This window comes from Notolepis coatsorum, assembly GCF_963971535.1.
Source record: "Notolepis coatsorum genome assembly, chromosome: 1".
NCBI lineage: Eukaryota > Metazoa > Chordata > Actinopteri > Aulopiformes > Paralepididae > Notolepis > Notolepis coatsorum.
The window spans coordinates 279,447,440-279,519,528 of NC_140165.1; the positions used below are offsets into that span (position 1 = coordinate 279,447,440).

General features: G+C 43.5%; 2 protein-coding genes across 2 annotated transcripts; one reads left to right on the top strand and one right to left on the bottom strand.

The window, feature by feature from the left end:
- Positions 1 to 8,086: 8,086 nt before the first annotated feature.
- On the top strand, positions 8,087 to 25,768 carry LOC311244139 (retinol-binding protein 2-like; the record flags this gene model as incomplete). The annotated part of the gene is made up of 4 exons (XM_084333547.1): positions 8,087 to 8,159; positions 13,123 to 13,301; positions 16,645 to 16,746; positions 25,715 to 25,768. The coding sequence occupies 4 exons, from the start codon at positions 8,087 to 8,089 to the stop codon at positions 25,766 to 25,768; spliced, it is 408 nt and encodes a 135-aa protein (XP_084189673.1).
- Positions 25,769 to 62,212: 36,444 nt separating this feature from the next.
- Positions 62,213 to 63,190, bottom strand: LOC311224990 (free fatty acid receptor 1; the record flags this gene model as incomplete). The annotated part of the gene is made up of 1 exon (XM_084310168.1): positions 62,213 to 63,190. One exon carries the CDS (start codon positions 63,188 to 63,190, stop codon positions 62,213 to 62,215), a length of 978 nt encoding a protein of 325 aa, XP_084166294.1.
- Between the last annotated feature and the right edge of the window lie 8,899 nt (positions 63,191 to 72,089).

The window sequence follows — 72,089 nt, forward strand, 5'->3', positions numbered from 1 at the left end:
AGTAGGAAGACATTGGGAACTAGGCTAATGGAGGAACCTACTTCCAGTGATTGACGCTAAGCTAGGCTAATGGTGCACGTCTTCCTACTCCTACTGCATGCACAGAGAAGAAAAACGTATGTATCGTTAACACTCCAACATTTTGGGAACCCTGGACTTAGACAAAAAGATACATACCTTTCTCTTCTCTGTGCATGCAGTAGGAGTAGGAAGACGTTTGGAACTAGGCTAATGGAGGAACCTACTTCCAGTGACTGACGCTAAGCTAGGCTAACGGTGCGTGTCTTCCTACTTCTACTGCATGCACAGAGAAGAAAAAGGGTATGTATCTTGTCTAACTCCAGGGTAGATGCCAAATAAGCTTATTTCCCAAAATGTTAGAGTTTTCCTTTAAGAACACTTTCTTATTTACAATGGCGACCTGGCTAAAGGCACAGCCTTTTGAGGGATAGGGGGCAGGGGGTAAAACGAAATACAAAGTTAAAATAGAACGGGAAAGGCAGAGTTATGCCGAGAAGGGTTTGCGTCATTTTGCTACGCCGAGGATGTCCGAACCAGAGCCCATGCAATTGGGTCGAGCTCGTCTATCAGAGGAGTGGACTTGCCGTTTCAACGAGAACTCTTGTTTGTACTGTGGCCAGACTGGGCACTTTATATAGAATAGAATAGAAATCCTGAGGGAAATTTGACACTGCAAATCACTCACATTAAACATTTAGAAGGAACAAGTCACGGATAAGAATAAAAAAACAAATTGCCTAAGAATAAGAATAGAATAAAATAGAATAAAAATAGAATAAGATATACAGCAAATAAATACAGTAAAAATATACTGAAGTCTACAGTAGGTGTAATATTGCACAGTGCTGTTTCAAAAGTCCATGGGGCGCCCCAGTGGCGAACCACATAGCATGCTCAGCCGCAACACGGCCGACCCGGGTTCGATTCGATTCGTTTTTTGCCGAATGTCTTCCCCCCACTCTGTCTCCCATTCCTCCTCTGTCTCTATCTACTGGACTGCCCAGTAGAAATAAAGCGATAAAAACGCCAAAAAATTTAACTTTAAAAAGTAAGAGTCCAGGAAGATGGTAACTGTCACTCTGTGCTCAGTGATGCAGTGAGGCACAGACACAGTGATGCATTGTATAGTCTGATGGCTGTCGGAATGAAGGACTTCCTGTGCCGTTCAGTGCCGCATTTAGGTAGTGTGAGCCTAGCACTGAACATGCTCCTCCTGTCAGCCAAGTCTGTGTATAGTGGGTGGGAGGGGTTTTCCCTGATGGCCTGGAGCTTAGCAAGGCTCCTCCTCTCTGTGACCCTCGCTAGAGAGTCCAGCTCCACCCCAACCACGCTACTGGCCTTCCTGACAAGCTTATCCAGCCTGTTAGTGTCCCCTGCTCTCAGTCCGCTGCCCCAGCAGGTGACAGCGTACCGGCCCGTCCAGCAAAAATACGGGCTTGTCCGTAGCCAGAGAGGTGCGTACGAGCCAAGCAAAGGTTTCCTCTCTCATCTCCTCTCGCCCTCAAGTCTGTCCTACTCTGTTGTGTAAAGGTCAGTCCCATGTTTTTTCGGCCCTAATCGACTCCGCAGCTGAAGAGAGCTTTATTGATGGCGAAGTGGCCAGGGCCCTCATTCATCAACGTGGACGTAGAACATGTTCTATTTCCACACGTAAGCACAGAATGTAGAATCAGTGTACGCACAGGAAAATCGGGATTCACCACACGTGCGTACGCAGGTTCTACGCACACCTGTCATGATGAATATGACTTTGATCCTACGTTTGAGCTTGTGCACTGTTTTAAGTATTTGCATACCAGAACCGCCCCGATTAACCATATACGGTAATGGTATACCCCCATGAAATGTGGAAAAATGGACTAAGCCGAGGGAAGCGTGTTATGAGAACGGTGATGTCGGATATGATATCTATTAACCATTGCTGCCTGGGCAGCGCAAACACTAATAAAGACTGCGCTGGAATATGACTGCCTTTTCCCGTGTTGTTTGATTAATACCCAGGGATTAAAGTTCTCCTCAATTTTATTCCAAATCGCGATGGATCTCCCGTCAATTTTCTACCTGCTGCATATGATTTCTAGAGGCATACTACAATCTATTTTGATGTCAGTATTGGGTAGCCTATATAAACAATAATACGAGAGCATATACAAGAAGAATGAATCTCACTGCATGTATGATGTAGCCTGCCTTTCAATACATGAACTTGAATTCCATCATGTTTGTGTGCGGGACTCACAAGGCTGTTGTCACAATGGGTGGTACCGGTACAGTAATAACAGTCCACACAATATCACGATGGACCATGCCATAGCCTATGTTCTATTAGGACATGATCTGTGACGACAAATGTTCTAGAATGTTTGATTAAGATATCATACTCTGACAGCATGCCTATGATCAACAAAAACGCGAACTTGAATCCCATCATATACATAGTCTGTCCACTATCTGGTGTCATTGCAATGCGTTTTCTATTCTTTCTTATGCAGTAAAAAGGGGGAAGAACACTATATCGTGGGTGTTCATATGACTCTGCTTACAGCTTCGAAACTCCACTTGTTTCGTTTAACGTAAAGCCTTTTAAATATAATCAAAACGTTCCCGTGTTTCTGCGGTCTGTGCGCAAAATAATAAAGAGTTGAGATACGCGGAGCGCAGTCAGTCAGTAGCCTACACCCCGTATATTCCGATAACGCTATATAAACCATGCTGCATTCATTCTGAGAGAAAGATCTATTATTCCAAATGCTATTTATAGGGTTTTGACCATAATTACACTACTGTTGCTATTTTACAATGAACTATAATGAATTACGGTTCATACAGAATATATCTTTCTCTCAGAATGAATGCAGCATGGTTTATATAGCGTTATCGGAATATACGGGGTGTAGGCTACTGACTGACTGCGCTCCGCCAGTGTTGAAACTAATGCACAGAAGCTCATTTCCTTGTTGTAATAATATATTCTACCACTGGGCGTCAGCTAAGTGTGCTCAGAGCTGTGCGTAGACATAAGCACAAAGTCAAGTTCAAGTTGAAATTGATGAATCCCACTCTTTGCTTAGAAATGATCGTACGCACAGGGTAAGCACAAATCTGTGCGTAAGACACGTTGATGCATGAGGGCCCAGGTCTTTGGGTCTGGAGTTAGACCCACTCGACTCACCCCTGGAGGCCAAAGCATTTAATTACATGCCGTTGGCTAAAATACATTTTCAGACCGCTCCAGTTACTTTATTATTGTCCAGTAATCATCGGGAGATGATCCGGTTGTTGGTCATCTCTTGTCCTCTTAATCCCCTGGTGCTTGGTTATCCGTGGCTTAAAAGACACAACCCGCAAGTCGACTGGGTCTCAGGCAAAGTGATGTCTTGGAGCAGATACTGCCACGCTAATTGTTTGCGCTCTGCACAACCCTCCCTCTCTGATACTCCGTCTTCTCCACTTGAGGTCCCCGATTTGTCTTCCATTCCCAGGCTGTATTATGACCTTGGTGCTGTGTTCTCCAAACAACGGGCGATGTCTCTACCGCCACATCGGCCGTATGACTGCGCCATTGACCTCCTGCCGGGAGCTCCCCTGCCCAGCAGTCGTCTGTATAACATCTCGCGCCCAGAACGATGGAAAAGTATATCCAGGAATCTCGGGGGCTTGATTTGTCCCTCGTCGTCTCCCGTGGGGGCGGGGTTCTTCTTTGTCGGCAAGAAGGATGGAACCTTCTTGATTACCGGGGTCTTGTGGGGGAAATAGGAGCTTGTCTCCTCCCTTTGTCCCATAACAGACTTGTCTTCACAGAGGACGTGGCTTTATCCCCTCCCTTCCCACAAACCTACAGTTTATGGTGTGTGTCCCCCCTGACTATAAAGGAGCCCCCTCTCTCTGATTCTTTCTCTTACTTCCGGGTCTCTTAGCTAGTAACTTGGATGAGGGCCATCCAGCCATATCTCTGCTGACTATTCTGTATTTGATACTTTCATTCTGAGTTAATAAATCGTATTAACCGGATCCATTCGACTGAGTAAGTTATTACATGTTTCCCACAATTTGGAATCATCAACAGGATGTCTTAATAACATCACAGTAAAAAATTATTACCCGCTGCCCTTCATCAGCTCTGCCTTCGGTCCTCTGCACGGTGCCACTGTGTTCTCCAAGTTGGACCTGCGCAGCGCTTACCACCTTGTTCGCATTCGGGAGGATGACGAGTGGAAGAGTGGCTTTAATACCCCTATCGGCCACTTCTAGTATCTCGTGATGCCGTTAGGCCTTACCAACGTCCCAGCAGTCTTCCAGAATCTGGTGAATGACGTTCTCAGGGACATGAATGGACAGTTCATATTCGTGTACCTGGACGACATTCTAATATTCTCCAAGGACCTGGAGACTCATCAATGTCATATTTGTCTAGTTCTCCAACGGCTGTTAGAGAATAAGCTTTTCGTTAAGGCGGAAAAGTGCGAGTTCCATGTATCCTCTGTATCCTTTTTGGGCTATATCATCTCCGAGGGGCAGGTACAAATGGACCCCGCTAAGGTCTCTGCGGTCACCCAGTGGCCCCAACCCTCCTCCGTGAAGCGCTTCCTTGGCTTTGCAAACTTTTAGCGGCGATTCATCCGCAACTATAGCCGCATCGCCGCACCCTCTGTGCTCTCACCTCCACGAACTCCGTTTTCGGTTAGTCTCCTGAGGCGGACGCTCAAACGCCGCTTCGTATACACGCCCATCTTGGTCCAGCTCGATCCCGAGTTACAGTTTGTAGTGGAGGTTGGCGCTTCGGATACGGGAGCGAGAGCTGTCCTGTCCCAGCAGTCCCATACGGACAATAAGCTCCATCCGTGCTTTCCTCTCTCGACATCTATCCCCAGTGGAGAGGAACTATGACGTCGGCAACAAGGAGCTGTTGGCTGTGAAGCTGGCGCTGGAGGAGTGGCGCCACTGGCTGGAGGGAGCGGTTCTCCCCTTTATCGTTTGGACCGATCACAAGAACCTCTCCTATCTTCAGTCAGTGAAATGTCTCAACTCCCGACAGGCCCGGTGTTTTTTTTTGGGGGGAGATTCAACTTCACGTTGTCCTATTGCCCGGACTCACAGAATGTCAAGCCCGATGCCTTGTCTCGTATCTTTTCGGCGGTAGAGCCCGGTTCCGTCCCTGATCCCATCCTGCAATCCTCCTGCTTCGTGGCTGCTATCACCTGGGATATTGAATGCACGGTCAGGACTGCACAGCATTCCCAACCCAACCCCGGCAATGGTCCTCCCAACCGACTGTTCGTCCCGGACTATGCCCGCTCGGCTGTCTTCCTATGGGCTCACTCCTCCAGACTCATCTGTCACCCCGGGGTTAACGCACTCTGATATTCCTGTGACAACATTTCTGGTGGTCTACCATGGAGGCAGACACACATGGAGGCAGACACACAGGCAAGGCTACCCACTCAGCACTATCAGGTCTCCTCCACCCGTTACCCGTCCCACGTTGACCTTGGTCACACATCTCCATTGACTTTGTCACAGGACTGCCTTCGTCAGACGGGAATACCGCCGTTCTAACCGTGATAGACATGATTTTCGAAGGTGGCACACTTCATCCCTCTGCCCAAACTACCCTCCGCCAAGGAGACTGCGCAACCGATAGTCCAGCACGTCTTTCGACTCCATGGCCTCCCCCGGGATGTGGTGTTGGATCGGGGGCTGCAGTTTTCTTTGCAGTTCTGGCGGGCGTTCTGTTCCCTCATTGGCTCGTCAGCCAGTTTGTCCTCTGGCTTCCATCCACAATCTAACGGGCAGACTGAGCGTGCCAACCAGGAAATGTAGATGGCTCTGCGCTGTGTGGTCGCCTCCAATCCCACCTTGTGGAGTCGACAGCTGGTTTTGGTGGAGTACGCACACAACTCGCTCCAGAGCTCGGCAACTGGACTCTCCCCGTTCCAGTGTGCGCTCGGATATCAACCTCTGCTGTTTCTGGACCAAGAGGTGGAGGTCGGTGTTCCGTCGGCCCGGGAGTTCGTTAATCATTGCCACCGAACGTGGAAGAGGGCTCGGTCTGCGCTACTCCGCTCCATTTCCAATGACCAATGACAGGCGGATCAACATCGTGTTCCGGCTCCTCGCTATTGCTCAGGCCAGGAGGTGTGGCTAACTACCCACGACCTGCCTCTTATGGTGGAATGTCAGAAATTAGCGCCCAAGTTCATCGGTCCGTTCCGCGTAAATCATGTCATCAACCGCTCCGCTGTGCATCTCTGGCTACTCCGCTCTCTACGTGTACACCCGACTTTCCATGTGTCCCGGATCAAGCCCGTTTCTTCCTGTCCTCTGTCCACTCCTGTTCACCCTGATCTCTGGCTCTGGATAAACGTCAACCTGTACTTTGACCCCAGCCTGGCTGACTACCCTGTAACGCGTGTACCGACCCCTGCCTGTCTGACTGCCCTGTCCCGCACACGCTCCCTGGACTGTACGAGAGACCCATTACGTTATCAACTTACAGCATGAACAGGAAGTACTAATTATCTGTTTACAAGCAGAGGTGGTATTTACTGATAGTGCCATCCAGTGGTAAGGTAAACGTACTGTATTACAACAGATACAGGTGCTAAAGAATTTACAACCTTCCTTTATTACCCTCCAGGAAGCTCTTTTTAATCCTAAATTAAATTAAAACTAAATGTATGCTATTTTCTAGAGCTAGAAATATTTAATATGATGGTTTACACATATCTACCATAAGTAGTTCTAGCATTGAGATAGTCACTGAATATAAATATCTTGGTGTGTGGCTCGATGATGTGGACAACCTTGCCTCCACGTTGTGCTAGAAGATTGGCTTCCTATACAGAAACCGAACCAGCTTTCCTTTGATTAGAAAGAGAGTTGTCAAAGCAGTTTTCTTATCAGTCTTGGACTATGGTGATGTGATTTATAGGCATGCTGCAGCCTCAACCCTTAAATCCCTGGACTCTGTCTATCACTCTTCCCTCAGATTCAGATTCAAGGATGCATCGATTAATCGAAATGCATCGATTCTAATGTGACGATTCAACTGCATTGATTTGAACATTTTAGAATCGATTATAATCTAAATTAATCGAAATAAAATTTAAAATATATATATATTTTATTTATGTATTTTTTTTTTGTGTATTGTTTTTATTGACCTATAGTCCATTCATGCTGAGTGAATCAGTTCCCCCAGCTACATTTGTGTATTAACATTTTTTGGGGGAACTAACTGATAGAAAATTAATCAAATAGAATCAAATCGAATCGTGGTCAAATGAAGAGATTTCATGATGCATTGAATCGTTGCCTGAATAATCGCAATCTAAATGAATCATTGTGAGGTTGAATCGTTACATAGATATGACACTCATCACTGTGTCCTTTATGAGAAGGTTCTCTCTGATGAAGAGGCGCAATAAACATTCTAGTGACTGGCTGGCCGTTAAGGTCCCTCGAGTTTGCTCGGAACAGGGTAAATCTGCATTTTACTATGATAAATGATATGCTCGCGCTCTAGTCCGACATCTACTGAATGTTATCAATAGGACCTTTAAATAAATAAATAAATAAATAAATACATTTTAAAAGAATCCCATTTCCCTGATCATATAAAATGTACTTTCTATTTATCCAATGCTGCTCCCAAATATCAGGAGCATTAGCTCACTGCCATATCATGTCAGGGGCTTGTCTTGTGTGGCCTTGAAGACGTGGATCCGTGTGCAGGACACTATACAGTATGTGGGTTCAATAAAAACATGTTGGACTGATTACATCTGCTGTCTAACTTTAATAGCAAAACAAAAACACACACACACATGCATGCACACACACACACACACACACACACACACACAAGGCCAAATGAGGATCCTATCTAAATAAACACACATACACACACACACACAGTTGTCAGTCGAACCATGCCCTCAGCTCCACATTACCACACACCTCCTCTCTGTATATAAAGGGTAAACCAACTTTCCCAAGGCATTCTCTCTCTTTCTCTCTCTCTCTCATTCATCCCGGCCCTCACAGCCACACCAGGCCAGACAACATGCCTGTAGATTTCAATGGAACGTGGGAAATGGTGAAGAATGATCACTTTGAGGATATCATGAAGGCAATAGGTAAGTGTGTGTGTGTGGGGGGGGGGGGGGGTGGGGGGGGTAGAGGAAGAGAGAGAGAGGCTTAAGCTGTGCACTGAGCCGTGTTCATATCTGGCATAACTGTATGAAAATGTGTAGTAGAGAGTGATTTGTAGGGGTGTTTGTGTGTGTGTGTGTGTGTGTGTGCGAGAGAGTGAGTGAGCAAGAGAGACAGACAACAAAGCTAAACAGAGAAAGAGAGAGATCGAATTAATTAAAGAGAGAGAGAGGAGAGAGAGAGAGAGAGAGAGAGAGAGAGAGAGAGAGAGAGAGAGAGAGAGAGAGAGAGAGGAGAGGGAGAGGGATGAATGAAAGAGAGAGAGAGGGGTGGTGTGTGTAGCCTATTGATATCTACTGGCTGAGCTGCTGTTGAGTCCAGGATAACCCCCAGTGTGTGTGTGTGTGCGTGCGTGCGTGTACACGTGGGTGTTTGTGTGTGTGTGCGTGCGCGTACGTGTGTGTGTGTGTGTTTTTCATTCTTCCCCACTCCCACGAAAAAAAGGAAGATAGATTCCGACCCTGGTCAGGGCACGCCGACTTGTCGTTTACATACCAAAAGAAACCGCCTGGCCTCAATCGTCTGAGGGTGGGAGTGGTGGGTGGGGGTGGGGCATTGATCAGTCTCCAAAACGCTTTCATTATTCACAACTTTATCTGCAATTCAAATTCAGGCTGGCGGCTGGCCTCCGAAACTATCCAGATTCTGGAACCCGCCTCATGCCTCATTCAAGCGCCGGGGTTTTCATTTCCATCCGTGCAAATTGGAAAATGACATCTTTATGGAAATGGTCAAAGAAATAAATATATATATATATCAACAACTATAATTTGGATGGGTAAATAAAGGGGCTTCGTCTGGCAGGAGTGATGGGAAGAAATAAAATGTTCACTTTAGGGGCCAAATGTGATACGAATATGAAAAGGTGGGCAAGGCAGTCGGCTGAATGGGGCGGAAGCCATTTACAGTAGGTCCATTTCTGACTCTCCGCAAACCAGGTCCCATTTTTAAAGGGTGAATGAGACTGTCAAGGAATAGTAAAAGGAGGAGTAGTAATTCTTGGCCTGCGGTGTCATATGTGTGGTTTTGTGAGTGTGTCCACATGCGCATGTGTGTGTGTCCGTGACAACCACAAGGGTTCACTCATAAAGCAGCAAGCAACCCGTCTCAAGACAGCGATGTCAGTCTGATTTACTGTGTGTACAAACTACACACACTGACTTTTTTCTGGGGCCCTATTCGGGGTCGCCACGGCATGCTGAAGACATTTATTTGTATTCATTTTTGTACTTGAGGTAAAGGAACATGACTATCCACAGCTGTCAAAAGCTGTAGGTACATTTCCCCCAGAGGACCCTGCATTCTCTTTAGAGGACACCCTGTCTCAAGTCTTTGGGGCACAAGTCCAAGTAAAATCTGAAGTCCCTTTTTGGAATAATGCGTTTTTAATTCGCTGTCCATCTGGTTGTAAATAACCACTGTGCAACATGGTTATTTCTAGGGAATGCACTTTGTTTTGCATGTTGATTATCTCTAATTTATCTATTACCATTTCAGAGATCTGTAGAATACAATTATTTCATATATTGTCTTTTATCTACATTAAGGTGTCGATATGGTCACTTTAAAATATCATACTGCACTGCAATATACAAAGGAAAAAGAGCTTTGCTTGTAAACGTTATTCACAGGCTGCCTATACCATTGTTGTCTTTATCTATTGTCCTTGATATGGACATGTAGCCTAGCAAACCACTTACTTTAATATGATGGCACTACATATGATTTGCCTTCCCCAGTAGGACTGATCTTGGACACAATACAATCTTTACAAAGTAAATAATAGTTGGCAATAATACTGGGGCAGCACACTGTTGGATGGGGTTTGGTACAGGTGGACTATGCATCACGCATAAAGCTCAACAGCTCAAAGCTCCACCCATTATTTGCTCTCTCCCCATGCTTCTCAAATATTATTATTTCCTGAATAAACAACAGGTAGCATAGTGAGTGAAAGCCCGGATCAATTCCACTAGGCAATGAATTCGAACAAGAGCAAGTCTACTAATTATTTACCTACCATGTCAAATGTACTGGTTTAACCTCTTAATATCTGAGCAAAAAGAGATTTGTCTGGCCTAGGCACTTCGTTGAAGCCGGTAATTTATTTGGCCTCCTCTTGGTAATCATGTGCAAGCTGTGAGGCCTGGGTCTCAATTTTACTTGGAGCCCTTCTCTCCCAATGTTGTTCTTGAAGTGTTACAGACCATTGATACCAGGCCATAGAAAGCATACTCACCAACTGCATCACAGTCTGGTACGGCAACTGCACTGCCTCTGACCAAGTTTCAAGTTCAAGTTTCTTTATTAGTTGTCATACAGAAATACAGAATACTTTGTATGAAATGCTTCTTTCTGTTTTGCTCCTGAGAGTGTGCTAGATAAAATAAAGATAGTATAAAATAAGTATAATATAAGTATAAAATAGAAAGTCAAGTATGTAAGCAAGAGTAAACAAAACAAAAGTGTTCAATATACATATATACAGTATATATATACAATGCAGTAGAGAAGGTAACTGAGTTACAACAATATAAAATATACAATAGCTTAGCTTGTGGTGCCACCTTGTGGTGGTGAGGTGCAATGAGGTAAGAGGTGATGTTTAAATCTCCTACCAATAACATAAAGTGTGTTAAGTGTCTAAAGTGAGGAAAGTGGGTGCTACAGTGAGTTGTCCATTTAAAGTGAGTGTGTACGTGTGGATGTGTGTGCTGTGGGTGTATTTGATAGTTTGTTACATAGTGTTATTGTTCATTGAGCATCCTGATGGCCTGGGGATAGAAGCTCCTTCTGAGTCTCTCTGTGCTTGCCATGAGACTCCGGTATCGCTTGCCTGACCGCAGCAGTTCAAAGAGGCAGTTGTTTGGGTGGCTGGGGTCTTTGATTATTCTCTTAGCCTTCCCCATGCAGCGCTTGTTGTAAATGTCTTGGAGAGTGGGAAGCCCCCCTCCAATTGTGTGTTCGGCTGAACGGGCCACTCTGTGTAGTCTGCTACGGTCTTGTGCAGTGCTATTCCCAAACCAGGAGGTGATATTGCCAGTCAGGATGCTCTCTATTGTGCATAAGTAGAAGTTCTTAACACTTTCAGTGCCAGCAGGGGGCGCACAATTTAGTGCTTGAATGCCCACCATCCACTTCAATGTTAGCGTTAATAACGCCTAATCTATGTTTTAAATTATGGCTACAGGAGACGCTACAGGAACTTCCGCTCCAAGTCAATCAGACTCAGGAACAGCTTCTTTCACTCAGCTGTCATCTCCCTGAACTCTGTGGCACGTTGACAGCCCCCCCACCCCAAACATACATCTGACTATATATATTTTATACCCAGTTTAATCACCTGTACATTGTATATTACTATTGCACTTTACTGTTACATTTGTAAACTTATTTTTGTTGTACTGTACATGTTTACAGTATAATGTACGAATCTAATCTAATTACAATACCTGTGTAAAACATTAACAACAACACTGTTTATGGCAGTTGTAGTGCTTTTCATAATGCTTTACACTTATGGGTATTATAATGATCTTTGGCACACAGTGAGAGACTGAGAGTATTATGTTTGTATTATGTGTTAACAATATGTCATTACTTGTCTTATCTGTTCTTGCATGGCCTTGGAGCCACTCAGGACTGTGCACTGAGTTCTGTGTTCTGCACATCCAGGCTAATGGCCCCTGGTTTATCGTTGATGTTAAAGTCCAACTGAATTCAAAGCAGGACAAATGTTCTTATTCAAAGGCAACATGTTCAATTAAATGTTCATGCTCCTTGTCTCTTGTGTGGTACTACAGGTGTGGAATGGTTATCCAGTCATTATGTAGCATGATTTGAATTCAGCTAATCAACTGTAAACATAAAGGCATATTCACATCTGAAGAGAACACTTTTAAAATAAGGGGCCCTGAGAGTAGGAAAGGAAACTAACCAAAACAAAAGAAAAAACATTATTTTGAAAAACTAAAAATAGATAAAAAATGTGTTTTGGTACAAGACAGTCTCATGTTTTAAATGTACTATTTTGAATGTTTTTGTACCAAGAAATACGTTAGCTGATATAGTGTATTGATTTTGAAAATGTCAGAATGACATAAACAAGAGAGTACAAAACATGGATTTAATTTAGGTGGCTGTACTAGATAATACATATACAAACATAACCTGAACCGAACCCTAACCTAGACTATTCTACTACTTTCCTTGTCTAACCTTAAAGAGATAGTTCAGATTTGTGGAACCCTATCCCTATTTCTTACTCAGAAATGATGGTGTTGATCAGTAGAGTCCTTTCTCAACATAATCAATTTATACCAGGGTAGACTGACATTTGGTATGAAGACTCAGTATGGAGTATTACACAGAGTAGACTTAGTTAGCTATATATTTGTACATGGGGTTGACATAGGATATAATCTGTATTATACCATGGGGGCTGCACATACCTCATCATTGTACATATGATGGGCTGCGGTCCATGTGTGAAAGGTGCTATATAGATCGAGTTATTAATATGTATTATTATTATATTGTAAATATAATAATCAGATCAGCAGATCAGACCCTTTATTTTAATTTCATATTTTATCTTGTTCTTTATTATCTGCCACACCTTTTATTCTTATATTTGTATTTATATGACCCTGCTTGTACCACCCCTCCCCCTCCGCTGTGCTGCTATGACCCCTGAATTTCCCCACAGGGATTAATAAAGATATATCTTATCTTATCTTAATCTAAAGAAGAAGTCTAATTTCTCCTGTACTTTAAGGCTCTATCTGGCAGTAGGCCTATAGTCTGGCTTTGAGAGAGGGAGGTTAAGAGAGAATCCATGCTCCAACCCTCTGTGCCAGTAACAATCTTTTTTGTGTGTGTCTGTAGACATTGACTTTGCCACTCGGAAGATAGCCGCCCACCTGACCCAGACCAAGATACTCGTGCAGAACGGAGACAAGTTTGAGACCAAGACACTGAGCACGTTCAGGAACTACGAGGTCAACTTCACCGTGGGGGAGGAGTTTGAGGAGTACACCAAGGGCCTGGACAACCGCACAGTCAAGGTAGGTCACAGAGAACGACATAAGGGCCCTGTCTGAAATCCCTCAGTGCTGCCTACACAATCAGACTGAAGCTACTAACCCTACTACCCTCAGTACCTACACAATCAGACTGAAGCTACTAACCCTATACCCGCAGTACCTACACAATCAGACTGAAGCTACTAACCCTACTACCCTCAGTACCTACACAATCAGACTGAAGCTACTAACCCTATACCCGCAGTACCTACACAATCAGACTGAAGCTACTAACCATACTACCCGCAGTACCTACACAATCAGACTGAAGCTACTAACCCTACTACCCTCAGTACCTACACAATCAGACTGAAGCTACTAACCCTACTACCCTCAGTACCTACACAATCAGACTGAAGCTACTAACCATATACCCTCAGTACCTACACAATCAGACTGAAGCTACTAACCATACTACCCTCAGTACCTACACAATCATACAGAAGCTACTAACCCTACTACCCGCAGTACCTACACAATCATACAGAAGCTACAAACCCTACTACCCTCAGTACCTAGTACCTACACAATCAGACGGAAGCTACTAACCCTACTACCCTCAGTAGGCCTACCTACACAATCAGACAGAAGTCACTAACCCTTGTCATGGAAAAATTATCACATTGTGATATTATTTTATAGCTGTGTAGTGTGTAGTGTCAACAGTAGCAATATGCATCATCTAACTTGGTAGGGTGTTACATCATTGATGAACAGACAAAAGTAAACTACTAAAAGATAATCTACCAACACTTGAAAGGCACATTGGGTCTCATTCACCAAGGACTTATGACAAAAAGGGCTTTCTCTTAGGGCCATTTGAGACCTTTTCGGAAAAATAAATAATATGGATTCATCTGATCACAGGGCAGCTGGATTAACCATATCTGAACAAGCTATTTTGGATAAATGTATAATTACTAGATTACTCAGATATTCAAACACAATTATGCAATGATTGTGAAATGATTGAAAATAATTATAATTTAATGCCTTCTGTGGAATTTGTATTTCTTATTTGTTACATATCTGTTTTATTGATTAATTATACATTTGAAAGAATGCATAGCCAACATGCAATATATCCCATGATTAATGGGACAGACATTTGTTTGATATAGCTATAACTTGCATTCCTTCAAATATATCATTCATCAATTAAACACTATGTGAAATAGTGAAATACACTATGTAGCCTACTACACCAACACTGCAAATGACAGTGGATAAATAAATAAATAAGAACTAAAGCTAATCGTGTGGAAATAGACTGCATTAATATTCCATAAGTCTTGTGTGCGCCAGTATAGCACTTTGAGATTTTCACAAATATAAAGTGCGGTACAAATTTAATTTATTATTATTATTATAGCCTATTATAGTGCGCGCGCTGCGGCAGGTGGTCACGAGTAGTAGCCTGTATTCTGTATAATGATGACAATACATTAATCATTTTGATCGGTCGCAAATCGATTCCGCCACCATTTTCACTCAATCACTCAATTCAATCAATCACCGTGCAGATTGATTGATTGAATGAAAATTGTATTAACAGATTGCAGAATGGGTACAATACAGTACGGCTCAATACACACAAGTGTTAAGGGGATGCAGACCAGAGAAAGACTTTCGTCTTGTTTACATCAGGGTCCCCCATTTCAATTCATAATGAATTGTAAGTAAGGGTGCCACTTGCTCCGTGCAATCCATTCTTTGTGGATCTAGCCCTGAGTTATGAAGCAATGAAAATTGTGATATGATTTTGTCCAATGTGTAACTTGATTTGTAGGTAGGGATGCAACAATCCTGATCCTAACCTAAATTGAACCTGACCCTAACCCTAACCCGACTAAAACAGAGTATTGGAGAATTCTAAATATGAAGATGCCACTCCAATAGTCACTCAGGTAGAGTGAATGGAAAGTGGGGTGATAGGAGGTCAGGGCAAAGGTCAAGGGTCAGATTCAAACCCAGGACAGGTCAAGGGTCAAATTCAAACCCAGGACATTTAAATGATATATGACACACAGTACCAAGACACCCTGACAGAAGCATGTGAGATCAAATACATTTCTGTCCAAAAATGTTTTAAGTCACTACTGTTCAGTAAAAGTAATAGCTTGGATCCATGCTCAATATCGGCCAATACTCAAGGTGGAGGCCTCAGGGTCACAATGGGCAGTGGAACATGGTATTGGTGCAGGTCAGTATCAGAGTACCTTCAAGTGCAATGCCTGTGAGCTGCCACTAGGGCCAGAGCGGCTAACCCTGAGTGAGTGAGTGAGTGAGTGAGTGAGTGAGTGAGTGAGTGAGTGAGTGAGTGAGTGAGTGAGTGAGTGAGTGAGTGAGTGAGTGAGTGATGGAGTGATGGAGTTCATGACAGTCATAGAGTTGCTTCAGACCTAAAAATAGATGAACTGTGCAGCCTGGCTGACAATAATGAACACATGAATAATGTACTCTCTTGTTAATTGATCTGTCAAATGTTCACCTCAAAACATGCCCTGATCATGTGTGTGTGTGTGTGTGTGTGTGTGTGTGTGTGTGTGTGTGTGTGTGTGTGTGTGTGTGTGTGTGTGTGTGTGTGTGTGTGTGTGTGTGTGTGTGTGTGTGTGTGTGTGTGTGTGTGTGTGTGTGTGTGTGTGTGTGTGTGTGTGTGTGTGTGTGTGTGTGTGTGTGTGTGTGTGTGTGTGTGTGTGTGTGTGTGTGTGTGTGTGTGTGTGTGTGTGTGTGTGTGTGTGTGTGTGTGTGTGTGTGTGTGTGTGTGTGTGTGTGTGTGTGTGTGTGTGTGTGTGTGTGTGTGTGTGTGTGTGTGTGTGTGTGTGTGTGTGTGTGTGTGTGTGTGTGTGTGTGTGTGTGTGTGTGTGTGTGTGTGTGTGTGTGTGTGTGTGTGTGTGTGTGTGTGTGTGTGTGTGTGTGTGTGTGTGTGTGTGTGTGTGTGTGTGTGTGTGTGTGTGTGTGTGTGTGTGTGTGTGTGTGTGTGTGTGTGTGTGTGTGTGTGTGTGTGTGTGTGTGTGTGTGTGTGTGTGTGTGTGTGTGTGTGTGTGTGTGTGTGTGTGTGTGTGTGTGTGTGTGTGTGTGTGTGTGTGTGTGTGTGTGTGTGTGTGTGTGTGTGTGTGTGTGTGTGTGTGTGTGTGTGTGTGTGTGTGTGTGTGTGTGTGTGTGTGTGTGTGTGTGTGTGTGTGTGTGTGTGTGTGTGTGTGTGTGTGTGTGTGTGTGTGTGTGTGTGTGTGTGTGTGTGTGTGTGTGTGTGTGTGTGTGTGTGTGTGTGTGTGTGTGTGTGTGTGTGTGTGTGTGTGTGTGTGTGTGTGTGTGTGTCCTCCAGGCGCTGGTTACGTGGGTCGGGGACAAGCTGGTGTGTGTCCAGGAGGGAGAGAAGGCAAACCGTGGCTGGAAACAATGGCTTGAGGGAGATCTACTGTACCTGGTGAGAGAGAGAGGAAGGGAGAGTATGAGAGAGAGAAAGAGAGAGAGAGAGAGAGAGAGAGAGAGAGAGAGAGAGAGAGAGAGAGAGAGAGAGAGAGAGAGAGAGAGAGAGAGAGAGAGAGAGAGAGAAAAAATAATTGGATGGATGAAAGGCGTATACCTCTATTGACAGTATATTATTCTCAGCACAGTGAGGCGCACAAGACAGACAAACGACTAGCATCCAGAGAAGCACACAGCGAGCGCACCTGGCGAGAGAGAGAGGGGGCAGAGAGAGACAGATAAAGACAGAGAGAGAGAGAGAGAGAGAGAGAGAGAGAGAGAGAGAGAGAGAGAGAGAGAGAGAGAGAGAGAGAGAGAGAGAGGAGAGAGAGAGAGAGAGAGAGAGAAAATTACACAGTAAAGTTCTGTGTACTACATTCAGGTGACGCGTGCGATTGACTTCACATTTGCAAATACATGGACTGTGCATTGATTGATTGATTGAAAACTTTATTAACAGATTGCAGAATGGGTACAGTACAGTACAGCTCAATACATACAATTGTTAAGGGGATGCAGACCAGAGAAAGACTTTCGTCTTGTTTACATCAGGGTCCCCTATTTTTGTGATACAAAAAGAGTCCAGAAAAGAGAGTATATACATTTGACGTAGAAACTGTACATTAATGCAAATATATTGCAAATATATTTTACATTATATACATGCAAATACATGCAAATATATTCTAAACAAACGTATATGGTTCTCCATCTAAAGGGCTGATGGCAAAAAGGTTACGAGACAAATAATTTAAATTGAGACAATTTATGATTTAAGTTGAGACAACTTATTATTTCAATTGAGACAATTCATGATTTAGGTTGAAACCATTTATGATTTAAGTTGAGACAACTTGTGATTTAAATTGAGACAACTTGTGATTTAAGTTGATACCAAGTTTTTTTGTGGTGGCAGAAGAGATTTACTACTTTCAATGTTCCCATGCATTCTCCCTGGGGGATAGAAAAGACTGACCTTTTCTGGTTATATAACTGGTATCCTCTAACAGATCCTTCATTGAAACACATTTAGATTACAGCGGCTTGTTCTGTATCTACCGACCGTGGACGCAACAGATTATGGTGTCCATAAACCCTCTGATAAGAACCTGTGTAGCAACACTAAAGTATACCTTGATTACATCACCCAGATAGAAGGAGCTACTCTCTGTCTGAAGTTGGTTAGTCTAGTAATTGAACAGAATAAATCAATACAAGTTCCTAAAGTGAGTTCTGGAGAACCAAAGGAGGTCCATAAGTGGTTCTGAAACTTTGTTTATCCGCATTACTCATTTCTATATTTCTCGAATGTGTATTTTTTAAGCAGATTTTTTAATTGTGCAATATGTTTACACATTTTTATGTATTCAGGTAAGTAATTCCACAACTTCACTCCACAAACGGATATGCACATGCTTTTCAGCGTAGTGTGTACCATTGGTTTTAAGATTCCCTCTCCCTCTTAAGTTATATTCTCCTTCCCTGTCTCTGAACCATCTTTGAATGTTGCCTGGGATTCATTTATATCTGGCTTAATACAATGAGAGCAGTTTTGAAATCAACTAGGTCCATACATTTCAATGTTTGTAGCTTTAGAAATAAGTTATTGGTGTGTTCATAATATCCTACATTGTTGACTATTCTTATTGCTTTTTTTTTTTGGATGGTGCATATTGGATGTAGAGTGCTTTTGTAGGTATTACCCCACACCTCTGCACAGTAGTTCATATATGGAAGGAAGAGCGTACAGTACAGTGTATACAGTGTTTTTTGGTTTAGAATATGTCTTATCTTACTTAAAAACTCCAACATTTGTCCTGACATATTTGACTTGAGGTTTCCAGTTGAGGAATGAGGAATGAGGAATTTCATTTCAGAATTAGCCTATTTCATTAAAGGAACATGCCAAGAAATGTTTAGTAGTAATAATAATAATAATAATAATAATAATAATAATAATAATAATAATAATAATAATAATAATAATAATAATAATAATAATAATAATAATAATAATAATAAACTTTATTTGTATAGCACCTTTCATACAGAAACTGCAGCTCAAAGTGCTTCACAACAGAAAAAAGACAGGCATAAAATGAGCACATAAAGTGCAGACATATAAAATCACAGTTTTTCACATTAGGATCTAACATCCCAACAGGCCACCTAGTTTATGGTTTGATTCAGTTTTAAATAGACAATAATAAATAGTGCAATAGTGCAGTGCAATAAAATTGTAGAATAGAATAGATAAAAAAATATATATATTTTACAGTGCAATACAATAGTTCTGGATTACTGTTTAACAGTTCAAAGTCGTACAATGGTAAAACTGTTCTGAATTACTGTTTGAAATTAATTCTAAATGTTACCGGAAGCCAGTGTAGGTTAGCTAATACAGGACTGATGTGGTCTCTCCTCTTGGTTCTAGTTAGTAGCCTAGCTGCCGAGTTTTGAATGAGTTGGAGTCGTTCTTTTTTGGGAGGCCAGTGAGGAGTGCATTACAGTAGTCAAGTCGGCTTGAGATAAAGGCATGGATCAGTTTTTCAGCGTCTTTTTGATTTATGAACTGCCGTACCTTAGCTATGTTTCTAAGGTGGAAAAATTATGTTTTTGTCACCTTGTTGATGTGTGATTTAAAGCTTAGGTCTGAGTCTATTATAACACCAATACTTGTAACTTCGGGTTTGATCCAAGGAGTAAGTTGCCCCATATTGCTCTGTAACATTTCTCTTTTTGTTATAGGACCGACTAGTAGGATTTCAGTTTTGCCCTCATTTAATTTTAGGAAGTTGTTCGTCATCCATTTGTTTATTGCTAAGAGACAGGCGGAAATTGAGTTTATAGCTGTGTGATCATTTGGTTCAGCGGAGATGTACAATTGTGTGTCATCTGCATAACTATGGAAACATACATTGTGCTTTCTAATGATGTCTCCGAGTGGCAGCATGTATAGTGAGAATAATAATGGACCAAGGCAGCTCCCCTGTGGAACTCCGAAGTAGGTGTCATGTTTCTCAGAAGAATGATCTCCAAGCCTGACGTAATATTTTCTCCCTTTGATATATGTTCTGAACCAGATTAATACATAGTCAGAAAGACCAACTAACTTTTCTAGACGATTTATTAGGATATCATGGTCGATCGTGTCAAATGCTGCGCTTAGATCTAATAGGATGAGAATTGAGACTTTGTTTGCATCAGAGTTTATTCTGAGGTCACTAATTATTTTTGTAAGAACAGTTTCAGTGCTATGGTGCGTTCTGAAGCCTGATTGAAATTCCTCCATGATGTTGTTTTCTTTGAGAAAGAGTTTATTAGTATTGAGACAATATTTTCAAGTATCTTGCTGATGAATGGGAGGTTGGATATTGGCCTATAGTTGGTTAGTACATTACTGTCTAGTTTGGGTTTCTTTAGTAAGGGTCTTACGACAGCTGTTTTGAATGCGTCTGGGAAAATACCTGTCAGAAGCGATGTATTTATAATATTTAGTTCATGACTTGCAATACTCTCGAATATTCGCTTAAAAAATGCTGTGGGTATAGGGTCAATACAGGAAGTGGAGGAGTTACATTCCATGACAGTTTTGTAAAGCTCAGTTGATGCAAGCAAATTTTCCTATAGTTATTTTTTCGCAGGGTTTGCTGATGGTGTCCATGTTTGTATCAGGACTAATGCTGACTCTAATTGAAGTTATTTTGTTATTGAAGAATAATGCTAGTTCTTCACATTTTGATGCAGATGACTGTGGAGGGGTGGGGGCGCGTGTAGCTTAATCCCAGCGGAAGAGTGCAAGAGCGCTTCCGCATTCTTCGCCATACGCCAGTACGGTAATGCGCATTTCCTTTTCCTTCGCCCAGGTGCTCACGCGCGCGCATGCGCATGAGATCCCCGCTTGGTTCGACGCTTTGGTTCATATTAATCACATATTAACACGCTTTGGTTCATATTAATCACATATTAACGCTAACGCGCCATATTAGCACACATATATACACGCGATGGACGCAGCAGGCGATCATATTAATCACATATTAACACGCTTTGGTTCATATTAATCACATATTAACGCTAACGCGCCATATTAGCACACATATATACACGCGATGGACGCAGCAGGCGATCATATTAATCACATATTAACACGCTTTGATTCATATTAATCACATATTAACGCTAACGCGCCATATTAGCACACATATATACACGCGATGGACGCAGCAGAGCTTGCGGCATTATGTAGCCGTAATCCCAGATGTTTTTCATTTGACGCTTAGCTCAACTGGTATGTCGCCGAGCTGTGGATCCTGCGGTCCGTTGGTGGCAAGTTCGATTCCCTTGATTTTATTTTTATTTTTTTAACATGCATTCTTTCGCCGGTTAAGTTTAGGCATGTTAACTTTAAGCATTGTTTCGGAGTTGGTTATGGTTAAGGTTAGGCATTGTTTCGGAGTTGGTTAAGGTTAGAAGGGTTAAGTGTAGGCGCTGTTAAGGAGCTGGTTAAGGTTAGAGTTTGTCTTAGAGAATGGCAATAGACAGCCTATTTCCGCACTGCCGTCGCGTCGCGATAATATACATGTATTCCATAATATGTAAAGTACAGTTGACAGCTGCGTTGTGTTAACGTTACAATGTACAGGGAAATAACATTATGTGGTCCTCGTTTGGATAATATGTAAAGTACAGTTGACAGCTGCGTTGTGTTACGTTGCAATGTACGCGGAAATGCTGCGTTGTGTTGCAATGTACTACATGCATTCCATTTCGGCGTCTGAGCGGGGGGAAAGAAAATGCGCATTTGGAGGGCGTTACCACGGCCAATCAGGGCAAAATGCGGAAGCGCTCTTGCACTCTTCCGCTGGGATTAAGCTACACGCGGTGGGGGCAGTGTTGAGTAGATGGTCGATGGCTGAGAATAATATTCTAGAGTTTCCAACATTCTCTGTGATAATCTTAGAAAAATAGTCCTTTCTTGCCACTCATATTTCTTTGCTATAGGCAGGCATGGCTTCCTTATATATATCGCAGTGGACCGTGAGCTTGGTTTTCCTCCATTTTCGTTCAGCAGCTCTACAGATTCTCTTTGTCTGACCAACACTGGGTCTCATTCCCGAACGGATTTACGACAAAAAATTTCCTCTTAGGCAGATTTCTGCCCATTTAAGACATATTAGGGCTGGTAGCGCGATTCCCCAAATTTTCCTGAGATCAGATTTGAGCGTGGCTGAGAGCAGATTTAAGAGTGCTGAGGAGCACACTTATGATTGATTGACTAATTGAAAATTGTATTAACTTGACAGACTGTGTTCCTTCATGTCAACGCTACAGGCCTCCTTGGAATTAATTACTTAATCATAATTAAAATAAATATGACAATATTTGTACGATAAGAAATTACGCATTTGATGTCGGAAAAATAAATAATATGGATTCATCTGATCACAGGGCAGCTGGATTAATCATATCTGAACCAGCTATTTTGGACAAATGTATAATTACTTTAATTACTCAGATATTCAAACACAATGCAATTATTGTGACTGGAATTTGTATTTCTTATTTGTTACATATCTGTTTTAATGGTATACAATGGGACAGACCTTTGTTTGATATAAACATGCATTCCTTCGAATATATAATTAATCAATTAAACTTATATTGAAATACACTATATAGCCTATGTACACCAACACTGAAATGACAGTGGATGAATAAATAAATAAGAACTAAAGCTAATCGCATGGAAATAGACTGCATTAATATTCCATAACAAGTCTTGTGTGCGCCAGTATGGCCTACAACGTGTCTAATGAATGAACAGTATAGGCTTAATATATTCTAGTTACTTGTTTCATTAGGATTTAGTAGATACTATATATATGCTCTGCCATACGTACAGTATAAGTACAGTCTGTATACAGACGGTACCTATACTGTACGTAGGGCAGAGCATATAGTATCTACTAAATCCTAATGCAACAAGTCATTAATGGAATAATAAGCCTATACTGCGTTCATTCATTACGCCGTAGGCTACAGTACTGCGTGTGTGTGTGCGTGCGCTGCGGCAGGTGTACCACAAGCTGTACTATATATGATGACAATACATTCATCTAATCTAATTTCGAAGGGTCGCAACTTGCATTTCTCCCAGACGGCACTGCCGCAGACTCGCAAGGCACTTCCACATCCATTTTCTAACCGGCTGCATCATTACTTTGCATTATAAGGAGCTCTGGAGGCGTTGTTTTGTATGCAAATGACCTAGACGGGAACGCGCTTTCGAGTTTAAGACATAATGCCATTCTCCAAGCAGATGTCAGATCATATCACAGGTGCGACCGTTTGAGCCTACCAGCGTGTTGGGGACTCAGAGTGAACTTGTCATTGATTCTGTCTCAGTCGGTTCCAAGATAAGTCTTCCAAGAGAACTCTTTGGAATATTTTGGGGAATGAGACCCACTGCTATTATATATATTTTTTTATCCACTTTTTCTCTTTTATTTTCAATTTTTATCCCATCCCAATTTCGTATTTCCAATTCGTCCCCCCCCCTGTCTTGAACGTTGCTAGACTATGCCTCCCACTGGTCGGCTGTAGTGACGATAGAAGCCTTGCATCACGTGTCCCCTCCGGTACACGAGGAGGCAGCCTGTCGCATCTTTTCACCGCAACAGCTTGAACTCTCAGTGGCGAGGAGTAACGTGTGGGAGGCTCGCGCTATCCCCAATACTTCCTGTTTCCGCCGTACCGGCGTCACCCAACCGACCTGTAGGAGTCGCTGTCCACAACATCCAATCCCCACCCACCGGCTTTACCACCCTTTAACACTGCCAATTGTGTTATTATGACGGCCGGCCAAGCCGTTAGCAACGCCGAGAGCTGGGCTCGATACCAGCATCTCCTGCGTTAGTGGCAAGCGCCTTGTCCACTGCACCACTCAGCCGCCCCCGACACTGCTATTATTTAACCATGGGGAGATTTTGTCACTTGACTTTTATTTTTTGCCTTTAACACTTTGATTGCCCAACCCGAGGTTTACCCCCCGCGTGTTGAATGCCCACTCACGAGAATTCTCGTATTTTCTCTTTTTTTTTTATATTAGCGATCTGAAATCATATTTCATCAACCGAGTCTACCGTTGGAAATTCAGCCACTCCAGGCGCTCAGATGTGAAAAAAGCGCCCCCTTACGTCTCCCAGATGGTAATTCACCCTTTTGGATTGAACTCAATGAAAAAAATCCCTGACTCCACATTTTACTTCTCACTCACGCAGCCGGGGTCGATCAGCTCCACTAGTGAGCCTCAGAGCAGCGGGGATTATGTGTTTTTACAGTATACACGGTGAATCAATAAAAGGATCGATTTTTTCAAATGGCGATCAGGAATTGGAATAATCCACTTGGATACCATCTGATCTCAGGTAAGGAATCTATGTTACCAGTCTTAGGATAATCAGACTCATTTTCACGGAGATATAAGCTTTTATGTGATTATGTGATATGGCTGATTGACTGTGCGAGCGGTCAGGAAATAGGAGAATCGATTTTCAGCTCGAATTTCAAACCCGAAATATCTCGGTTTGGGCATTCAAAGTGTTAAAGAACAGTCCAGGCTGGATGGTTCAGTTTGTCTCATGATGTTTGAGAACTTCTCTTCTGCAATGTCATCTAGTAGTCTTCGCTTTACAACGGTTACCTTTTTTGTCTCTGTTAATTTTAGGTTAGCATTGAAGAATACACAGTGATGGTCAGATATAGGCAATTCGATTACTGATACTTTATCAATGTTCAGCCTTGTTGTCATTTACATGTTGTATTAGCTTAACGCTGTCCAGTAGGTTGGTAAGCTCAATAGCCTTGGGGTCGTTCTTCTTATTTATATGAATATTCAGATCTCCATGTATGATTAATCTTTCACATCTAAGGATACCAACTGAGATTAGCTCTGAGAATTCCTGCAGAAATATTTATGAGTATTTTGGTGGCCGGTACAATGTGATGATGAGCAAAGACAGTTCAGCTTTGAGCTCAATAGCAAGATATTCAAATGATGTAAATTCACCCATGTCAATGTCATTACATACAAACGATGTAGATAAAATAGCGGCAAGCCCTCCCCCTTTTCTATTTTGTCTGACCGATTGATAATACTTATAACACTATAATTTGGAGGGCAGGCTTCTATCAGCGTTGTCGCACCAGTAATGTCATTTAGCCAGGTCTCGACTAGGAACATGCATTGCAAATTCTTTTCAGTTATCAGATCATTGATTAAGAAAGATTTGTTGCTCAACGATCTAACATTCAGAAGGGCCATTGTCAGTGATTATGTGATGGGGGGTGTGGCCGGCCTTGGCTGAGCGATGATGGGTCTGAGGTTGCTAAGTGTTACAGTACGTGTCAGGCATTTCTTCTTGAGTCTGATAGTAGTGTGAACAGGAACAGCAGGGTTTGTTATTGGAACAAATTGATAGCAGTAGTTTGGGTGCGAGGTGGGGGGTGTGATGGACGTTTCGGAGGTTGCAGTCGAGGCTGTCGAGGAAAGATGGCGGAATAGTAGACAGTTTGTAATAAATTAAAAGTTTTAAAATGTATACATTTTATTGAGCAGGATGAATATGAAGAAGCTTCAGGAAGGGACGTTTTTTGCAGCAGATTTGATTTGCCACGCTTGAGAGAGAGAAGGCAGAGTACTTTGTTTAAAACCAAGCTGTAATCTGTATTTATGTAATCCATATTTAGATAATTAAATGTAATGTGTAATGGAATAATGGAACACTGCAACAGTATTTTTGGTGTCTTATAAACCCATGAGCGCTGGGCACTTTGTGTGCATGACCTGGAAATAAAACAATCAAATCAAATCTCAAAAGGAGTTTGAGAAACTTTGATCTAAAGCTGGGTGTCTTTTCTTTCAGGAGATCCACGTTGAAGACAAAGTGTGCAACCAAGTGTTCAAGAAGAAGCAATAAAGCTCGACGCAGATTTTAAACTCAGGTTGTTTTCTATTTATGATAGATTGTAAATAACTGTAATAAAACATTAATTGAACACAAATGCGTCGACTCGTTTACAAGGTGTGTTAGTCTTTCCTGCTAATTGTTTGTGGTGGTGGCAAGCTGGAATGGGCAAGGTCCATGCAGTCAGCAGGACTGTACATGCATGGCACTGTTAGTGTGTAATTGTAACTGTATTTGGCTTGTCTGATACAAGATGTGGGAAACAATTCTTTACTTTGAAACTGTTCTCCCCAGGACTGGACAGAATTAATAATCAAGCCAGAGATACCATCGGGTATAAAGTGGAACTGCTACATTGACAATGAATTTGAGACTGATTTTGCAGACCTGCAGAATGTTAGAGTTTTTATATCCAAATTAGCTTTAATCTACAGTGTTAAATTCTGAAACCAAATATTTACCCATATACTCTGAATTCCTCTGGGGGCTCTGTGTCCCATCCCCTTCGCAATTCACTGTCTATGGAGCAGCATCAGTACTTTGTACCTAGTAGGGCTGCCCCCGACTAAGGATTTGGATAGTCGACTTTGATTGGCCGAAAGTAGCCGATAGTCAACTATTAGTCGACTATGAACATGAAGTATAATTGTTACATTTTTTATCATTCCATTTGGTCTGTGGGGGTGCTTAATGTCTGAAGGAGTAGACGGAAGGCTTCTTGTCCTCTGCAAAAGCATGCAATTGGTCCACTGATGGATACATCTTGATATTTGTCTAGTCTAGTGTGTTCATTAGATGGGTGAAATCCTCTTTCAGTGCCTCTGTGCCTGTTTTCTTAGGCAGTTAGCCTCTGCTATGCGTGCCATTAGCGTTAGCCACACTTCTAGGCCTCTTTTCTTTTGGAAAGAATGATAAAAATAAATAAAATAAACATAATTATTTTTTTTTGCATTCGACTAAGAGGTTGGCAGTCGACTACGGCTCCTTTCGATCGATTAGTCGACTATTCGACTAATAGGGGTCAGCCCTAGTACCTAGTAATAACATATTACTGAAATCATTCCTCCTTGACAGGAATGATGCACTACTGGCAACAGTTAAACTACTTGCACAAAACAAACATATTCAGGTAAAAGAACATTTGTTGTTTAAATTATAATTGACTGCATCTTGGGGTGAAATGTGATTTCAAAGATGTTTGAAATGAATCGCGATCTCTGCTAAAAGGCTGAGAATCATGCAGTGGTTGCCATGGTAACCAGGTCTAGAGGCTGGTCTAAGTGGAAAAAAGGCATTTTTCTAACTTTCCTTTTTTGACCACATTAAACATGCCAACATTATGGGAAATTCAAAAGTCAGACAAGAAGATGGATACCAATGTCCTCTCTGTGCGTTCAGTAGAAAGCGATCCGGCTGCAAGTTAGCCTAGCTTAGCACAACTGAATGGAAGTGGATATGGATCACCTAGCCTAGCTGTTGGCCAAAAACACCTCTCCCAGAGTTTTAAGCTAGGCTAGCTGATCCATATCCGCTTCCATTCATTTGTGCTAAACTAGGCTAGCTTGCAGCCGGATAGCTTTATACTGACGGGACATTTCTATCCATCTTGTCTGACTCTGGAGAAGATGGTAAGCGCATATGTTGGCATGTTCCTTTAACCATTCTTTTTTTCCCCCTTTTTTATGTTTATCTTTTTTTTATTGGAAGAATTTGTACATATACATTTCAGTTATCCAAATTATACAACTTCCATTTCCTTCCCCATTCCTATCCCCTAATCCCACGGTGGTGTAGTGGTTAACACTGTCGCCTCACAGCAAGAAGGTCCAGGGTTCGATTCCCGCTTGGGGACCAGGTTTCCATGATGCCAGTTACCCAGGTGGGGTATTTCCCAGGCCTTTCTGTGTGGAGTTTGCATGTTCTCCCCGTGCTCGCAAGGGTTTCCCCCCCGATAAGATAAACCCAATGGAAAAACATGCACAACAATAGATCGCTAACGCTGTGGCGTCCTTGACGAAGACGGACAGGAGCACTTGGATTGGTCCCCTGGCGCGGCTCACGTTGACGCCTGTCTGCTCCCGGCTGCCCTTGGGGGGGAAGGACGACGGGATGGGTTAATCGCAGATACGAATTGCATGCATGCATCGCATGTGTGCCGATTGATGACCTCTGAGCAGGTCCTAAATTATTAAATTATATTATTATTATTATCCCACCCAGTGAGGGCGACGACAAACATACATGTAAAATAAAAAATAAAAGTAAAAAATAAAATTTTTTTAATAATTAAACATAAATACAGACGTGACAGACGCAAAAAGAAATGAAGTAAAATTAAAAGAAAACAAAAGGAAAAACAAATATATATATATAAATAGGAAAGACCGTAATAATAATATATAATATAAGTAATACTCTCCATTTTAGTAGCGTAATTTCCAGATGGTAAAACAAATAAAATGGAAAGTAAATTTAACACCCTTAGCAGACCACCACAATGCCATCTCCCCAGCCATACGTGGGCTAGCAGTGTCAGGAAGGTAGATAGGGGGAGGAGGGGGGTCATGGGGTCCCAAGTTTGGAAGAAGTCATATGGGTTTTGAAATGAGATAGGAAGGGCTGCCATGTTTTGTGGAAGGTATCTGTGTGGCCTTGTGTTGTAAATCTGATTTTCTCTATATGTATAAGAGACATAACATCCCTCATCCAGTGTAAGTGTGAAGGGGGAGTGGCTGCCTTCCAGTTGAATAGGATGAGGCGTCTGGCAATGAGTGAGGCAAAGGCCATGGCATTGGATTGCCCAATAGATATTGCAGCGTTCTCCGGTGTCAGACCAAATAATGCAATAAGAGGGCATGGGTCAACATTCATAAGAAATATGTCTGAATAAGATTTAAAAATGGAAGTCCAGAAAGGGGCCAGTGCTGGACAATGCCAAAACATATGAATAAGTGAGCCAGGGGCTTGGTGGCACCGGTCGCATGTGGGATCCATGCCAGGATTTATCTTCGCAAGTCTAGTCTTTGACCAATATAGACGGTGGAGGAGCTTGAACTGTATCAGTGAATGGCGGGCACATATTGAAGAAGAGTGTATTCGGGCAAGAGCATTTTCCCATTCTTTGTCTGTAAATTGATGATTTAGATCGGACTCCCATTTTTGTCTTATAGCCAATACTGAGGAGGGTAGGGATAGGGATATGATGTTATATAGTTTAGATATTGAGCCTTTGATTGCAACCTTCACCTCCAAGATGCGGTCGATCACAGTTTTTGGAGGTGTATGGGGGAACTGAGCAAATTTGCTCTTAACAAAATCACGTATCTGTAGATATCTGAAAAAAATTGTTTTTGGTAAGTTAAACTTTTGGGACAGTTGTGTGAAAGACCAGTGATGGGCAGTAGCTAGCTACAAGTAGCGACGCTACATAGCTTAACTACAATTCTCAGTAGCGTGATGGTAGAGTCACTACTTTTGAACCAAGTAGCAGTCTCTGTAGCGCAGCTATTTTTATAACGAAGTAGTGACGTAGCGACGAGGAAACGCTACACGCTACTGTCGGGAGAAACAGTCTAGACTATAAAGATTTGTGAGGAGAAAAAAAAAATCCCCGTAGAAAACCCACTATGATTGGTTGGTTGGTTTAGATATGAGTATGACGACTCACGATTGGGTATGGTTAGGCCAAAACATTACGGGTAGGCCAATCAGAGGCAGGATAGGGCGGGACTCCAACCCGCAAATCAGGAAGTGAAAATCGAAACGCAGACCACTGAATGAGAATGAATGAATGCAATTTAACAACAGATTACATGAACCAGTCCGCACGAAATAATGGCAGAGGGATTCGATGTTTCCACTGATGGCATTGATGAAGATAATGATGTCAACAATGCCTCTCCATGGCCCTATCTGGACACATTTATGAGTTTGACTGAAAAAACGCCTAAAACATATGCTGCTCTCAACTTCCCACACTCCCAGCACTAACTTGAGAACACATTCAGGTGAGCTGATGAAAATCAACTGTTCCCAAACAGCACACAAGTCAGTACACTTTTTGTCAACAGCTTTAACTAACAGATAGCTGCTATCATGATGATGTTTCACTGTAGGCAGAAAATGAACAATATTATGGGGGTGGAGAAAAGAAAAAAAGAGGGAAAAGATCACCTAGAGCAGTGGTTCTCAACCTGTGGGTCAGGACCCCCAGGGGGGGTCCCCACATGATTTTGGGGCCATGGAATGTTTTGTGAGTTACATATTTAAATACATTTGGTCATTTAGCTGACGCTTTCATTCAAAGCAACTTACAAATTGTGTACAACAAGTCAGCAGGAGTGGTACATATCTAGCAGCCAAGGATAAGTAGTATTGTTTGTCAGTGTCAAGCTTGAGTGTTATACTCTGAGTACATACTGTAGTAGTATAGACATATTAGCATAGTTGGTACTGGTAGTAGTATATACATGGTAGCATAATACTAGTAAAATGAAGTAAAACAGTTACAATTCAGATATTGAAGAATTGTGTTTTTGGTTGATAAAGTGGGCAGGTTTCAGAAGATGCAGAGTTTAGGGATAAATAATACATAAAGATAGAATAGAAAAGAAGTTCTGTAGTGTAGCTTGCTAAATTTCTCTGGGGATAGCTTCCATTGTAGTTGAGCTATATTTAATCGAGAGTAACTTGTAGTGTAGCTTGCTACATTTTCCAAGTAGCTTGCCCATCACTGTGAAAGACATACATGAACTGTCTTGGTACAAATCATAAATGCTCAGAATGCCATTCTTAAACCAGTTGCTGAAGATTTCATCCATCATAGAGGGAGGGAAAAGGAAGTTTTTGTGGACAGGTGACGATGGTGAGATGGCGTGGAGACCAAAGTGTTTTCTGAACTGCGACCTGATCCGGAGGGAGTGTTGTACTAAGAGGTTGTTGGTGTACTGGGCGGTTGTGACTGGGAGCGAAGAGCAAACTAAGGATTGCAAAGATGTTCTAGAGCAAGATGCCCTTTCCATGTCCACCCATGCCGGTACCCGCTGACAGAGTCCGTAATGGGAATGACTCCAATAGAGAATGCTGTGAATATTTGCAGCCCAATAGTAGGCCAAGAAATTTGGTAGTGCAAAGCCTCCCTGCGATTTAGGCTTCTGGAGGGCCATTTTATTTATTCGGACTGGGCGTTTATTCCAAATAAAATCTGATATTGCCCTGTCGAGGGCTTTGAAAAATGACTTTGGAATGAAGGTTGGAATATTTTGAAATAAATACAGAAATTTCGATAATGTGTTCATTTTCACAGTATTCACTCTGCCAACAAGTGATAAAGGAAGTGACGACCATCTGATAAAATCCTGCTTAGTGCGCTCCAGTAGAGGGGTGAAGTTGGACGCTATGAGATTAGAATGTTTATGTGTTATCATTATGCCAAGGTAACGGAAGCAGCGTGGGGAAAGCTTGAAGGGAAACATAGAGGGGGGGATATTTCTAGCTAAAGAGTTTATGGGGAAAAGTTCACTCTTGTTTAAATTTAATTTATAACCAGAAAAGACACCAAACTCGTGTAGTATGTGAAGGACACGTGGAAGTGTGGCCACTGGATCCGCGATATACAGCAGGATATTGTCCGCATATAGCGAGATTCTTTGTTCCTGTCCATCTCTAATGATGCCTTGGACATGGCGGTCCATGCGAAAGGTAATAGCTAGTGGCTCGATCGCTAACGCAAATAGTAGCGGGGAGAGAGGGCAACCCTGTCTTGTACCACGATGTAGGGGGAAATATTCCGAAGTCACATCATTTGTTCGAACTGATGCCACTGGAGAGGAGTATAAAAGTTTGACCCAGGACACAAATTTCTCGCCAAAACCGAATTTCTGCAAAGTATAGAATAAGTAGTCCCATTCAACCCGGTCAAAGGCCTTCTCTGCGTCTAGCGCAACAACGACCTCTGCAACGGGAGACTCGGTGGAAGAGTCAATTATATTCATAAGGCGCCGCAGGTTGAAAAAAGCCATTCTATCCTTCACAAAACCAGACTGATCTGGATGGATAATACTTGGTATAACAGATTCCAGTTGTCGAGCGAGTACCTTTGCCAAGATCTTTGCTTCATTGTTGAGGAGAGAAATAGGACGATATGAGCCACAGTCTTTCGGGTCCTTATCTTTTTTTAAGAGCAGGGATATTGAGGCTTGGTAGAGAGTCGGAGGAAGCGAGCGGGATTGAAATGATTCCTCAAACATTGAAGCCATAATGGGACTGGGTGGAATATTTTTTTAAGAATTCCACTGGGAACCCGTCTGGGCCTGGGCTTTTCCCACTCTGCATCATAGTTAAAGCCTGTTGAATTTCATCAGTGCTAATGGCTCTTCCAAAAGCATCATTGAATCATTGTCTATGACTGGTATATCCAAATCTGCGAAAAAACTATTCATGAGAGAGGGGTCTTTCAGAGAATCAGAGGTATATAGTGAAGAATAAAATATTTTGAATTGACCATTTATTTCCAATGGGTCCGTATAGATCTCTCCAGTGGCAGAGTTAATTTGCGTGATCAAGTTCTGAGCGGTGCGGTGTTTTAGCTGTAGTGCCAGCACTTTACTAGGTTTGTCACCAAATTCAAAAAAAGACTGGCGTGATTTGAGTAGAAGCTGCTCAGCATGACTGGTGGAGAGGAGGTTAAATTCTGTCTGTAATGTCACTCTTTCATTATAAAGTGAAGGTGTCGGAGAGACTGAATATGAATAATCCAATTTAAGAATTTGGTCTGAAAGTTCAGAGCGTCTGCTGTTGCGCAGTTTATTACGTCGAGCACAGTTAGAAATTATTTCTCCACGGAGAAAAGCTTTAAGAGCTTCCCAAATGATGGACATAGACATGTCAGGGGTAGAATTTACCTCAATAAAAAATTTGATCTTAGTGGACAGGAACGACGAGAATGAGTCCTCAGATAGCAATAGTGGATTTAGTCTCCACGGCCTGAATGATGGACATTTGTCCGGGAAGGCTAGCTCCAAGACTATTGCTGCATGGTCTGAAATAACAATGCTATCGTAAGAGCAGGAACGCACTTGAGATAGAAATGTGTTGTCGATAAACAAATAATCAATTCGGGAATATGTATGATGAACTGGTGAAAAGAAAGAGTACTGTTTGGCGGTGGGGTGAAGGAAGCGCCAGACATCTGAAATACCGTATTGCTTCAGGAAGGACACTATGGCTCTAGCAGTCTGAGATTGTGGAGCTGGATTAGATGATGATCGATCTAAGGCTGGGTTAAGAGCACAATTAAAGTCACCTCCCATAATCAGTTGATTAGAGTTCAGGTCGGGGAGTGGAGAGATACGTTTATTGATGAAATGCGTGTCACCAAAATTGGGAGCATATACGTTGACTAGGACTACCCTTGTGGAATAGAGAGTTCCTGAAACTATAATGAATCTGCCATTAGGGTCAGAGATCACATCAGATGGAGTAAAGGGTGTGTTTTTGTTAATCAGAATGGCTGTTCCTCTGGCTTTGCTCTGAAAACCAGAGTGGAACACTTGACCTACCCAAGCTCTGTGTATTCGACGGTGATCTACTCGCCGGAGGTGAGTTTCTTGCAGAAAGGCGATGCCAAACCCAAGCTGCTGTAAGTGAGTAAGGATCCTAGTACGTTTCAAGGGGTTATTTACACCCTTCACATTCCAGCTAATTATGTTAGTATTGCCCCCTGGCCCCTTATTAGGATTAAACACTGGCATAACAAAGTGAAAAAATATTCATGACATTTGAGATGGCAGAATGGTGGTCCAGGGTGCTTACAATTAAAGATGAGAAAAAGTCATAAGAATAGAAACAAAAAAACAATAAACAAAAATAGACAAAAAATATTCACTGTGAATATTAGCAATGAAAACAAACAAACATAAAACGCCCTCTCACGTCCCCGTGGGGCGTGACTACTCACAGCCATAGTAACACTGACTGTGCCTAGCATTACAGCTAACCTTGTCCTGTGCACCCTGTGCTCTAAACGAGCACCCCGTGAGAACTATAATTCTTAATTACACATGGCAAGAACCGAAAAACAACCTTCTGCTTGATCTGGTTAGCAGTCTTGCAGCAGTATTTTGGATGAACTGGAGGCGGTCTGGGGTGATTTATTGAGGCAGGTGAGAACCGAATTGCAGTAGTCTAGACGAGAAGAAACGAAGGCATGGATGATCAACTCTAGGTCAGAATGGGAAACAATCGACCTGAGCTTAGCAATATTCCTGAGATGGAAAAAACAGGTGCGGGTCACCGACTTGATGGTCGAGGTGCATGGCCTGATCAAAGTTTAACCCAAGGTTCCGGAGGTTGGGGCTCACATTAATTTCTAGGGGCCCAAGGCAACCAGCCACCCTAGATGCAACGCCATCAGAGGCAACGATGAGCACCTCGGTTTTGGCCTCATTTAGCTGGAGGAAGTTACTAGCTAACCAGGCCTTAATGGCCGACAGACATTTAAAACAATAAAACTTGAAGTAAAATCATCAGGGCAATCAGGGTTAAAAGAGCAATACAGCTGGATGCCTTTAAAAGCGTTAATAATGTGTCCTAATGGGAGCAAATATAGTGAAAATAAAATCGGACCAAGTACCGAGCCCTGGGGGACCCCACAGGAAAGGGTAACAGACTCAGACACATGGGGGCCTACTCCGACTGAGAAACATCTACCTGAAAGATAGGACTTAAACCACTCATGTGCACTCCCTGTGACACCCACCCAATCTCTGAGCCTATTTAGCAGGATGTTGTGATCCACAGTGTCAAATGCAACACTAAGATCCAGTAGCACTAAAATGGAGCATCTACCAGAGTCGGCGGACATCATTAGATCATTGGATACTTTTAAAAGTGCAGTCTCCGTGGAGTGTTGCTTACGAAAACCCGACTGGAATTTGTCAAGAATGTGGTGTTCATTAAAAATGGATATAAGCTGGTTGGCAAAAAAAATCTAAAATCTTGGACATAAATGATAATTTGGAGATGGGCCGATAGTTACTTAGTAACGAGGCGTCCAGACTTGGCTTTTTTTAAAGCGGCTGAACGATTGCCTGTTTGAAGTAGGCGGGGACCTGGCCAGACACCAAAGAGTAATTTATGATGGAAAGCAGACTGGGACCAATAGTGCTGAAAACGTCCTTTAACAGAGAGGTTGGGATGGTGTCTAATGGGCTAGAGGAGGTTTTTGTGCTTCTCACTAGCTCTGTTAGGTCGTGGAGGGAAATGGGTGAGAAGGAATTCAGAGTAGACTGACTGTTAGGAGGTAACGGTTGGATTGAGGTGGAGGGTGTAATACCTGCCCTGACATTGGCAACCTTATTTACAAAAAATTGGAGAAAATCATGACAGTCCTCAGCAGATAAAACAGGTGTGACAGGGGTTTGTGGACTGACAATGATATTAATGGTGTCGAATAGGACTCTGGGGTTTAGTTTGCTAGATGAGATTAAGTTTGTGAAATAGGCAGCTCTCGCATCCTTAACCATACTGTTAAAATCAATTAAAAGTTGCTTAAAATGAAGACGTGTACATTAAGCTGAGTGGACTTCCACTTTCGCTCAATACACCGGCAATTTACAATTTAGTCTAAAATGACGAATATGAGCCAGGGAGAGGAATTTAAAGTGCGAACAGTGTGGGATTTCAGAGGAGCAACTACATCTAAAATGTCTGAGCAGTGCTGGTTAAAAGCATGAACTAAAGTATCAATGTCACCATTAATGTTCAGAGATGGCACCGCACTGCTCTCAAAGGCTGTGGAAAATGTATCTGCCAAGAGGTCATTTAGCATGCGCGAGCGTTTAACTCGCTTAGTGGAAATAGTGTCAGTTTAAAAAACTAAATTAAAAAGTATGCATTTGTGATCACTTAAAATCATAAACAATGTTATCTATGTCTAATCCAAGAGTAAAACAAGATCAAGTGTGTTACCTTTGTTGTGTGTGGGGCCTGAGACATGTTGGACAAAATTGAAGGATTCAGTGATACAAATAAAATTGGTGGCAAAATTGTCATTACAGTTATTAATATGAAAATTTAAATCCCCTAATAAAATGATTTTTTCCAGTTTGATGATGGAGGTTAAAAAATCGCTAAAATCTGTCAAAAAAGAACTATTAAAACCAGGGGGTCGATAAATTAAAATACAATAAAATGGGTCGGTGTGCCCAACTTTGGTGATTAAAAGTTCAAAGGAGCTGTGTGTAGTACTGGAGTGCACAACTCTGGAGGAGAAACAGTTCTTGTGCACCAGCGCTATGCCGCCTCCTACGCGACTGGTGGTGACATTTGACCGGGGGGGTCTGGGGGCACAGGTAAAAGAGAAGTTTGGCGGACACAGTTCATTTAAAATTATTCCTCTGACCTTTGCCATGTTTCTGAGAGACAGAAAATGTCCAAATCTTTGGCTGTAATGAAATCATTTAGGATGAAAGATTTGTTAGCTATAAAACAGGCATTCAACAAGGCCATTTTGATAGCCTTAGGTCCTAGTTTACAGGGTGGTTGTGACAGTGGGCACAGATGACAGGCATTCGTGCCCCGGCGAAACCTGCCACCAGACTCCCGTGGACTACGCCGTGACCAGTGATTTATGATGACTGGGATGGGGAAGGAGGAAGAGCTGTCAAGAGGGTTCACAAAAAACATAATACCATGGTCGGATGGGAGTGCTGGGACAATTAAGTTGAGACGGTTATTAGCTACTTTGTGAGTGTTGGATGAGCAGTGATCAGCAGGACCCACAGTGGGATGCTCAACATAATGACCAAGTAAGGATTTTAGTGCAGGGTCATGCTGAGGTAAGTATCAATCAGAGTTCAAAGCAATGTGTTGGATAAAATTACCTATGAGCTGTTTAATGCCCCTTGGACTGGGATGCAGCCCATCTGGTTTATAGAGGTCAAATCTTGTCCAAAAATGATAAAAATTACTAATAAAACCATGTGCAGTTGCAATACAAAATTATTTTAGCCATTCATACAGCTAAAAATACAGCTAAAATGTTCAGGACTTTTTGAGGGAGCTGGGATGGGACCAGAGAACACACAGGTTCTACCCAGGCTCTGTATTGTCATTACCAGAGAATCCAGCTGGTCGAGGAGATCCACAGATTGGCCACGCATGACGTCGTTGGTACCCACGTGGATGATCAGTGTGTGAGCTGAGGGGTGGAGATCAATGAGCACTGGGATCAGTTCTGAGATGTCTGAAACCTTACTGCCTGGGAGGCAGAAAGTGACAGCACCTGGGAGTTCAACATGTCTTACAATGGAGTCACCAATGATCAGCACTTCAGGATGACCATTCCTGCAGCCCCCCCCATAAACAGAAAGTTTGGGGTGAAGAAGGGTCTGACTGTTAGCCACACCAGCCACCAGGGCGGTGTCTGGAGCAGCAGTTGAATGCGGTTCACGTGCACAGGAAGACGGCCGCGAATCATCACAGGTGATGTCATCATCGCTGGCCACAGCAGTGTCCAGAGGTGCGTTGTGCTGATGAGAGGAAAGCTGGAGGCCGGCAGGAGAGATCCCGGAGTTGAAGACAGCAGGAGGAGAGCAGCGCCGACGGCGCTTCCCGCTCGACACAGGGGACGTCGGGGAAAACCGACTCTTTCTCACCGAGCTGGAGAAGCTCGCTCCAGAGTAACCGGCTACAGGCTGCTCCAAAAAAGGCGGACGGACAGTCGACGCGCCTGTGGAAGCTAACTCTGTTAGCCCTTCAAGTGGAGCAAACTGGTTGTACAGCAGAAACGGGTCATTATCCACGTCTGGGGAGAACAGGGGGAGCGATACCCTTCTTCCTTTACCCTGCTTTACTGCACACGACCAGGGAAGAGGAAGCGCAGTAGAAGAGGGGTTTTCCAGGAGATCCAACCGGGAGACGAGCAGAGCCTTTTGCTGGATGATGTCGTCCAGGAGGCACTCGATAGTACGGAGACCACACCTGAGACTGGATAACTCGTCTCACTGTGGTGAGTGTTGACATCTTGTAAGATAGCTTTTCATTCTCACCGTATAAAACAGTGTACACGATGATCCAATAGCTATCCTAGCCACCAGGCTAAAGGCAAGCCTAGCCAGGTTAGCATGAGCCGGTAGCATTTTAGCTGTAGCTATGACAACAACAACAAGCCCCGCTAGTTTAGATCACAACAAGTCGGAGTCAAGACTTCCGGTTTGACAGCAATATGTAGCAGGCGCGTTTGGTTACAGCTCCGCTCCCGTCAACGTTAATTTAGTTTAAAAACCTTATTTGAACAACACTAATGAAATTAAACCACATCGTATATATTAAATAAGACCTTCTACTAACTATATCAAAAGAAATAAAGATTCAACATGGAACCTAAGGACAAGAAAAAGAGTGGAAAGAAACTCGGAATAGACAGTACAACGGCGCAAGTCATGACACGCTCTCATGATACAGCAGCCGCCAGTACAACAGTACCGTTGTTGACTAGCCCCGTCAGGGAGACAGTAGCGGATAACATACCGGTACCGACGACGACTAGCCCCGAGAGGGTGACGGCAGACGACGATATAACGGTAACGACGGGGACAAACACTGTGAGAGAGAAAGCAGTAGAATTTGAGAAGAAAATTTCCGTTAAATCCACCGTGTCCCCCAATGCTCCTACAACCTCAACTGATACAAGCAGGGAAGTTACACAACCCGACTTCAGGTCTCTGACTAGCCTGATAAAGGATCAGATGGACGCTTTCAAATTACACATCGACGAATTCAAAGTACACATCGATGCTAAATTCGAAGAGGTTAAAAAAGCGGCCGCGGAACAGGCCGGGCGAATCACTGCAGTGGAGAACACAGTGCTAGGAATTACATTGAAAGTACAAGAGAACGAGAAGACTGTTAACGATGGATTCACAGAGGTAGCGGAGGAGATAAAACAGGTGGAAAAAGCGCTTCTGAAGAAAATACAAGACATCGAAAAGGAAGCAATGGAGAGGCGGCTCGAGATCGAACGCTACTACCGTAGAAATAATATCCGTATTGTGGGATTGGATGAATCAGTCAATTGTACAGACGACTTATTTCCAACTGTGTTAGCAGGAATTCTAGGTACACAGCGCCGTTAGTGGACCAATGTTACAGAGTCGGTACACGAGACCAAAAAGGCAACGGGCCGAGGGTTATCATTGCTACTCTGCGCAAGACAGAAATAAGAGATGCGATCATCAGAGGGGCACGCAATCAATGGGGGAAACTGAAATATGGTGACAAACCAGTGTTTTTCTACGAGGATCTATGCAAGGAGGCCATTGCTCTACGTGTCCCCTACAAAGATGTGCTGCAGAGATTATACAAGAGAAATCTTAAGCCAAGCCTTCGGTACCCGGCCCTCCTATCCATCTTGGGGGAAATGGTAATAGGCTCGGATTACACTCGCCTAAAGACGCCGATGAATACATGAAGAAACATGAAACTGGTTCCCCGGGGCCGGTCGCAACATAGGCTCGAATCAGAAGATAAGCCTAATCATCTCTCTCTTTTTCTCAATTTTTTTACTCTTTGTATTTTATTATTTTTATTAGAATGACTTTATCACGGCTCAACAAAAGCAACAGCTGATATGCATGTTGGCAACACTGAGGCACAAAGTGTTTAATACGGAGCGATAGGCATTATATTTATAGACTTCTGGTCTCTGAGGAGGCAATAATCCAATATTGACATTGGGAACACTCTGGAATATTCTGGACTCTTCTCTCGACTACTCGGGGCACAATGGAATATGCTGGAAAACACTAGTAGGTCATAACTCCTGGGTAGGAAGATCATTCTGGAACATAACAGCAGTGTTTACGAATTTACAAGGGTATTCTACAACCTTCTAGAACAGGGGTCGGGAACCTATGGCTCGCGAGCCATATATGGCTCTTCTGGTGACAGCATATGGCTCCCAGAAATGTTTGAGTAAAAAAGAAAAAAAAAGAAATTTTTTAATACTGTGTCATTTTAAAGTAAACAGAAATTAGTTTTGAAGATACAGCTAATAGTATCTGTAGCTGAAGATATAGCGAGCAGAGCTGGCGAGGGAACACAAGTGGACAGAAATTAAAAATCTTCAACCTGAAGACCAGCTGATTCTTAAAACTTGGAACGAGCTTCCTGTGACAGACCACACAATGCAGCGTGAGTATTGCTGTATTGACCATGTTTGGCTCTACATATGCATGTGGGCAGTCATTCTCGCATATGAGGAACATTAAGACCAACCTACGCTCACGTTTAACTGATGGAAGCCTCAACGCCTGCATGAAGCTCAACCTCACCACGTATGAACCAGATTACAAGGCCATCAGAAAAACCATGCAGCACCAGAAGTCGCATTAAAAGTAAGACATATTTAATTTATTATACGTTAAAAATACTATATGGCTTTCAATGAAATATATTTAGAAATATTTGGCTTTTATGGCTCTCCCAGTCAAAAAGGTTCCTGACCCCTGTTCTAGAATATACTGCACTCATACAATGAAGGCCTGTAACTTTAACATCCGGTATTTATATGCATATGATCCAGTGACGGAAGCTCAATAAGGTTTTAAAAACATCAGCCACATCTAAAGGTATAAGCATGACAAGGTTATTCTAATATTTTAAACTATTACTCCACTGCTTTAGGGATTTGCATAATTTAGCTCTAACTTTTTATTTTTTTTCTTACTTATTTTTTCTGTTGAGTTTTATTTTAATTCTCACTTTTTTACGATGTTAGAATTTTTCTCCACTCTATTCTTTTTTCTGATGGTTCCAACATAAGTTAGTAGAAGGTTCAAATGAATATATCAATGAAGGTATATTTTTCATTTTTCACACTATTGTTATTACATTAATGGGAAGGCGCAAGACCAAAAGTGACATTCTATTGAATTAGAATGAAAGTTTTAGATCCTATGGCAATTAGCATAGGAAGATTAGGGTTAGTAAGCTCATTTTGGGCAACCCGGTGGCTTAAGGGAGGGAGTCATATGCGTAAGATGTGTCTATGGAACACAGTCCTGTACGACTCCCGGAGGGAGGGGGAATTAGGGGATTATTATTTGTATATATGTATGTTTTTAAGATCGGCTCTCAACGGGACCTCAATAGTTGAATGTATATCTATTGTAGCTTCGCACTCCAGAAGCATTACCAACAACTACACAACCACATGTATAGATTATGGCTAGTTTGAATATAATGATCTGGAACACTGGGGGAATAAATAATCAACACAAACGCAAAAGCGTGCTCACACTGATGAAAAAAGAACAGGTTGACGTGGCTCTGCTAAGCGAAACGCACATTTTATAGAAAGACATAGATACGTTAGCGGACAACACATATCATAACATTAGTCACTCTTCCTTTGGAACGAGAACTCGTGGAGTTGCCATAGTCGTTAGACGGAAGTTGAATATTGAATTGAAGGGAGTATGGTCTGATGCAGATGGTCGGATAACTATAGCTAAGATTGTACACAAGAACAGGAAAATAGCGTTGGTAGCGGTATACGTCCCAAATTTGTACGAAGTTAGTTTCTTCACTACACTTACCAGAGCAATGTTAGACCTTCCCGAATACTCATTTATAATTGGTGCGGATTTTAATGCCATTTGGAATCCAAGGATGGACAAATCTTACCCCTCCTTTTCCAACGAACAAAAAAATTCATCTAATGCTTTAAAGGTGACATGTACTATAAATGTCATTTTTCAGTCTCTAGCATTGTATTATAGTTGTTCTGAAGGTCCAGATTAACACTGAAAGTCTGCGTTTATTATTTTGTATAACTTGTATATTGTTTATATATATAAGATATCTTTACGCCATCTGTTTGCATAATAGTATTCCTCGCTCGCCTCATTGGGTCCCACCCTTGACATTGGAGGCGCCAGTGACGAGCCCCCCAGACATGGTTCTAGACATGTTCAGACAAGTTCAGACTTGCCCATAGCAGGCGCATTGATTCTGGACAGGTAAATCGGCTGAGCCCTATAGGGATCAGTTTGAGTATATATATTGTAGATGGCGCAAGCAGCCGCAGTCGGCAGTAACAGAACAGGAGAAGTAGCAGAGCGAGAACGTGATACGTCCGGTACAGTTGTACACAGACCTACAAGCAGTGTATCGTTACAGAGAGCTAATGGCTACTTAGATACGACTATAATATTGTAGAGCCATTATTGGCGCAGTATAGTGACTTGTGTAAGCGAAGTAATGTGGAGAAACGTATAGTTAAACCCAGCAGCGTTTGGATATAACTACTCATTGAAGACCGTCTGCGGGTTAGCTTCCAGTACAAACGAAGCTAGCTAGCTACCATATATGCCAACGGGCCTTTGGATTAATAGCTATTAACCCTGCCATCGGGCGCTAGGATTACAAGGACCGGTTCCGTACGAGACCCCTTTTCTTCCAGCGACGACAGGATTATCCGACCGGTCTACAGGTCCTCCGGAGCTTGGAGCTCCAGAGGGAAACCATCGTCTCCAGCTACCCTTGCTTTTCCCAGTATCGCCTCGTTTCTTCTCACTCCCTGCAGAGCTCCGGTCGAGTATCCGTTACCTAGGAATTATTCATTACCGCTGACTTTGATACCCTGACATTCTATTATTAAAGGAGAACCGTGATAATTCAGATGTATGTTGCTATGACGATTAAAATGCTTATAAACCAGGTATTCTTGTCCCCGTGCCGTCAATTGAGTGTCCGCCATTTTGTCTAACTATACTGTCTGGCTATTAATATTCTTTAGTAGTGGTTTAATCTAAACAATCTTTAATACAGTCCGGGTTGTGTAGCCCCTCAGCTACAATAGTAATAGGAGTTCGTATCAATGTGTTTTAGTGTCTAAATACCATATTGGCAGATTGCTCTGATTCAGCTCAGCCCCATTCCTCCACCAGTGAATCAGGCCATTTTGATTTGAACGGTTGAGTCACGTCATTCGGACGCTGGGTAGCAGACAGTGATGTGATTGGCTCTGTGGTTGTAGCTAATGCCCGCCCACATTCTACCTAGACTGACTGTACACAGCGAGTGGAAACCACTTCCTCATACTCTGCATGGGGAGAGAGAGAGAGATAGAGAGCACTTGGGGGGGGGGGGGACCTGCCGCGCGCCACACACCCGCAAACTGGAGATTGAAAACCACAAGCTGCCGCGCGGACTCTCATCACCGAGAGGGAGAGAAAGGAAGAGAGAGGGAGGGAGGGGGAGATGGGGCCTTGTCAATAACGGCCTGTCTTTTTTTCTCTATCTCTCTCTCTCTCCCACCCCCTCCCTCTCTCTCTCTCTCTCTCTCTCTCTCCCACCCCCTCCCCCTCTCTCTCTCTCTCTCTCTCTCTCTCTCTCTCTCTCTCTCTCTGTCTACCAGTGCAGACTGTGTGGACTGACTGTCACTCAAAGTGCTTATGGGCGGAGCCAGGCCATAACAGCCTGAAATCTTGAGGCTGAAAAATGATGGTTTTGAGTACTTGATTAGAAATATAAAACAATGCATTTTTTTTTTTAAAAAACATACAAATTTCTCCAATAGACTAACAGGAATTGTGTAAAGTTGCCCAAATAGTGCTAGGAATAGCAGTACATAGCCCCTTTAAAGGATTGGTCGAAGATTACAGGTGTAAATGACTTATGGCGATCACTCAACCCCACGACCCGGAAGTACTCTTGTCGATCTGCGAGACATAACACATTATCCAGAATAGATTATGTTTTTGCATCCCCGAGACTATTTGATAACTATGATGTGGAAATGATACCCAATGCATTATCAGATCACTGTTATTTACTCCTAAAAGGAACATTTGGTATACTATCATCCCGAGCCCCAAGATGGCGATTTAACTCGATGCTGCTTAATAACAAGGAATTCATTACACAAATCAAAGAAGCTCTTACAGTATTCCTACGGAGGAACGCGAACTCGGTGCAGGACCCTAGAATATTATGGATGTCGGTAAAGGGAATGATCAAGGATTTCACTGATAGCTTTTCCTCCAAAATACGCAAGAATCAATGCTCAAAACTGGCTGAACTGGAAACGCTTTATTCAACGTTATTTAATTCTTTACAATGCAACAACTCGGTTCGACTGGAAAATCAAGTTAATGTACTAAAAAAAGAGATTAACGCCATATACAGACAACAATCTGAAATACAAATACGCAGCGCAAGACAACAGCAGTACTCTCAAGGTTCCAAACCAAGTCACCTATTAGCTATGTGATTAAGAGTTAACGCAAAATTTGCAGATATAACTACCATTAAAGCACAACAAGGACTTGTTAGACCCTAAAAAAATAAACGCGACATTCAAAGAATTCTACTCCAACTTGTATAAATCAGAAACGACCTTCGATCAAAACAAAATGGACACATATCTCAATCAAATTAACCTCCCTAAACTTTCAGAGGATGACGCTAAACAGTTAGAAACACCGATCACACTAGAGGAACTCAAGAAGGCCATATCCGAAATGCAAAGTGGTAAGGCTCCTGGAAGAGACGGTATCCCACCAGAAATTTACCTCTCTTGTTGGGACATAATTGGACCCTTATTACTAAATATGATTTTATACTCAGTCAAGGAGGGGAACTTCCATAAGAACGATAATATTGCACTCATAACAGTCCTCCTTAAAAAAGACAAAGACCCCACCGAGTGCGGTAGTTATAGACCCTTAAGCCTCCTTGGAACCGATATCAAACTGTACTCTAAGGTATTAGCCATCAGACTACAAAAGCATATGACGTCTTTAGTTCATCCGGACCAAACTGGCTTCAGAAGAGGCCGCTTGATCACTGATAACATAAGACGATTACTACACGTACTAGATGCTAACAAGGACGACACCACACCTAAGGCGATGCTGTCCCTGGATGCAATGAAAGCTTTTGACAGGTTGGAATGGTCGTATCTATGGGCAGTATTAGAAAGGATGGGGTTAGGAAAAGGTTTCATTGATATGATTAAAGTATTATACAAAGACCCATCGGCCATGATTACAACAGGTATAATCACCTCTGGAATCTTTCCGGTATCACGCTCATCTAGACAGGGTTGCCCTCTTAGTCCCGGACTATTCGATCTATCATTAGAGCCTTTAGCACAATATATAAGACAATCCCAATCCATAGAACCAATCGTAATCAAGGGCACACAACATAAAATTAGTTTATATGCGGACGACGTAATACTGTTCATGCAAAACCCCAACACCACATTGCCTCATCTGCTCAAGTTGATTGAGGACTTTGGAGATTTATCGGGATTTAAGATAAATTGGCCAAAGTCGGCTTTCCTTCCACTTAACGCCCCTGCAAAAAAAATATAACCCTCCCAGAAGAGATACCTATGGTAAAACACTTTAGATGTTTGGGAGTTGAAATATTCCCTACCATAAGCCAAACGGTGAAGCACAATTACATAAAAATCCAAAACAAAATCAAAGACGACCTTGACAGGTGGTCAAAACTTAAAAACTCAGTACAGGCACGGGTATCAATAATTAAGATGGACGTCCTACCTAGAATCAACTTCTTCAGCTCAATACTACCGTTACCCCCTCCAGAGGGTTACTGGAAAAAATTACACTCCTCCACATACAAATTTATTTGGAATAACAAACCACCACGTATAAAAAGATCCACTGCACAGAGAAACAAAGCAGACGGTGGTATGGCATTTCCAGATTTTTTCCACTATTTTAAGGCGTACACTTTAAGACCACTGACAACATGGTTTGATCCCCAAGCATTAGTATCCTGGAGAAATTTTGAAGAAAATATAGTAGCTCCACATAGACTGAAGGACATAACATACACCAAATTATCAATTAAGCAATGCGAACGGAAATTTGGCCCCATAATTACTCATGCGATCCGGATATGGCGTGAAACACAAAAAAAATATTCTAACCCACATAAATGGCATAATCATACTCCCTTATTCAATAACAATGCACTCTTGATTGGAAAACGACCTATAAGATTCCCTATATGGGAAAAGCAAGGCATACACTCATTAGGACAGTGCTTCTCAAACTTTTTCTGTCAGGCCCCCCTTTGGCGGACCAAAATATTTTGGGCCCCCCCCCCACCTTGCCCCAACCAAATAGTCATGAAATGGGCCATGTTTAAATTGATTGAAATAACACCAATATCGTGACCTTTCAAATTGGCCCTATATTTTGTTTTCAGAGCTGTCATGGATGAAAAGCCAGCTTCACACAGATACTGTATGTGGTGCTGAATGGTATCAACACCTTAACTGCTGCATCATGAGATACTTGGTGGGCCATGAGATGAGATACTTGGTACTCAGCACCACACTCTGAAACTAGCTCTCTAGGTGGTATCAGATGAGATTTCAAAGAGTTCTTCCAAGAGTTTGGATGGAGATGTGTCAGGAAGCTTTGTCTCAATGTTGTCTGTAAAGGTTTTTTTTATCCAGAGTAACTTGGTGATCCTTTTATGTGTTTTATTAAATAATGATTTTCAGATTTTGAGAAATGGTATTTTCATGGAGAACAGTGCAGCTGCAACAGATAGCACTTTAGTGATAATTTTCTGTAATCCAAAAAAAATATATTATTATTATTATATTTTTTTTATAAATCTCAAGGCCCCCCCTGTCATGCCTCTGCCCCCCCCCCCCCCCCCCCCTGGGGGGCGCGCCCCCCACTTTGAGAAACACTGCATTAGGAGATGTTTTCAACAAACAGGGTTTTTGTAGCTATGAAGAAATACGCAAAAAATGTAATCTCACCGATTCCACATATTATTTTTACGCACAGTTATTGTTATGTTTGAAGGCTCACAGTGTTCCATTAAAGATACCAATTGTACACCACAGATACCACAAATTCTTCTATGAAAGAGAGACATCGAGAGGTTTTGTTTCAGATTTTTATCATCAATTACTAACGTCCTCGTATGAAACCCTCCACCTAGACTCAGTCTGGAGGAGGGATATACCAGACCTGGAAAAAGATTTTGATTGGCAAGAAGCCTGGGCAAATGTTCGATTTACATCAAGGAACCCGGACCATCAACAAATCAATCTTAACTATATTCACAGGACATACTTGACTCCTATAAGACTGAACAGAATGGGTCTTGAACAAGACTCCAAATGCTCCTTATGTACAAATGGGGACGAGGGGACATTTATGCACATGTACTGGGACTGCCCACCAGTTAAGATATTCTGGAAAGAGGTGACCCAGCAATTATCAAATCTCTTAACTCTGAATATACCTGTACACCCCTCTGTATTACTGCTGAATGATGTTTTTGAGCGTGCAGTACACCCACAGCTAAAGAGATTGGTTTTATCGGGTATCACAGTGGCTAAAAAGCTGATAGCATCACGATGGTTTCAACCGGAAGAAATGTGCCGGAAGGTCTGGATTATTACATATCTCGATGTGATTTATCAAGAAATATCTACAGCAAGAATTTTGGGTCTCAATGAATCCAAAATGACAATGTGGTTAGAAGTGGTGGAGAGAATAAAAGCTAGCATATAATGGTAGTGTCTGGTTAGGAGCGAGGGATAATGGATGGATTATCCAATGGGGGGTCCGGGAGGGGGGGGGGTACGAGCTAGAGCATATGTGTGTAGGGTATTAGATAGCAGGTATTAGGGGTATATCCTGTATAAGACATTTAACTAATTGGTGATTTCATTGGATGTGCACGGTTAATTAATGCTTGTATATCTTATCGTGTGTTGTCATGTTTGTTTATATGTTTGTTTAAAAAATAATAAAAAAATTAAATAGAAAAAAAAAAAGTCGGAGTCACATAAAACCAACAGCATAAACGATAAAAGCAATAAAGTCACAATGATCAGTTAAGATCAATGGCTAATTTGAAGAGTGGGGTAATGTCCAATGGACATCTTACCTGCACCAAGGAACGCAGGATGAAAGGCTGCAACAGGCTGGTCTCCACGTTGACGAAGGCCTCTCGCTGGCGGGGCAAAAAGACTATGGCCGGAGCCTCGCTCCGGTGAGACGCCCCCCTCCTGCAGCCGGTCATGGTGCAGGCCCGATTACATCTTCTGTCAAAGATGATGTCGTAGTCAGAGTGCCAGGGCCTGCTATTCTCACGGCTAATGTCAATTGTTGTAGCACAAGCTAACAGCTAACTCTAGGCTAACTGATAGCATCAAGCTAACGTTCCCAGCCGAGCGAACGCAACGGGCAGCTAACGTCATAGCTAAACAGCTAACTGGCTAACAGTTAGCTCAACCCAGCTAAGAAGCAAGCTAAACGGCTACCACTGAACAATAGTACAACGTGAGAAAGCAATACAGGCCAACACTTCAGACAGCTGCTGTCTGTCCCTCTTCTCATCTGAAGAGAGAAGAGAAAAAGGAGGCAACACGTCCCACTACAGAACGGTGTTTACCATAGCGGTGTCAGCAACAAGTCCCTCGCGGACTATAGCCGACTTGAGCATGGAGATATTCTCATAATGAAACACCAAGCTCACCTCCCTCGCACCGGGGTTTTCCATTTCTTTGAAAAAGCAGGGCCAGTGCGGCGACAGTGGGTAACCGTTTGTCCAGAGACCCGGGGAATTGAACCGCAGATTCTGAATCACGGTCCCAGGTAAACAAAGCTCTCGATGAGGAGCGCATGTTAACCCATTCTCCGCCAATCACGTGTTAAAGCGGGTTTCTCCGCCATGCGTTGTCTGCCAATCACGCCGTAAGGCGTGTTTGAGATCAATATTTCATATTTTCGTCATGGTATTCATATTTCACCCACGGAGTCTTGGCTGATGCTGTCTGAGCCATCACAACTCTGCAACGCTCCAATACCGCCACCTGGTGGCCGATCGGCGAGTTGCCAAACCGGAAGTGCCCATTGGAGCTCGGTCCGTCCCCTATTTTCGTCCGGCCACTCGTTTATCGTCCCGGGGCTCAATACAGACACCGTCGATATGGATCTTTGCCATAAGTCAATAATCAACATGATTTGGACGTGTATTAGTAATATACAAACCGGAAATGGATCGCATCGATCAACATCCCATAATTGGGATCTGTTTGCTCCACTCTCATCGCCCAACGCTACCAGGAGACTGGGGTGAGTTTCAGCGTTTTTCTTTATCATTTTCGATACAAACTGCTCTGATCAATATATCACCCATACTACATAAATCATTTAACGTCGGTCATTGAATTATAAACGACCCCCCCCCCCCCTCCATTCACCCGCAGATGAACAGTCATGACGTTTAGGACCATGTACAGTTGACATTTTTAATATAGCATGGATCGGTATCAAACTGCATTTGATAATCTAATATATGCATTTATGCCTATATCTCACGTTCTATGAAATACTGCAGAAAACGATAAAAACATATTTATACTCTAAACGGTATTTTAGTATGAATGTGTGAATGAAAAAGTAAAACGTTCCTACATCCTGAACGATAGATCATTGATGTTGAATGGGCCATAGTAATGTCAATTTAGCAATACAATTTAAAAAGTTATAGCCCTGCAAAGAAGGTGAACATCTCCATAGACAAATAGCGCTGGCAGAGGATGGTTTAGGATGATCAAAGTGGTGGCAGAGAATGGGTTAACATGGGCATCAAACCAGAACCCTCTCCACGCCCCTAAGAGGCAGTGAAAAAAGGACACCAGCCTGGAGCAGGACCTTCGTAAGCTGTGTAGCTGTTCCCCCCACAACTAACACACCTGGTGCCCGTGTTGCAAAAACATCCCCCGCCCCAGAGAGGCCGCCAGCTCTCACACTGCAGAGCGCCTCCCCTACTACGAAGCTCCAATGGAGGTCAGAATGATCATCATCTTCTAGACCATAGGTGTCAAACTCACGGCCCGCGGGCCAAATGCGGCCCGCCACGTCATTTGATGTGGCCCCCAATAGCTCAGGTAAAAAAAAAAAAAAAAAAAATGTTTTTTACATTAATATTGGGTTAAACAATAGCAGTGTTAAAATAATTGTGGGTTAATGCGTTAATAAAGCTTTAACTTTGACAGCCTTAGTTATTACACATTCTTACACATACATGTATGTTGAACATCTGAGGTATTGATGAAGTAACAAAGGAAAAAAGCCAAAAGCACTTACTCCTCACACATTCTTTGACAATTTTACAGCCCAAAATACAAAAAAGATCCAGGCGGAATAGGTAACAAAGGGTTGAAGAAATATTGTCTGAACTGTCAGATGCAAACTGGCTGTGTGACATAACCGAGCATCTCGCTCAATTGAATAAGAAGCTGTAGGGACGCAAACAAGTCCCACCAAAAACTTGACCAATATAGTTGTGAACTGAGACAACCCTTATTTTGTTATTTTTTAGTACAGTTACAGTTGTGTGTTCATGCAGACACATAATAGCAATTTCATTACGAATTGAAAATGGGGGACCCTGATGTAAACAAGTCGAAAGTCTTTCTCTGGTCTGCATCCCCTTAACAATTGTGTGTATTGAGCTGTACTGTACTGTACCCATTCTGCAATCTGTTAATTAAAGTTAATTAAACTATCTTCCATTAGTTGGATGTATGGCCTCTGCAAGGTTGTGTGCAGCCATTTGTTTTTGTAACATCTGCTACATCTGTCCCACGTGTTCTTTGCAGCTCACAGTTGTTAGTTCTGCCCCTCTTGACTGTGACAAAAAGGTTTTGAACAAACGTAATGTCATAGCTTGTATTTGATGATATTCTTCTTTGTTATTTACTTGAATGGTTTGATCATTGATTGATGGAGTAATATGGGGTTCTGATAAACTAAAATTATTTGTTAAAATAACATTAGCTAACATATATTTTTACATTTATGCAAATGCATATGCAATATGTATAACTTGAATAAGTAATAAATACAGAAACAACATGTTTAACAATATGTAAATGTGTAGCTACATTTATTTTACATTACATTAACATTTATACGGTCTTTGGCCCTTTGAGGGCAACCATAATGCTGATGTGGCCCTCTGTGAAAATGAGTTTGACACCCCTGTTCTAGACACTCCGGTGGCGAAGACATTATCGCTGTATTTCCTCGAAAAATTGTGAGAGAGAAAACAAAGATATAATGTCAACGCAGCTCCTTCTCTTCAACGCAACTCCTTTCCAACCATTTTACACTAAACTCAAGTGGTGTATACAGACACTCGCCATGGTGAAAATAGGGAAGGAGCTGTTAGTATGGCCACACCCCTGCTTATGTAGAGGAGCGGATGGGGGTGTGGCCAGGCGGATGGGTGTGTATAGGTGAATGTGGAGAAATGTATTCAGTAGACTGATATGGGATATATTCCAGTAGGCGCAGAGCGTAGGCTATGACGTAACATAACTTTATTTAACAGATTGCAGAATGGGTACAATACAATACGGCTCAATACAAACAATTGTTAAGGGGATGCAGACCAGAAAAATACTTTCGGGACCCCCGATATCGCTCGCTATTGATTGTTCACTGGTGATGGTGGCCAGGTCTAATATCTGGATGATACATTTCGAACAAAAGTTTGTTACAATCATTTTCATATAACGCTACTTGCAACAGCTCTGCCGTAAACACTGAAAATAATCTCGGTTACTATGTCTACATGCAACCACTGAAACCGGGATTCCCCCAAAACTTCACCCTGGACTCCGGTTTTAAATGATCATGGTTGCAGTGTTCCAAAAACCCAGTTGCGTGTGGACGAACAGTGCAACCGCAAACATTAAATCACAATTACATAAAACCCAGCGTTCGTGTGGACTGGGCCTTAGACAGACTTTGTCTTTTAGTGGTGCACTCAGGTTCTCAACAGGGGAGCTGGGGCCCAAAATGAGTTATGTTTTTTTTTTTTTTTTCATGGACAGTGCACATTAATCAACATCTTCAGTTTCCACATGACATTTTTTTTGTCATTTAGCTGACATCAATGTAAATGTGCCAGAGTTAGCTAATGAGCTAGTTTTTATCCGTAGTCCGTGCCTACCATGCATGTCTTTATGGTGTGGGAGGAAGCTGGATTACCCAGAGGAAACCCACGCAAACACAGGGAGAACGTAAGGTTATGTATATAACCAAGTTCTATGAATTATGGCGACGCTCAGCATCAGTTGCATAATATCTCGCTTCAGTGGATATGCACTGAATACATTTCAAAATGTACCTTTACATACCAACATCCGTCTGACCACACCCCCATCTGCTGCCTACATAAGCAGGGGTGGGGCCACACACTCATCTCCTTCCCAACAAATTTCACCACAATGAAAGATCAAGGGCCGCAGCGGCATCCTGATGCTGAGCGTCGCCATAATTCATAGAACTTGGTTATATACATAACCTTACGTTCTATTTCATTATGGCTTTCGCTCAGCATCAGTTGCATAACAGGAGCTGAGCGGGAGCCATAGCTCGATAAATGTACCCCGCTGAGGCCCCCCACAACCATCAGACCGGGGAGGACCGAGCCCCCTGACCCTCCCTAATGGAGGATACCCCCCCTATTGGAGGCTTACGGGAGGGAGACGGATCCGACCGTGCGAAGAGGAACTCAAGCAACTCAACGCACAGGGTGAGCAGACCATGGCTTGACCCCACGACTACACACACGCACAACCCGCATGCCACCAGGGAACGAACGGAAGGAACAAACCTCGTTACTGCCCCCAAAATCACGGGGTCAAGAGCAAACCCAACCCCGTGGCAAGGCTGTAGCAGCGGAGCGCGAAGGAAGACCCAGACCCACTGAAGGGACTGGATCCCCTGGAAAAAGGGGGCCCGGAGAGGTCAATGACGCCAGGCATCAAGACCCCACCAGGTGGTCACTCAGTGACACTGCCCCCCACATCGCCAGCGTATTCGGATAAGGCCCCTCCAAGAGCGGGCCCTTTCCCCCCAATAGCACACCGCCTGGCACACTGACCCTGCAGAACAGGCAGTCAGCATGGCCGTAAGCACTCAAAAAAGGTTAACCAACGGAAGCAGGCAGCGCACCGGGGAAACCAGGCAGCAGGCTGTAACCTGAGCCTGGAGCACTGCGGACGAGACAGGCGCCAAAGGAGTCAGCTGAAAACAGCCCCCCCCGGCGGAAGGGGCGTATGCTGGCGTTGTTGATCACCATGACAAAGCCTCCATAAAAAAAAAACCACCCAGAGGGGTCGAGGCAGAGAAGGCTGACATGATTGGCAGACGTCATGAACGTGCAGGGGCACACTCAACCGGGTAACCCGGGAGTTGACTCTGCTCCAACACACCAGGGAATCAACCACCCTCTTGGTTCCTATAACCCCTCAAGAAAAAACTCCAAAACACACCTGCGGGTATACACTGGCTATACCGCAGTACAAGTGTTTCAGTTTTCAAAAAAGGGTTATCCCAGGCCTACGGGTCGACGAAACATTACTTCGGATCGAAGCACACAGGGTTACCAGAGGAGGTCCAAAATACCACCCCAACAGCCCCCTCCTCGCCACGCGTGAGAGAGGAGCGAAAATAATGGAGAACCAGCCCTAAGCTCACCGCACTTGGTATTCCCAGGCGGTCTCCCAACCAAGTACTAACCAGGACCGAACCTGCTTAGCTTCCGAGATCGGACGAGATCGGGCGTGTACAGGTTGGTATGGCCGTAAGCCATTACGATAGTGCAGAGTACAACATGTACCCAACAAAGGGTCTCCATAACGCCTAACCCTGTGACACCCGGGCCGACCCCGAAAAAAGCACAAGTCCCTCAGGGTACCAGAACAGCAGATCTGCATCCCCGGCGGACAACAGGTTAACTGACCTGGACCAGCGCGACCAGACCAGTCCCGTGCCCTAACCACGCCGACATGCCCACTCCAGAAGAGGGGGTAGGTATGCGTGTCGATCTAAAACATGAAAAGAGGGCGCCACCCAGACGGTCCCATTTGGACCGCGCTCAGTGGCCCACCCCAAGGGCGTGAGACCCCTCTACCTATGTTCTGATCTATTCCGTTAACATCCCCCAGATATGAACGAGAATTCATCGAGACAACCTAGTAAACTGGCGCTCGGAAGAGACAAAACTCCATCCCAGTTGCCCTATAAAAACGCTGTTTTAATAACAAACAACCAAGGCGCACCAGCCTCATGCGTGATTCCCATCAGAAACACCCAGAGCCAGCACTTACATACGCGTCGAGACCCAAACACATCAATGGATAGTCTAGCAAGACACCAAACATTGTTCCTCCAAGTCGCCTGGGAGAACGACAAGGAGCTGTCGTGCTTCATGTTCCTTCCTCTTTTTATTCAAAAAAGAAAGAAACACAGACCGACATGAATCCCACGTGACGCAGCTGAGGGTAAAAATCGTTTACATTTTTACATCCCACCACCCTCGCCACAGGGAGGAGACGGAAATCCCCAGAGAGACTTCCCACGCGAGCTGTATAGATTGAAAAGAATATATTGCAACATTGAGCTATGTAACACTTGGTTTAGGGCTCTCCGAGGAGGAGGCACTGAACCAATACACACTCAACAATCGAATTGAATCGAATACACACACAATAGAGCAGAACTCCTTTTTGAAGTTCTACTCACCTTGACAATCTGAGGAGGAGGCTCTGAAACTCTGAGGAGGCTCCCTCACAGGGAAGGAGAGTCCGAACTCACACAAGGCACTTCTCCCCGAGGAGAAGCTTCGTGAGGAGGAGCTCTGACAACTCCCTGAAACAGATCCATAACATGGACCTGAACAACCCACGGAAGTCTTACCAACAGAGACGCGCTCAGTGACGTACTCTATGGCGGGGAAATTTCCGCGGTGCACACGCCCAATCTTCCAGGGCGTGGGACCAGGAAACTCCCCCCCCCCCCCCCCCCCCCTCTTACCCTGTAACGTGCCGAACAGCAACGTGACAGGAACCTTGAAGGACAGAAGGTTTTAACCCCTGACCAATCAGAAAAGGGGAGGAAAGGACTACCAGTTCACCCCTTTACGACCCCACACCCATGATACGATGTAATGACAAGTAGAGCATGACACAGTCATAGCCTGCTACATGAAGCATCGAAAAGCCTCACATAGCTCATGTGCTAACCTGCTATCTGATTTTTTACTAAGGATAAAACACAGAACAGAGAGGGCCCCCTTTAAGAGCCCCGGTACCAGACTTACATATCGCTGCTGTCGGGACAAAACCTCATAACTCCAAAAACCCAACTTTTCAGCAGATGAAAAAAACGAACACAGATTTGAGGGTGAATAGAGTTAGGAGGTTTAGACAGATGATCGGTTTAATGCTTTCCCATTGTTTAAACTTTGTAAAACCCACACACACATATGGAGGATGATCTACAGAGTTGATTTATATAAAAAAAATATTTAAAAAATGGTGTTATGAGGGTTTGTCCCGACAGCAGCGATATGTGCTTCTGTGGGCCAAACCTAACCCAGTTGTAGATCACAAGACACACACAACCCTTCATCACAACAAAAAATGGCAAAGTACACTCTTGCTACAGAGGAACGCCGTTTTTCATAACGAGAGAATACAGAATCCTCGATTACGTATTGGCCACAGGCCTTGCTAAGCACACATGATAAGTGACCAAACAATCTTTTCTTTAGGAAAAAATTGTTTCTCAAGCGGAAAGCACAACCCCAGCAATTAAGCTGAGGGTTACATCGTATCCCCACAAACACAGTGACACAATATATTGTAAACAACATGTCTGAGAGGAGGGGGGGAAGCCCCAGGGAAACCGGGGGGATCACCCCTCCTTCCTTACCCTTGATACGACCAAGTTGAACAGGTAACCCTGTTAATATGTGAACACACTGTTCATTGTCATTACAGGCTAAGAAAAGAATTAATTCCTCAATCACATGTCACTAAGCATAGCTTCATAGGTTAATTAACCCCCTTAGTTGTGAGTTCATGTTTCTTTACATGAACACACATGTTCTCATCACAACTAACCAGATAACTTTTACACATGTAAACAACAACCCGATTTCTATGGAGAGAGAAGCTATACCAGTGACAAGACAATTCACACACAACACGCGTCGTATCCTCAATGTATTGCAGCAACACACGTTTTGGAAAACATCGTTATTACAAAACATTTAGAAGGGAAGGAAAGAAGAAGTGTTTAAAGTCCGGTCGGGACTCCTACCCTGAGCGCAGGCCAAGATAACTGCAATCTGGTTAACGGGACACCGAAGTTGAACACAGCATCTCCTGTGTTGGCGACGAGGGTAACGTCGCTGCGCCACCCAGCCGCTACGTTTCTCCATGTTGACGCAGTCCTCGCTGGCAGGGCTCCCGGTGTAGGTTCGACTAACATCCTCTGTCAAAGATGATGTCGTAGTCAGAGTGTTTAAGGCATGTTATAGTCATAGCAACGTTCAACAGTGTAGCATCAAGCTAACAGCCGCTCTCGACTGATAGCAACAAGCTAACGTTTCCTAGCCTAGTGACACAACGGGCTAGCGCCGCAGCTAACAGCTGACTGGCTAACAGGTAGGCCACAACTAGCACGCAAGCTAAGCAGCTATCACCTGAACTGTACACAACGACATAACAAGCCACACTTCAGACAGGCCGCCGTCTGAAACCCTCCTCATCCTTTAAGAGAGAAGAGAAAAAGAAATGTCCACACAGTTTACAACGGTGATTTTACCAGACATACGGCGGAGCCGGCACAAGTCCCATCTGGGCTGCAGCCGACTTGAACATGGATCTTCCGATAACGAACATCCATGCCCACATTTCCTCGTTAGGGTGTACTTTCACTTTTATGTGAAAGATGGGGCCTGCACAGGACAGAGAAGCATCCGCTTGTCCAGAGAATCCTGGGATCACCAGGTCCTGGTCGCGGCCCACTAGTTGACCATCATGGGCTTCAGACCAAGATCCTCCGCCGTCGCCTAAGAGGCCGAACAGAGGACCCTAATCTGGGGCCGGCTTTCGTAAAAATGGTCAGTTAGCTCCCATAGCACTAACAGACAACTGACGCTCGCAAGCAAAACATTACTCACCCAGGCTCGAAAACCAACCAGTCGCTCACAACAGACTTCCACAGTCCAGCTGCATGGCCGGAGGGCCAAACCCATCCAGCCGCAGCAAAGGAGGACTGCAGTTTGGGGAGTATATCAGCGACGCGAGCCCCCTAATACGAAAAAACCGGTGGAGGTTTAGAATGATCATCATCTTCCAGACACTCCAGTGACGAAGACAATATCGCCGTATTTTCTTGAAAATAGTGAGAGAAAATAAAGATATAATGTCAACGTATCTCCTTGTTCTTCTGTTTTCCTTTCCTCAGACTAAATATTTTCTCCACGTCAAGTGGGTATATAACAGGCACTTCCTTGTGGAGGAAATTTGAGAAGGAGATGAGTGTGTGGCCCCACCCCTGCTTATGTAGGCAGCAGATGGGGGTGTGGTCAGACGGATGTTGGTATGTAAAGGTACATTTTGAAATGTATTCAGTGCATATCCACTGAAGGGAGATATTATGCAACTGATGCTGAGCGAAAGCCATAATGAAATAGAACATGCAAACTCAACACAGAAAGGCCGAACCCAGGACCTTCTTGCTGTGAGGCAGCAGTGCTAAGCACTGTACCACCGTGCCGCCTCAGGGAGCAGCCAGGGGGGCCTTCAGATTATTGAAAACATTAATTACAGAATGCTTGAAACACAAAACATCAAGGCATACATGCTTATTCAACTAAATAACACTAATCAAGCTGTTAATATTACATCAATATAACAAGCCTGTTTTACTTTCTGTATGTGTCACATATTCTAACTAAAAAGGAAATTAAGAAAGATTTTTGCTTTGTAAATATTTGAGGAGTAACGGCAAAAGTTTTTCTTTAATCACTATTATGAGATGATGATGACAGGCAGACACAGGGGTGTGTGGAAGAAATCATATCATTATATAAAAAAAGATATAATAATAATAATAATAATAATAATAATAATAATAATAATAATAATAATAATAATAATAATAATAATAATAATAATAATAATAATAATAATAATAAATACAAATAAATATATGGGTTGAGATTAAATGAGACAAAAATGTCTTTCTTGAACTATTTCTCAGTACAAAAATCAAAACAAAAAGTCATGATGTCAAATGGAACCTGGATTGACTGGTTGCTCCTCATGGACCAGGGAAGCTTCAAAGCTCCGTTTCTTCTTGAGTTTCTTCTCTGTTTCTTGTCTTCCGCTTTTTATACCATTCCATGTTGACATGCAATCAGCCTTCCTTGACGTCATCATCTTCAGTTCCAAAATAGACCACCATAAGTGTATATTGTTTTGTGTGTCAGGATGCCTGGTTAGGAAGTCCTAATGATAATGATAAAATTATGCACATGCCAGAGTTGTTAGTAAGTAGCTCAACCCCAAGTTAGGCCTCTGTCAGACGGCTGTATGCCCTATGTTTGTGCATAGTTTTTTTTTTTTTTATCCACTTTTTCTCCTTATTTTTCTCCCATCAGCAATTTCGCCTCGCCAATTCTCCCTTCAATTCTCCCCTCCCCTGTCTCGAACATTGCTAGACTATGCCTCCCACTGGTCGGCTGCAGTGAGGATAGAAGCCTTGCATCACGTGTCCCCTCCGGTACACGAGGAGGCAGCTGTCGCATCTTTTCACCTGAACAGCGCGATCTCTCAGTGGCGAGGAGTAGCGCGTGGGAGACTCACGCTGCCCCTGATACGTCCTGATTCTGCTGTACAGGTGCACCAACCGACCTGTAGGAGTCGCTGTCCACAACGTCCAATCCCCACCCACCGGCTTTCCCACCCTCTAATACTGCCAATTGTATTAGTATGAACGACCAGCCAAGCCGGTAGCAACGCCGAGAGCTGGGCTCGAACCCAGCATATCCTGCGTTAGTGGCAAGCGCCTTGCCCACTGCACCACTTAGCCGCGCCTGTGTGTGCATAGGTTGTACTTATGTGTGTGTGTAAATATAAGTATGTTAATTATGTGTTTTAACCCAATAGAAAAGCAGTTATTTGGAAGTCTCTTTTATCATTGTTCTCTAACGCCCTTCAGAATATGGCAACTAAGTTCCTGTCCAGTCACCAGGCATCCTCAATCAGCTATATGAGTCTCCTCAATCAGCTATATGAGTCCACTAATGATGGCCTTAGTGTTTGTGTTTGTGTGTGTGTGTGTGTGTGTGTGTGTGTGTGTGTGCACGCGCAATATCCACAGTGCAATACCCACCCACTACCGTCTGACACTGTGATTGTTATTTGTGTATTGTTATTTTGTATATTGTTGTTATTTTGTATATTGTACAGTATTGTAACATTGTCTTATTGTATAGTATTTGATGTTTCTTGTGTAGTATTTAATTTATCTTGTATCGTATTTTATGTTCCTGTATAGTATGTTATGTTTCTCTTTTATTACTTGTGTGATTTTATTACTGCACCTTAAGTTTGAGTCCCAAATCTCGTTGTATGCAAATATAATGACAATAAAGTACAATCTAATCTAATCTAACATGGACACACTGAATGACCGTGTGCTGTGAGCAAGTTTCATTGACCAGTGTAGCAGTGGTGCAGATATTCTAATCTAAAGTTTCACAGTGAGGCTCAGAGAAGCTTGACGGGAACTTAGTTGGAATAAGCACTTTTAGTGGTTGAATCTATGTGGTCCCCATTCAACACAGTCTAGCAATGAGGACCATCAGGGGCGTTTTTAGGGTTAGAAAACATTGGGGGCTTCAGCCCAGGGGGGTGGAGGGGGGTTCCCCCCCCCCCCCCCCTTTTTTTTTTCTTTTTTTTTAAACACAGTAATACGCAATTTTATTAGAGTAATTAGAGATGAATACTGAAGAACTAGAATCATTAGAGGTTCTCAAAGTGAGGTCCATGTCCATGAGAGGGATCTGGGCAGTCCCCATAGAAAATTCAAAGTTAACAGGACCAAATCATCAGTTTCTTATTTATTTATTTAACCTTTATTTAGCCAGATAAAACATTGATCTGGTCCAAGAGGCCCCAACAGGAGTACAAATATACATATATACACATATATATATATACATATACTGTACATACATACACACATATACACCAATAACAAAATAAAAACAGTTGAGAATCATACACATAAGCAAATAAACAAACAAACAAACATATGCACAGCCTATGTACAAAAGAAATAAACAGTTAATCTCTAGTCTTTACAGTTTTCTTCAATTGCATAAACACTCAAATCAAAAGTATTACACAATTATCAAAACATTACACTCAAGGAGCAAAACATAGGCCCAGATTTGCACCTCTATAAGCACAATGTCAGCCTCACACTTTTTGCAAAACAATACACAGAGCAAAAAAGTATCTTGCCAGATCCAGCTAGGCAAAGAGATAATGTCTAGTATTTTCTGTACTCTATTTAAATCTTTTCAAAATTGTTTTTGTTTTACTGTAATTTTAACCTGTAGGCCTACTGGATACAGTATTTTATGTTTGTCTGATATTTGCTGAGCTTACAGTGTTATGCACATAGTAGCATGAAAACTGGGACATGTTTTGTTGTGATTCTCCATGTTGAAATGTTGACTGATTTGGTTATATGGCGAGAAAATTTATATTTTCATCAGTCTGCATCATTGATTTGGGTATATGGAGAGAAAATGTTTTTTTTCCAGCAGTCTGCATCATTGATTTGGTTATATGTAGATAAATAAATAATATTTTCATCAGTCTACAGCATTGGTCTTGTGTATAGTGTTTGGTGAATTTATTGTATATTTGCACATTCTCTGCGTACTTCACTTACAGTACTCTAATCACTGAGAAGTAGAATAGCTAAATGTGTTTTAGGTTAAGCACAGCAGTGTGAGTAACTGGTTCAAACAGAATTAAGTCATATAAAACGTGTGTTTCATATAGTAACAAAATGTAGTTTTTTTAAATTAGTGTATGGTTTTGACAAGTGTTTAATTTAGCAAAGGATCTGAGGTGTTCTGATAATTGTGTGTGTGGTTGTGCTAATTGTGTGTTTTGAAACACCGGGCCCCGTTTTAAAAATCATGCTTAAGCAATCGAAAAAAAAAGTCTCATAAAAAAGATATTAGATTTTTGGGTATTTTTCTGCCTTTGGTCCGCTTTGCATTCACATCTCAAATGCAGGGTTCACTTGCAAGAGTGAATGAGCTTTCACACCACCCCAAACCAACCGGACTATCCGAGGAAATGAACCAGGATTCGATTAAAGCTTATTATAGTTTATCACAGTATCATGAGCATGTCTTTGTCAGTGGACACTGGACATGGGTATGGAGGCTCCAGGTGCTGCTGCGTTAAAGTGCACATCTTCAATACCTATCTGTACTATTTAAAAGCACAGTGCAGGACACACTCAAAGGTTATCGCACCTCAGAGATGGCAGTGGACATGTATGACAGGACAAAGGCCATATGTAATGGCATCTTGTGGCACAAGCTCAGACCTCAGCTCAGGAGATCAGCTGAGACAGAGACTGTTCTATCCAGAGCTTGAGAGCAGGTTCTCATGAGTTGGATAACAACTTATGAGAGGCATACAGGCATGTTATCCAGCCTCAGACCAGTTTCTCTCAGTGGAATTGCTGCAACCCCTCGCCACACATTACAATATCCAACTATTGCAAGAGGAGATCACAGTTGCAAAGTGTTTCCTGGTCAGGACAGGCAGAGATGCAGTCCCTACTATCCAAAGTGTCTTTTCCCTCCTGGATGATGATGATAATAATAATAATAATAATAATAATAATAATAATAATAATAATAATAATAATAATAATAATAATAATAATAATAATAATAATAATAATAATAATAATAATAATAATAATAATAATAATGCATTTGATTTATAAGGCGCCTTTCAGGACACTAAAAAAAAAGTCCACAAATCGGTGAATGAAAAATTATAGGATCAAATGAAAACTACTTACTAAAAATGTTTAAAAGTACTAAAAACCAACAAAAAATACCAAACACTAACAAACATTCAGCAAAGACAATGGGGATGCTGACATAAAAAAAAAAAAAAAAAAGTTAAAAAAAAAAAAAAAAAAAATGTAAACATTTTTTTTTTTTTTTTTTTTTTTTTTTAGATCCGGGGCTAGGAGAAAAACATCCGGGGCTAAAGCCCCGGAAGCCCAGGGCTAACGACGCCACTGAGGACCATGTAGACTAACCACAACATTTTGTGCTTACTCCAATGAAATTACCTTTGAGCTTCCCTGATTGGTTAGAAGCATGGACTGCTGATACACTAGTCAAAGAAACTCGCTCACAGTACATTCAGTGTGTCCATGTTAAGATGTATTTTGGAGCAAAATTCAAACAAAGAAATTCTGGGGTTGAAAATATGTACACGTTGTAGCTTTAATTTTAATGAAGAGCTGTAGACAGCGTAGGAACTCCCCTGATGTTGGCCAGAGGGTCTTGTGTCAGGGTGTTACGAGGACGATGATGCCCCTCTGTCGTGCAATATCTGCTCTGCCGCCCACAGATCCTTCCCATGAGGCCACGTGAAGTCGCTGGCGACAGCATCAGCATGACCACTGGCTCCAGGAAGACATTACAGGAGCTGGTCAGTATGGCCTCACTCCTCCAGTCAACGTTGCTCGACAACACGAAGCCCACAATGTGAGAGGCATTGTAGGGTGCGTAGCACACCACAAACACAGCCAGCGTGGAGAGAGCCACTGCCAGAACCCTCCTCTTGCCCACCGCAGGCAGGCAGGAGCGCCACACCAGAACCACACAACGAAGCGTGCAGAAGGCCGTCACCATCAGGGGCAGCAGGAAGAGCAGGACGGTCATCTCCAAGCGTAGGGGCAGCAGCAACGCCAGCTGGGTTGAGTTGAACTGCTCGAAGCAGACCGAAGATCCATCGTTGCCGGGGGAGACGAAGTTGGCCCCGCCCTCTGCCGCCAGGCCAAACCCGAGGTGGATGAGCACCACGGCCCACAGGGCCACGCTGATGACACAGGAGAAGCGCGCCCGGCGGTACCGCTTGTAGCTGATGGGGAACGCGATGCTGAGATAGCGGCCCACTGCCACAACGCTCAGGAACAGGCAGCTGCCGTAGAGCGAGGAGAACAGGAAGAAGTTGTAAATGGGACATAGGGGAGCCGGCAGCATCCAGTCCTGACGCAGCGTCTCCAGGGCCTTGACGGGGAGCCAGGCCACCAGCAGCAGGTTGGCCACGCACAGGTTGAGGGCATAGACCACGTTGGGTGTGGCGCCTCGCTTGCGGGCCTTGCGCACGTACACGTAGAGGACCAGCAGGTTGGCAGGAAGGCCCAGCAGGAAGGTGAAGCAGTACACGAGGAGGGCGACGCAATCCTTGGCTTTCATTTGCATCTCGTCCATTCAGGTCACAGACTGGCACTTGAGCAGCTCCGAGAAAAACAATCCACTTGGCACATTGACGGCACTACATCCCGGTCGACATCTTAAGTTTGAATCTCAAGATAAACCCAACCCAGGAAATTCCTACCCAAGGATCGCTCATTAATCCGCGTGAATTTGAGAATAGTCACTCTCAGGGGTTCCAGTGATCCATATTTACCCTGTATGAACTACACCTTTATAAAAACAATTGTCTTCTCCTTTAGACATGGATCCAACCAGGCAAAGGAGACGAGGCTGAGGCAGGCATTCTCTCTCACGCTCAGAGCAGATACTGAGAACACCAGGTAGACGGAGCTCATACAGTGAGAGGGAGGTATTGGTGGTGGTGATGTGTGTGTGTTTTTGTGGGCACTGTGGGAGGGCGTGATAGTCCGTGACACTCTGCACCATGACAGAGAGGCGGATAAGGGAAGGTATTCACTCATGCAGAAGTATATGGCATTTAGGAGGCACGAGGCTGCCATAATTGCCCCCTCGTCGGAGGACAACAGACAGGTAGCATCTGGGCCATTTAGTGAAATGATTCAGAATAATTCAGCTTGTCAGGAAGTGCATGGCCATCCAGCTATAGCAAGGCCCCTTCTAGATGACCTCGGGCCCTCAGGCAGTAAAGCCATAAAACATTGTGGTTGATGGTCAATGTGGGAGAGAGGTTGCACTGGGGATCTGCTTTTGGCACAAAGGCGATTCTCACTGTTTTATAGCTGTAAACATTTTTAAACAACAAACAAACAAAAAACATCTGCTTTGTGCATACGTGTGTGTTTGTAGAGAGGTTTGCATCCTGTTCTACTTTGTTATCATTCAGCGACAGCAGGATGTCACTTATCCAGGAACAATCTGTTTTAGCACACAAATCACATTTCACGAAAGGGCTGCCGTAGTCTCATGTTGCTCATGAGCAATCTAATGAATTCAGGAATTGACTTTCAACAAATGTACTATTGCGTGGCGGCTAGGTGGTGTAGTGGGCAAGGCGCTCGCCACCAATGCAGGAGACGCTGGGTTCGAGCCCAGCTCTCGGCATTGCTATCAGCTTGGCTGGTCGTTCATACTAACACAATTGGCAGTGTTAGGGGTGGGAAAGCTGATGGGTGGGGATCGGACGTTGTGGACAGCGACTCCTACAGGTCGGTTGGTGCGGCTGCGCAGCAGAATCAGGAAGCGACGGGGGGGCGGCGTGTCCCTCCCACGCAGACCCCCGCCGCTGAGAGATCGCGCTGTGCGGGTGAAAAGATGCGACGGCTGCTTCCTCGAGTACCGGAGGGGACACGTGATGTAAGGCTTCGTCCACATTGCAGCTGGCTTGTGGGAGGCATGGCCTAACAGCGTTCGAGACAGGGGAGGGTAGAATTGGACGATACGAAATTGGGATGGGAGAAAAAATAGAAAAATGGGAGAAAAAAGTTGATAAATTTTTTTTTTATTATTGCATCTAGTCCAATTATGTTAGCTAATGTACTGCCCATGTTTTTTCTCTTGAGGTAGCCAGTGTCTGCGATGCACATATCTTGGTAACCGTTCGTCCGATCGACTTCACGCTCAGTGGGTGTATTGCTGTGGACTCAGGGGAGTGCCGTGTCGGATTTGGTGCCATTTGGCCAGATGGTGGCGCTATAACAAATAACATTATGCATATCTTGATAACATTTTGTCCAATTGAGTCCACGCTTGGCGGGTGTGTTGGTGAGGACCCATGGGAGTGCAGTGTCAAATATGGTGCGATTTGGCTCGAAGGTGGCGCTATAACAACAAACTACATTTTGGCCTGTAATTTAAGGAATGTGTGTGTGAGAGTGAGAAAGAGAGAGATGTTTTTACATCTTGTTCCACTTTGATATCATTCAGTGAACAGGATGCTACTTATCCAGTAACAATCTTTGTTAGCAAACAACTGACATTTCACAGGGGCTGTCATAGTCCACTCGCTCCACTGAGTTAACGTTCCTTCCCTTACTAAACATTTTTTGTCTGGGCTGCTAACGTTAGATTCAGATCTTTTTTACTTTGCCATAACAGTGTGATCATTTTCATTTATCCGGTTTTTGTGTTTACTCACCCTCTCTGCTGATCAGCTGGGCTAGTGTTTGCTACCTGCCCGCTGTCAGCGTCAGCTGTTAGCATCGTTAGCCCCGTTGTCAAACTAGCCAGCCGGCTTCCCTCTACTCCTGGGTTTTCGGTTTGGATCATCTTTTTTCCATCACATGTTTTTCCCCAACTGGATTAACTCTCTACATGTACCTGGATTGTTCGTGAGTTTTGATCACTCCACCGCAGTGTGCTGTTGTCCGAGGCTGGATTCGTTGTGTGTGGCTGGTCGTTAGCCGGTTAGCTGCTCCGGTCGATATGCTCACATACTCCTCTCACCAACTTCGGAGATTTTTCAACGCAGCTGCGCCAATCTGGCTGGATACCATCAGATCACTCGGACTCCTTCAACGCCCCCGCTATATACATCGAGCATCCCGCTACAAACTCATCTGCACAGATTCCACTATTCCCGTGGTAGTATCTGCTCCGCGCTTCCGTGTTGTTCATCAACGTCATCACAACACACCTCACGTGCGCACCAGCTGTCTGAAGCCCCTGGCCTGCTCAGACAGTAGCACCCCTCCCACTCTGCCTGTCTCCTCCACAGCCACGTTCATGCTGCTCAATACTCGCTCCCTCAATAACAAGGCACTACTCATCCATGATATCATCACTGAAAGAAAACTGGATTTTTTATGTTTGACTGAAACATGGCAAAATAAACAGGATTTCATCACACTAAACCAAGCTACACCCCCCGGTTACATCTACCTCCAGAAACCGCGCTCCACGGGCCGTGGCGGCGGGCTGGCTGTCATTCATCGTACAGACTTCCAGGTCAAGGAGATCCCCACTCCTGATCTCACATCATTCGAATGCATTACATTCTCTCTCTCCGGATCTCCTGAACCTCAACCTCAATTCGCCCTGATTTACCGCCCCCCCAAAGCCTCCACCACCTTCCTGTCAGAGCTAACCGAGCTCCTGTCCTCCTTCTGCTCCAGGTCCCCGACCACCTATCTGCTCGGAGATTTCAACATTCATGTTGACTCCACCAACTGCAACTTTGCCGCTGATTTCCTGTCGCTTCTGGACTGCCTCAGCATCACGCAGCATGTCCAGGGCCCCACCCACTCCAAAGGTCACACTCTGGATCTGGTCTGCTCCACCGGTAACCCCCCCTCCCACCTGCAGTGTCTAGACCTTGCGGTATCTGACCACCATGCCATTCTTTTCACTGTCCCTATCCCCCCGCCCAGGCAGCGCCCAACGCGCACCCTCACATTCAGGGACACCAAGTCAGTGTGTGCATCAGCCCTATCTGACCTCATCACTACCCACATGGCCCCGGTTCCCTCCGATACCTCCCCGGACACCTTAGCGGCCTGTTACAATGCCGCCCTCTCCCTCAGCCTGGACTCTCTGGCGCCCCTCAGAAGCCGGAATGTGTCCTTTCCTCGCCCTGCCCCATGGTTTACCTCTGACCTCCACTCTATGAAAAGAGTGGGTCGACGACTGGAGCGACTCTCCAGGCGATCTGGCCTCACCGTCCACCGTCTGGCCTTCGTCGACCATGTGAGGTCCTACAGAGAGGCTCTCTCCAAGACTAGGACCGCGTACTACTCCACCCTCATCACCTCACAGCAAAATAACCCCAGATCGCTTTTCTCAACCATAGATCGTCTCCTCCGCCCTCTCACTGCCTCCCACACTGATGCTCCTGACCTCTGCTCTAAGTTCCTCGACTTTTTCCAGGCTAAAGTGACTTCCATCCACCAACAACTCATGGTGCCCGCCCCCTCCCCTCCTCACTTACCCCTGACGCCGGACTACATGCTCCCAGCTACATCCCTCCATCCCCAGTGCTCTCTCTCCTCCTTCTCCCCAGTGGATGTTCCGCTGGTCATGAAGCTGGTTACCAGAGCCAAAGCTTCCACCTGCTCCCTTGACCCCATGCCTACGGTACTGGTCAATGCCTGCCTTCCTACCCTCTGCCCCATCATAACGGACATCATCAACTCCTCTCTGTCATCTGGAATAGTTCCCTCCTGTTTCAAAACCGCCTCCATCACTCCCATCCTAAAGAAGCCTGGTTTGGACCCTGAGGTGCTGGACAACTACCGGCCGATCTCCAACCTTCCTTTCCTAAGCAAAACCTTGGAAAGGGCAGTCGCCGCCCAGCTTCATCAACATCTGTCCAACCATGAGCTCTACGAACCCCTTCAGTCAGCCTACCGAGCACATCACAGCACAGAGACCGCCCTCATCAAGATCACTAATAATAATAATATAATAATAATAATAATAATATGGTGTAGTGGTTAACACTGTCGCCTCACAGCAAGAAGGTCCAGGGTTCGATTCCCGCTTGGGGACCAGGTTTCCATGATGCCAGGTACCCAGGTGGGGTATCTCCCAGGCCTTTCTGTGTGGAGTTTGCATGTTCTCCCCGTGCTCGCAAGGGTTTCCCCCCCGATAAGATAAACCCAATGGAAAAACATGCACAACAACAGATCGCTAACGCTGTGGCGTCCTTGACGAAGACGGACAGGAGCACTTGGATTGGTCCCCTGGCGCGGCTCACGTTGACGCCTGTCTGCTCCCGGCTGCCCTTGGGGGGGGAAGGATGACGGGATGGGTTAATCGCAGAGATGAATCGCATCAGCGATCCTACAGACAATGCATGCGTGTGTGTTCCGGTGTGTGTGTGTTGTGGATAATAGCCAATGCCAATTAAAGACCTCTGAGCAGGTCCTGCATTATTATTATTATTATTATATTATTCATATCTCACAAATAGATCTCAGTTTGTCAGCGTCAGCGGCTCATCCTCCCCCCCGGCCCCAGTCAACCACTGTGTCCCCCAGGGCTCTGTGCTGGGTCCCCTACTATTCACCATTTACATGCTCCCCCTCGGTCAGATTATACGTCACCACGGACTCAACTTTCACTGTTATGCTGATGATACTCAGCTCTACATCAGCACCTCACCATCCTCCCAGCTCCCCCCACAGTCTGTAGTCAACTGCCTCCATGCTATAAAAACCGGATGGCAACCAAATTACTTAAACTCAACAGCAAAAAGACAGAGCTCATGGTTGTGGCCCCCAAGGCACTGTTCGGGAAGGTTGGAGATCTCCTCCTCCACGTTGACGGCTGTTCCATCTCCCCGTCTCTCGAAGTCCATAACCTGGGCGTCACCCTTGACTCCACACTTTCATTTCACTCCCACATCAAATCTGTCACCAAGTCTGCCTTCTACCACCTCAGGAACATCTCCCGTCTCCGACCCTCACTCTCAGACTCTGTGGCTGAGACCCTGATCCACTCATTTGTCACCTACCGGTTGGACTACTGTAATGGAGTCCTGTTCGGGGTACCCAGCAAAGCCCTGGACAGGCTCCAGTATGTCCAGAACTCAGCTGCCAGGGTTCTCACTCACACCAAGCACTGGCAGCACATCACCCCCACCCTCATCCATCTCCACTGGCTTCCAGTCAGGTTCCGCATCACCTTCAAACTCCTGCTCCTCACCTACAAATCCCTCCATGCCCTCGCCCCCCGGTACCTGTCTGATCTCCTCCACCAGTACACTCCATCCCGGAACCTACGATCCTTTGATCTAGGTCTCCTCTCCATCCCTCGCACCAGGTTACGGACTTTTGGGGACAGAGCCTTCAGCGTGGCGTCCCCTACCCTCTGGAACTCTCTCCCCCCGAAATCCGCAACGCCCCAACCCTGGACACCTTCAAATCCGCTCTAAAAACACACCTCTTCACCAAGGCTTTCCCCATCAGTTAGTTTTAGATTAAATTAGGTCCATTATCCCCTACTTTCCCTCATCCCCTCTTCCCCCTCCCCCCCCTACTTTCCTTGCCCTATTTTTTGTCCTGATTGTAAAGCGACCTTGGGTTCTATGAAAGGCGCTATATAAATTTGATCTATTATTATTATTATTATAGTCATCAGCTCATGAGCAATCTAGTGAATTCAGTGTTCAATTGGCTTTCAACCCACTCTGTTAAAATTCTGTTAATATTTTACTAGGGCTGTCAGTTTATCGCGTTAATTAGATAAATTAATTACACAGCTAATTATCGCGTTATGAAAATTAACTAAAAAAAAATTATAATCTTTTTTTTGTATCTCATTCATTCTATAAGAATGTAGAATACACATTTACAGACTTTTTTTTAATATGGTCCATTTGCATGTTCTTGGTATCTGATTCTAGGGACATCTAATCTCAGGGAAATATATTCCCAGTGTCAGAAATACTGTGGGCTAGATCCACAAAGAATGGATTGCACGGTGCAAGTTGCACCCTTACTTACAATTCATTATGAATTGAAAATGGGGGACCCTGATGTAAACAAGACGAAAGTATTTCGCTGGTCTGCATCCCCTTAACAATTGTGTGTATTGAGCCGTACTGTATTGTACCCATTCTGCAATCTGTTAATAACATTTTCATTCAATCAATCAATCTGCGCGGTGATTGATTGAATGAACATTTTATTTTGAGTAAATTGTAAAGAACCAAAGGAGAATATCAATAATTTTTTTTATCTTTGACTGTGAATAACACCATGCTCAAATTGACCAGACCTGAAAAATCTAAGCAAATTAATAGATGGAAGATAATTAAACAGAAGGTTTTGTAGATACAGTACTGAATTCTGCCATCCGGACACATGCAATTTGAAATATGATTATAGAATATAGAATATCAGGCATAAAATGGTTATGCGTTTAAAATGCGATTAATTAGATTAATTAATTACAAATCCTGTAATTAATTAGATAAAAAATGTTAATCGCCTGACAGCACTATATTTTACTTCATGTATTGTACTGAATGGAAAGAGATTTGATTTCAACTCTAAAGTTCACATCTAGTTCACTGTGTCAGTGTTTTTTATGAGTTAGAAACATAATAACAATAATAATACCCAGACGTGCACCATATTGTTATTCGTTTACTAATTTACTGGTCAGTAGTTTGTTGTATCATCCTAAAGCAAACTTCTTATATATCCTCTTAACACTTTGAATGCCGACGACGTGTATTCTCATCTTATCAGACCCCCCCGTTGAGTGCCGACGACGTGTATTGTCGTTTGATTTTTTTATTAGCGATGTGAATTCATATTTCATCAACCGAGTCTCCCGTTGGTACAGCAGACTCTCTAGGAGGTCAGATGGGAAAAAACCGCCCCCTATCGTCTATCCCTGTGTAACTGCAGGTCAGTCGATTATACTGGGAGATCCCTGTGGGGATCTGTAGAGGTGGAGCCAACTGGCTCCATTGTGCTGGCGAGCCGTCTGATGATGAGGGATCTGATCGCGAGTTGGAAAGCAGCCTGGAATATATATTTACAGCAGCCAATAATCAATCAATAAACGCGATCGATATTTGGAATGGCGATCAGGAATTGGAATAATCTTTTTGGAGAACATCTGATCTAAGGTAAGGAGTCTATGTTACCAGTTTTAGGATAATCAGACCTGTATTCACTGAGGCCATGGTTACACAGACTGTTTTTGTTTTGTTGCTGTTTTGAATACGTTTGCTGTCCCTGTTAAATAGAAATGCCGTTTTGGCAGGAAAACGCGTTGCCCTACTGACAACACTAAATTGTGTTTCCGTTTTGGAAAAACGCCAAAACTCGCCGACAATGTGTCGTGTAATCTGCGCGGAGCCGTTGTTGCTCAACGCCCCCATGTGCAGTAGATACCGACATCTGCGTGCCCTCACAAACGTCCGGTGACAACAGAGCTGTCCCAAATAGCTGCAGCTACCATGTGTTGTCAAGTTATTGTTATAAGGACCCCAGTCCAAGCTACAACAGTCTGCATTCCCTTAACAATTGTTTGTATTGAGCCGTATTGTATTGTACCCATTCTGCAATATGTTAAATAAAGTTTACATCCATTCATTCTGCTAGCATTAACGATTGCATGAGCAGCTGGCTAACGTGAGCTAACGTTAGCTACCAGACCCTGTTAGCTCAGAGCCCCTCTTTCAACATAACAAGCATTAAACAAAATGGCCCAGTCATCTATTCACTTTTGTTTAATACATGAGGCGTTGTCTCTAATGTTATCTAGCTACTGATAGCTCATGATATCATCAGTTTGGTGCTGGCTGGCTAACTAACGTGAGCTAACGTTAGCTGCTAGCCACAATGCTATACTGTTATACTGGCATATTCCATTCACGTTAGCATGTAAGCTAACAAAATAGGCGCCGATGAGACTAAACTCCACTTTTGGTGTTCAATTGTGTTGATGTTAGTTTTGTTTCATCAACAAATGAGAGGCAGAACACACAGTGAATGTATCCGTTTTGTTTATTGCATGTTCTTTGCTGAAAAATAAGTGCTACAGTGGCTAAATAGCTCAAGGAGGCATTTAAAGATGGCGGCTTGTATTTATTTTTTGCAGGAAGTGTATTGGCACATTCAAGTTCTGATTGGTTGAAAATTGCCTTCATGTTCACCACCTACTGCTTTGGCATTGTACTACATCACTGTGCTCAGGAGGCAAAACGAAAGTGCTCAGGTTGCAAAACGAATGTCTAACTCGGCTGCCACTACATTGCGACCGGGAAAGCAAAACTCATCTTGAAAACGAAACGAAAAACACCCTAGTCATTGATAAACGACGGGCAGATTAGACACATAGCCATAATTTAAAACATAGATTATGCGTTTTTAACGCTAACATTGAAGTGGATGATGACATTCAACGGGGTAAAAAGGTAAACAAGGTCGGCACTGATAGTGTTAACAGGCGCCCCCAAAAGTGGCCATCT